We start from the raw sequence: 51,286 nt of genomic DNA, 5'->3' as shown, positions 1-51,286 counted from the left end.
CAACCTACCCTCTGACCAAGACTATGCCTATCCAATGCCTAAACTGCTAAAATTGTGACAATTGCTATGAGGGTGGAGAAAACCAGAGGAATGGAGCCAATTTGCCAACTGGGAAAATGCCAACCTGGCCCTGAATACACCAAGCAATTATGCCATAACAAGGTCAAGGAGAACAACATGCAGCAGCAATATATAAAGGGTGGGAGGGGGAGATCCAATGAAAAGTGGCTGCAGAGCAATGCAGAGGCCTATGTTATATACGAGAGGGGTGGGCCAAGCCAGCCCCGAGTGGCCCATGCCTGCTCATGATTCGCTGATTAGGTGAGCAGGTGGGACCAATTTACCCAGGTAGCAAGCTGAGCCCAGAGGCTTCCTTTGCTGTCTGGGAAACAGTCCCTGGGACTTCCCACATCGGATCCCAGCATGCGGGGGGATGCTACCACGCAATGGTGGCCACCAGAGAGGGTGAGTGGACCAGTCCAAACTGCACACAGAATGTGCTTATTATGGGATATTTACATTAATATGCTGGTGAATTTCCACAAGACATTATTAACATAAAAGCAGCAAGTTACGGCTGAAATGTAAGGAGCTGAAATTAAGATTGCAAAAATGGGGGGGGGGGGTGAGAGAAGTGAAACTGACAGATTTTTCCATCCCTACTAAAGGTAGACACTTTCACAAATGTTTCAATCGGCCTTTTCGGTCTTTGATGGGGAACTTGCAGCCCTTAAGATGTTGCTAGATTCCAACATCCTCCAATCCCAAATGACTCAGGAATGTAGAAAGCTGCCTTATACGAAGTCAGGTCATTGATGCATCTAGCTCAGTATTGTCCACACTGTCAGTAGTTCTCCAGGGTTTTAGGCAGTGGACCGTTCCCAGTCCCACATGGAGATGTCAGGGATTGAATCTGGGACTTCCTGCATGCAAAGCCAGTGCTCTACCACTGAGCTATGGCCCTTCCCAGGTGGCCACACCATCCTAAACTCTCTGCCCTTCCAAGCAAGCCTTAGGGTGGCCCAACATGTGCTGAGAGGAGGCAGCCTCCAGGCCCAGTCACGCCTTTCTTTCTCCCCTCTCAGCTCTCCCAACCTAGCCCCAATGATCAGGAATGATGGGAGTTTCAGTCTAGCAACATGGGGAGGACTACAGCATCCCCACCCTCCCTGCAGGCCTTCCCTGATTCTTGGTGGAGAATTCTTTATAATTTTATTTGTGACCAATGGGTTCAAGGAACACCCTCAGCCAATTAGATCACCCCTTTGATTGTTGTAATTGCTTGGGGAAATTAAGAGCCCATTAGCCAGCTGGCCTGAGGGACACGAACATCATTTGGACAACAAGAAATTCTAACTCTTCTCCCACAGAAAATGCAAGCCATCACAGAAGCACTATTCAGATAGAATCCTTATTCTTTCCTAGACCCAAATGTCAAGCTGAATCCATTTATTTATTTTACATATTTACAGTGGTACCTCGGGTTACATACACTTCAGGTTACATACGCTTCAGGTTACAGACTCTGCTAACCCAGAAATAGTACCTCGGTTTAAGAACTTTGCTTCAGGATGAGAACAGAAATCGTGGGGCAGCAGTGGGAGGCCCCATTAGCTAAAGTGGTGCTTCAGGTTAAGAACAGTTTCAGGTTAAGAACGGACCTCCGGAATGAATTAAGTACTTAACCTGAGGTACCACTGTATTGCATTTACATCCTATGTCCCCCCCCCCTTCAAATTGCTCAAGGTAATGTGCATAGCTCTCCCCTTCCTCGTGTAATCCTCACCATAACCATGTGAGGTAGATCAGGCTGAGAAGTAGTGACTGACCCAGTGAGCTTCACAGACAAGTGAGGATTTGAACTCTGGTCTTCTTCAGGTCCTAGTCTGACACTCTAACCACTGTACCACACTGGCTGTTGAGACTTTTTATGCCACAGATACTCTGGTTTATTTCTGACCTGCTTTTGTTGCACTGTAGACCTTCCAGGCAGCAATAATGAGGTACAGCATTGGGGAAGCATCACAGAAGAAACTAAAGCTGAATAAATCCATGACTGATGCTCTGCTGCGAGTTCAGTTCCAGGCCCAATTCAAGGCCTTCTAGGTGTCACTGGGTCTCTCAGCATCCATTGTTATTTTTTAAAAATGATTATCATTGGTAAATCACAATGCATTTAGAATACAGTGGTACCTCAGGTTACATATGCTTCAGGTTACATACGCTTCAGGTTACAGACCCAGAAATATTACCGCGGGTTAAGAACTTAGCTTCAGAATGAGAACAGAAATCGTGCTCTGGCGGCGCGGCAGCAGGAGGAGGCCCCATAAGCTAAAGTAGTGGTTCAGGTTAAGAACAGTTTCAGGTTAAATACGGAGCTCTGAAACGAATTAAGTACTTAACCTGAGGTACCACTGTATCCACAAGATTAGAGACTGTGTGCATGCTGCTAAGTCAAGAGCATGTTGTAGAATACACTGTAATAAAACACTAGTTTGTAGGGACCTTTTATCTCCAGAATTATCTCCACCCTGACCCATATCCCCCAAGTAGCAGAAATTCATCTGGAAGGGAAGTGAGAGCATTTCAAGCAAAGTGATTTGCAACAAAAAACCAAAACAAACAGGAACTTGTGCAAATTGCATGTAAGCTTTATTGTACTCTAGGTACCTCAACCAAGAAGGAAGCTATAGAGGAGAAGAATTTGAAAGCAATTTAGCTCACCCATCAAGGGAAAATATCAAGAAGACTATTCAGCAGCGAAGCTTCTGTTTCTTAATAACAGCTGTGATAAATATTGTACTAATTCCAGCAAAGAAAAGAAGAGATGCTTAGCAAAGGAGGGTGAGAGAGCGGATAGCCTTTGCCAGTTGCAGGCAGAAGATACACCAGGCAGTCTTCAGCTGATGATACTCCAAATCCATCTGATGATCGAGCAACTTGGAGGCCGGGTTTTATATCCACAGATGTTCCATTAACAAATCTTGGCCGAACCCGAGCTCTGCTGAAGGGGAATGGCGCCACCCTTGTATTTCACGGGTGCACAGGCGGATTGCAGAGACTGGTAGCAGGCCTTCGCAGGGGCACAGGCGGATTGCAGAGACTGGCAACAAGATTGCATGGGAGGATAGTAGCTTTGGACAGGGATACACTGGGGCGCATAGCATGGCTGGGGTGCCATGGGCATTGGGCAATAAATGATGGTTGCCCCACTTCCGCTGCCACCGCAGGAGCCACCACAACAGCCACAACAGCTCATCTTTGTTGAGCGAATGAAAAGCTGGAAGATAAAACACCTCAGTTAGGTATGGTTACTATAAGAAACAAAAAAGAGACACTTGCTGGTTGAAAATGGGTATCCTTCTGGTCCAGGGAGGGTGAACTATTTTTTTTTTCATTTCAAGGGCCACATTCCCTTCTGAGAAACCTTATGGGGGCCACATGGCAGTAGGCGAAAGGGAAAAGTGGATGGAGCAACACATGTGAATTTTAGCTTTGTACAGCAGGTTAATTTCTACTCGCGCACTCCAACTTTGTCCTCCATCCAAGCAAACAAGGGGCATGATCAGAGTTTAAGGACACATTCCAGCCAGGCAAAAACACTCAAGAAGGATTCAAAATAGGACTGGTGAGGAGTGTGCTGGGAAGATGGGGTGTGGCTGGGAAAAGTCTCTGGGACCAAATGGGGAGATTGGGATCAAGTGGGTCTGGAGGAGAAGGAAGAGGGTGGAATCCACACACCCCTCTCCCCCCAACACATACACACTTTGGTCTCCTAGGAACATATGAAGTTACCTCATTTTGAGTCAGACCAGTGATCCATCTAGCTCAATACTGTCTACGATACTGGCTGGTAGTGTCTCTCTAGGGTTTCTGGCAGAAGGGAATCCCCAATACTTTCTGGAGATGTTGTGAATTGAACCTGGATCCTTCTGCATGCAAAGCTGGTGCTTTTCCAGTGAGCTATGGCTCTTCAACCAGAGAGAGGGAGGTTTGCAAGGATTAATCTCTCACCTCCCTAACCTCACCCTCCTTCATTAGAACACAGGAAGAGTCTTGCTGGAGAAGTCCATCTAGACTTATCATAAAGGTTTCCCATGGCAGTCAGAGCCTGCAAGGAGGGCACGAGGGTAATAGCCTTCCATGCAATCAGTAAATAACCAATGAGAAGTCCACCCAAAGTTGAACATCAATGGAATAATTCCTACCTTAGTTAGCAGAAGCAGCCGGTAACGATGAACCCAAGTGGATTGGATGAAGTTCTGCGGGATGGCGGACCTTATTTATACATCTCAAGTCGCCCTTCCTCTAGGAAGTGACACATCATCGAAAAGTTGAAAATTCTTCTTCAACCTCCAAGGCATCATTATTTCTTCCTGATTATATTTCCTGGCTCAATTCAACTCCCATTAAAAATTATGCTCCTTTAATGATGCAGATGATGAGACTGGTCATCAGCTAACATTATAATTTCAGAATAGCCCAGCTAGGATTCTACTAGCCCAAAAATGGAAAGATGCCAAGATGCCAATGAAAGAAGAATGGCAAGTTAAACTTATGGAATACGCAGAAATGGCGAAACTTACGGGATGACTCAAAGACAATGACAATAGAGACTTTTTAAAAGATTGGGAACTGTTCATGCTTTATTTACAGAAACATTGTAAAAGAAATGGACTCACTAGCAGGGTTTGAGTAAACACATACAACTAAGAAAACAAATGTAAAGGTTAAGAAATAATAATTTGGAAATTAATCAAGTGTAAGATGTAATTTGAAAGAAAACATGATATAAAATGATAAGAATATAAGAGCATTTAGTTAAAAGATTACAAAATTAAGGAAAAACAATTTAAGCAGAAGTAGCAAATATTTAAAGAACCAGAAGGGGAAGTTGAGGGAAGTCACGGGGTGGGGGTGGGGGTGGGGGTGGGGATTTGGGTTTTTTTTTTATTTTATATGATGAATGTGTTGAATATTGAATTGTAAAAACTAATAAAAAACTTTTAAAAAATAATAATTTCCAAACTAGCCCAAAATTCTATTACAGAATATTGGAGTGAATGTCTGCTGATGGCTTTGCTCATCAGGATTGCCATAGCTGAATACTACGAAGCTTATGGGTGCCAGCAACATATCTGACAAAGCATAACCTCAAAATCTAGGACAGAATCCATCAAACAGACTCTCTCTTAAATCTGCCATTTGAGTGGATAGCGGGCTTTTTTCCCTGTGGCCAGTTGTTTCCCCAAAGCACCCTTATTTTCTGATCAGGGAATGGCAGACTTTGTTGTTGTTGTTGGCATGTGTCTGTCTTGAGAGACAATAGAGTGCACCTCTGGGGGTGAAGTTAATCTGCTGTGCTAGCAGCACCAAAGTGACCTCCCTGGGGTGCAAGCCTGGGCAGTGTGTATTGAGGTCTTGGGCTGCCCAGATGAAAAGACTCTTCTGTCTGCCTCACTGATGTGGTCCAAAGGAAAGCAGAGCAATACATTTGGTACCAGCTTGGCTGCAGGAGGTGCTGGAAAGAAGCAGACAAGGCACCATCCAACCGTCTTAGGGACTCCACTCTGGATCTGTGCATAGCTGTCAACTTACAGATTTGAAAATAAGGGACCAGCAGCCTCAAAAATAAGGGATCAGCAGCCAAAATAAGGGATTTTCCAAACACAGGTATGTTTAACTTCTGAGCCCCTCCGAGCCAAAGGCAGAAAGCCCATCCAGCAGCCAAACGAAGCCTCAAGCGGTGGTTCCCACAGCGCAGCAACCCGGCAAAGGGGATGCAGCAAGGAAAACCACCATCAACTCTCCGCTGGGAAGCGCTGAGCAAAGGCAAGTCCCCAGGCAACGCGGCCCATTTGATCAGCACAAAGCATGGAAGCTCCACCCCCAAGTCATTCTTAAGACTGCTCATTGGGTGAGCAACGCAGCGAAGCAACACAGCTGGAGCCTCCCTCCTCCCTGGCCGGCAGGGAGGGAGGGAGAGGAGCTGCTTCCTTTGAAACCCGGGAAATTTAAGGGACATCATCAATAAGGGACAGCAGCGGGACACAGCGCTGGGATAAGGGACTTTCCCACCAAATAAGGGACGGTTGACAGCTATGGATTTGTGTAGGGTTTAGTCCTTAGTCTTTTCTTCTCCCAAATATATCCCACAAGGCAGCAGAGGTTTAAGATCAAAGTTTTCCTTCAACTACCTTCCCTGGTTGAGCCCTATCTGCTCCTCACTTCCCTCAACAGCATGGGCAGAAACTGCCTTCTTGACCATTGGACCCACTATTGGTCTAATCCAATTCCTAATTCCCTGAAACAGGAAGCATGGAAAAGCAATCCCTTCCCAACTTCCTCCTTTAGCAGTAAGTAGTTTTCAATGGGTGGAGGTACTACCCTCACCACCTCAAAAGGAAAGGAGAGGTGAGTTAATTCATAGACATTTGAAGTGCTAAAGCAACTTTTCAATGGTGGCCTTGTCCTGCAAGGCACCTTCTTGATTACCCCAGGTCTAGATGTGGGTCTCAAAATATTATAGGCTCATCCTATGCAAGTTGTAGATACACTGTGCATTCAAAGGACAACTAAAATTTATGACTGTGCCAAATATTCTTGGGAACTGTTAAGGATGCTAGGAATTGTAGCTCAATGAGAGGTGAGCTACACGTCCCAGGAGTCTTTGGGACAAGTCCATGTGCTTTAAATATGTGTTGTGACATGCTACATGTGTGCAATATTGTGTAATGAAATGTTTCAAGGCGATATTGGACAACTATATTGTTAGAACAAAGCAAGAAATAAAACAACCAAAGATATACAAACAACAGGTGGAACATCCCGTGCTCTATATTCATGATAATTCAGCCCCATGCTCAAACGTCCGGTTCATGCTCTTTAACTCAATTCACAGCTCACCAGGCAAATATTTATTTACTTTTGGTTTTGGTAGGGTAGGCAATTAAGCTATCTTTGGATAATAGCAGGATTATTCTTAGGCTAGCCCCAAAGGCAGTCACAGGTCTGTGTTTAAAAGGTGAATATTGGGGTGCTTTGACTCTGAGTGTCTTGGTGACTGTGCTTCAGGTTGCTTGTGATTCTGACTTACAAGTAGCTTAATTTTATTGGGCCTTCATTGCAGTATTTCCAGCTTTCTTGTTAAGTATAAAGTCTTCTCTTATTTGCATTTCATGGACCACAGAGTTAGAGGGGCTTCAGCAAAGGTTTGACCCCAGATTGCCAGCATAGGATCTGCTAATAAATGGGGGGGGGGAGAACCCTCCAGATATTTGACTCCAATTACCATCTTTCTTGTCTATTGGCTGGAGCTGGTGGGAATTGGAGGCCAACAAGAGCTGTCGACAAATTCTGTTCATAATAAGAACCTACTGAATCATGCCAATGGCCCATCAAGTTTAGCATCCTGTTCTCCCAGTGGTTGACTGGATACCTGTGGGAAACTCACAAACTGGGCCTGAGAACAAGATCACTCCCTCCTGTGGTTACCAGCAACTGGAATTCAGAAGCACTGGTAGCTTGGTTTGTGGGGACAGAGTATAACCATAATGGCTAGTGATGGTTCGTAGCTTTCTCCTGCATTAATTTATCCAATTAAAGCCATCAAAGTTGTAGGCCATCACTGCCTCCTGTGGGACCAAGTTCCATAGCTGAACTTTGTGGTGTGAAGAAATACTTTCTTTTATGTGTCTTGAATCTTCCCACACACTGCTTCATTGGGTGGTTACAGGTTCTAGTGCCCTTTCTCTAAAACAAAATAATAATAATAATAATAATAATAATAATAATAATAATAACAACAACAACAACAACAACAACAACAATTTATTATTTATACCCCGCCCATCTGGCTGCGTTTCCCCAGCCACTCTGGGCGGCTTCCAACAAAGTATTAAAATACAGTAGTCTGTTAAACATTAAAAGCTTCCCTAAAGAGGGCTGCCTTCAGATGTCTTCTAAAAATCTGGTAGTTGTTTTTCTCTTTGAGATCTGGTGGGAGGGCGTTCGACAGGGTGGGTGCCACTACCGAGAAGGCCCTCTGCATGGTTCCCTGTAACTTGGCTTCTCACAGTGAGGGAACAGCCAGAAGGCCCTCAGCGCTGGACCTCAGTGTCCGGGCAAAACGATGGGGGTGGAGACGCTCCTTCAGGTATACTGGATCAAGGCTGCTTAGGGCTTTAAAGATCAGCACCAACACTTTGAATTGTACTCGGAAACGTACTGGGAGCCAATGTAGGTCTTTCAAGACCGGTGTTATGTGGTCTCGGCTGCCGCTCCCAGTCCCCAGTCTAGCTGCCGCATTCTGGATTGGAGAAAACTCCAAATGGGAAACCAGAAATTAGGACCTGACTGCAGCAGCGCTCTCTCACTCGTGATTCCCAGCTACTGGTATTCAGAGGCATATTGCCTCTTACAGTGGAGGCCAGACATTGACTACCTGTAGCCTAAGATAGGGTTGCCGTATTTCAAAAAGTGAAAATCTGGAAGCAAAAGTTGTTGAGAGTTTGGTTGTTGTTGTTTGAGTTTTTGAGCTATTTTTTAAAGAAAACAGCCAAAATCTACACTTCCAAAATGGGATGCCATATGTCTGGATTTTACTGAACATTTTAGCAGTAGAAAATGTACATATCAGAAAGAGGACTTTCAAACCCTCCAAATGTCCCTATTTCCCAGGGACAGTTCTGGATTTACAGAACCCATCCCAGTTTCTTATTTGATCCTGGAATGTCCCTATTTTCCTTAGGGTGTCCCTGTTTTCATCCGAAAAATGATGGTGGGTATGGAGTTACACGACCCCCGAGCCAAGGAGATAAGTAACTATACAACCTTTAGAAGACATCTGAAGGCAACCCTGTATAGGGAAGGGTTTTTTTTTAATGTTTAATGTTTTACAGTGGTACCTCGGGTTACATACACTTCAGGTTACATACGCTTCAGGTTACAGACTCCACTAACCCAGAAATAGTACCTCAGGTTAAGAACTTTGCTTCAGGATGAGAACAGAAATCGTGCAGCAGCAGGAGGCCCCATTAGCCAAAATGGTGCTTCAGGGTAAGAACAGTTTTAGGTTAAGAACAGACCTCCTGAACGAATTAAGTTCTTAACCTGAGGTACCACTGCACTATATATATATAGTGAAATCACTATATATATAGTTGTATATATATATATATATATATATATATATATATATATATATATATACAAGAAATCACTCAAGATATCCCTCAAGTAATTAAGGAACAAAAGAAGAAAAGGCACACTAGCCTGGGAACCTCCTCTCTGCCCAGAACATTGGAGGCTATACACCACACCTCCTCAACAGTATTTATAGGAACTCAAACACTGAGATCCTGCTCTGTTCCAGTAACAAGAAGCCGAAAGCACCAGCCTGAAGATGACGAGTGAGACCTCGTCGAAACGTCGCCTAGACACCCCAACTTTTACACGGGAAGACACCCGAGGACACCAAAACCTGCATTCCTGTACCCGTGAAAATCTACGAAAGCATATATATATATGTTGGAAGTCGCCCAAAGTGGATGGTGCAACCTAGTCAAATGAGCAGGATATACAGATAATTAAGTTACTATTATGGAATAGGATATCCCTATTTTATCAGAGAAATGTTGGAGGATATGAACTTTCGGCCCCATAATATGGTTATATTCCATGTAGTGGGTTTTATTAAGAATGTAGGAGCTTTCTATCCAAAGAATGCCTTCACTCCAACCACAAAACTGGGGTAGCACAACTGGCAGGCTAAAAATAAAATGGCCTTTATTATAAGCCAAAGACATTTCCAGGGCAGAGGAGAGACCTTTTCCAAGGGCACACATATCCTTTCCCATTTGCTTCTTGCATTGTCCTACAACTGACAGGTTTGGACTCCCAAAATGGAGCATTGTCCCAACAACCTGCTGAAACATCCTTTCAAATATCTAAGCACAGGAGTTTCTGGGCCTTAGGCTCAGATAAATGCTATTTTGCAGTACTTCAGATGTCCTCCTTCCTCATTTCCTCTTTCCTCCTTCCAACACCCACAAACATAAGTACCTGGGATCTGAGCTCATAAAGCAAAGGTAGTTTATCCCTCACCGAGAACAAGATTGCATCCTGGAGGCTGAATCTGCAGTGTAGTCATTCCACAGGTCAGTGTTCTTCAACTTTGGGGGTCCACAGAGGTTGTTGGACTACAACTCCTACTATACTTGAACACTGGCTAAACTGGGGGTGGGGGGAAAGTGATGGGAGCTGAACTCAGTGATTTGGAAGCAGTAATGTTTCTGAATTCCAGTTTCTGAGAATCACAGGTGGACACAGTGTTGTTCAGCTCATGTCCTGATTCAGGTTTACCACATGCATCTGAGAGAACAAGATACTGGACCAGATAGGCTATTGGCCCGACCCAGTAGGTTTTTCTTATGTTCTTATGGAGTCCAACAAGATAAGAGGACCCAAGGTTGATGAACACAGCCATAGATAATGCCCCTTTGCAATTGGATTTGGATAACTCTGGAGAAAAAATGCAGCAACAGGAGGAAGCTGATTTCCTTCCCTTTGCCTCTCATTCCTCCACATTCTATCCTTTTATTCCTACCCCTCCATACTACACTTGCTAGGCTTCTTCCCATTTTCAGCCTCCGGCTTTTCACCTTGTGTGGATTCTCCAACCCATGTACACCCATAGGTGAGGAATCTCAGGCTTTGTGACCTGAATCTAGGAATTCTCCTCAGCCACCCCCTCTCTCCTCAGGCCACATCCATCACTGGCCCTAATTCAGACTCCCAAGTGTGTATGTGTGCATTGTGGGGGGCTGCCTGACTAGAATGCATACTTGAACTCTTGTAATGCCTCTTGCTTGCCTTTAGGGAGGTTAGAGAGGGGTGTCTGTGTTTGTAGAAAGTAGGCTACTAGACAAAGAGGAATTTTCCAATCATTATTCCACCCTGTCTACCACTGGCATGTGAACCTCAGAAGGTTGGTCAGAAGGGAATGTGGCCCTTGAACTGAAAAAAAAAGTTTCCCAACCCTGCTCTAAGCCATTCTGTTTGCCCCTTATCTCAACCCTAGGGGATCTAAAGAGCTTATCCAACAGTAGCCATCAGCTCCTTGGAAGCCCAGCCAGTGTTGTGTTGGTGGGAACTGGTTGCCAACAACCCTCACCACCACACGACCCCTTAATTCTATGACAAAACACGAGTTCAATCATTCCAATATTTTATTGTATTGAGCCTCTCAAATTACAGCTAATAGATCATTGGGGGGGGGGGTGTATCATTCCAAGATGTCCTTGTGGCCAGAGAAGGATCTGTAATTTAAGAAAGAGCTTCAGGCAGGCAAATTAGCAAGATGGAGGCCATGGAAGTGAATCACCTAGTCTTCAAATCACCATGGAATGTAGTGTTGCTGAAGTTCATTCCCGCTGTTATTCTGGCAGATGGCAGACTTGAGCTTCCATGCCAGATTCCCCTCTTGTTGAAGTTGGCTTGCAAGTTGAAGAGGAGTTCAGCATTTGGATTTGCAGCCATTGGAGGAGCATCTGGAGCAGCAGGAACAGGCAGAGTGACGAGACTAGGGATAGCGGGGAGCAACCATATTCAAAGTGGGGATGGCTGGTTACAGGGACAGGGGACAGGGAAGATTGGCCATGGAAGCAAGGGGCAAGGGGAGTGTAAACACCTGGAATGGAAATCGGAGGGGGCCGTGGCTTCATCTAGGACAGCAATGTGGGGGGAGAATGTCTGCATTCAGTATGGCAGAATGGGGAGTAGTCACCCTAAGCATAGCAACAGGGGGAGTTGCTGCAGCCAGGGTGTGGGAACAAGGAGGACTTGTTACACTCTAGATGGCAATGGGGGAGTAGCTGCATCTGGAAGGACAAGAGGCTCCACATGGTGTCGAAACAGGGGGGAAGTGGCTGCACTTGGGATGGAAATGGGGGAGAGGACACACCTTGGTTGGCAATGGGGGAGTGGAGGAACCTGAGATGGAAACTGGGGAGTGGAAGCGACAAGGGTGGAGGCTGGTGGGGGGGATGGCAACCCGTAGAGTAGTAATGGGAGGAGATGGCTACCCATGAGAAGGCACCTCGTGGTGCAGCCGTGGGCTGGGCTCAGCATTTTTTACAGCACATCTGAGAACAGCAGGGCGTGCAGCAAGCTGGGCGGCAACAGCAGCAGCAGGGAGAGCAGCAAGGTGAGCAGCACATTGGGGCACAGCAGCAGGGAGTGCAGCAAGGCCGGCAACCCGAGGAGGGTGTGCAGACAATCATGGTATCGTTGCTGCCGCTACCACCGCAATCGCAGCAGGAAGAACCACCGTTTCCCATTTCTGTAAAGCAAAGGGGGGTATTGATAGAAAACGGTCTGTGGGTTTTTTTTGTGTGTGTGTGTTTAAAAAACTAGATTGGCGAACTCTGAGCTTTTGAGAAAAGCACTCTTTAAAATCCAGCCCATGTTTAGGAGGGTAGCCAGGTTTTTGAGATGAACGATGTGGTTTTCAAAAATTGGATACACAGATCAGGCAACTCTGAGCTTTTGGGACAACTGCTCTTTGAAATTTAGCTGTGTTTAAGAAGGTAGGGACACGGGTGGTGCTGTGGGTTAAACCACAGAGCCTAGGACTTGCCAATATGAAGGTTGGTGGTTCAAATCCCTGCAACGGGGTGAGTTCCTGTTGCTCGGTCCCTGCTCCTGCCAACCTAACAGTTCGAAAGCACATCAAAGTGCAAGTAGATGAATAGGTACTGCTCCGGCGGGAAGATAAACAGTGTTTCCATGTGCTGCTCTGGTTCACCAGAAGTGGCTTAGTCATGCTGGCCACATGACCCGGAAGCTGTATGATGGCTCCCTCGGCCAATAAATCGAGATGAGCACCGCAACCCCAGAGTCGGCCATGACTGGACCTAATGGTCAGGGGTCCCTTTACCTTTAAGAAGGTAGCTTTTGAGACAGCACCTTTTGCAGAACCCTAGCTGAAGTCAGGAGCACATTAACCATGAACCACTGAATATATGTTGGAAGCACCAAGGTTCAATTGGTCTCCTAAGCAAACTGGGAAGACTGGGTAGTTGTGATAGTACTTCCTTACAAAAGCGGGCTCCAATTTCCTACAATAAAGAATCCCAGACCTCTGGGGCTTCAACAGAAAAGGTCATTTTATGTTATTGAAGTCCATAAGGTGGAACCTTCTGGAATGCCAATTTTTGGGGGGTGGGGAGGTAGGGGAACAATCATGATTGAAAATTTAAACAACTGGGGGGGGGGGATTGAAATCTATGGCTCTGTTTTTATATAGGTGGCTCAAGAGAGCCACAGCTGCCTGCACTAAAAGAACTACATAGCCTCGAAGGGCAGCCCCACATAAGGCACACAGCAGTAGTCTAACCTGGAAGTCAACAAACATGAATGACACTAGCCTGGCTTCTGTTATTCAGTGCTGGGCATAGCCAACAAATAATCCAATGCTGATAAAAGTATCCTGGACTTTAGCAACCAACTTCTTGTAAACCACTCTGAGGTTTGTTTCTTTGTTTACAAACAAGCATTATATAAATTGCATGAAATAAATGAAAAGGCAAGCAAGCAAGTATACAGACAAGGATTCCTGGAGTAAGGATGCTTTCAATTGTACCCTCTTAGCAATTAATTTGGTTCCTATAGGAGAATGTGATCCTACTGATACATTGCTCAATTTTACTTAGACCTCTACCATAATCAGTTTTCTTATCAGGATTGAGTTTAAGTTCATTTACCCTCATCCAGTATGTAGTAATTTTTAAAAGCATCATATTTTGAAAGCAACACATTCACTACTGTTTAATCTTTAATATAGTCTACTTTGAGCATTAGAAGCCTGCGGCTCTGCAGATGTTGAAGGACCACAGCTCCTATCATCCTGAGTATTTTCCATACTGGATGAGAGCTGGAATTCAACAAAATGCAGACAGCCACAGGTTACCATCCCCTGATCTAAAAGTAAACCATTTCCCATTGCAGTAATGACCTGTCAAATGCAACTTACCGTTCGGAGAGGTTGAAGCTGGTATAACGACAATGAACCCAAGTGAGATAATGAAGATCTTTGGGGATGGGGGCACCTTTTATATATTTTACCCAAACCTTCCTGTAGGAAGTGAGGCACCGCCGTGGAACGGCAGAGCCTGCATTCATCACCAAAACACATTTCCTTCCCTGATGCCATCATCCAATTCATGCTCCTCGAAGGAATGCCCGTTTCTCATTTAAAGAGCACTTCCCCATGGTGTGTGATCAAAGGGATTTTGAGTTAGCAACGTGGTAATTCCAAGACCAGGAGGCACATGAATAATTTTAAAATATGAAACCTAAGGAGGAAGATTAGTGCTCCAATGCTCTCCTTGTGGGGACCATATGATTAATTATTCCCCAAATTCTTTTGACTCTGCGTCCTCTTGATGCATCATCAGATTATCACAAGTGTGGGGAGCCTTGGCCCTCCAGATGTTGCTGAACTACAACTTCCATCAACCCCAACAAGCATGGCCAGTGGCCAACATCTGGGGGGCAAAGGTTCTTGCTTCCATAATGAATGCAACCAGCAAGGTCTAAAGCAGGTGGGAAAACATGGTGCCCTTGTATGTTATTGGACTCCAACTGGATAATCACGGTGGGACATTGCTTAGGGGTTGTAGCTGCAGTCAAAATTAAGGACTGCAGCCAACTAACATCCACTTACAGTAAGCCGATTAAAAACAATGAACCTGAGTTAGTCATGCCCAGCTATTCCACTGGATCTACTCTGAGTAGGATTTACATTGGATGCATCCCTTAGCTTTAGGAATGCTTTGCAATTTTCTGGATTATGTTCCTCTTTTAAAGTTTTCATTAGCTTTTTGTTTCTTGGTTGTATCCAGTATCTACTCAGAGTAGACCAACTGAATTTTTTTTTGGGGGGGGGGTTCATAATTTTTTATTGATTTCCACACGTTTTACAAATTTACTTAAATTTCAGTGTATGTTTTTCTTAAAATTTTGACTTCCCACCCTTACCTCTATGATGTTCTTATTTCCACCTTATACCCTCTGCTTTATATAACATACTTTTATCTAATACAATTATCATCTATTTCACTTATTATTGTTTTCATTCCACTGCTCATAATTTCAACCTGTCCATGTTTTCATTTGATTATAACAGTTCTTCAAATAGTCCAAAAATTGTCTCCACTCTTCAATGAACACTTCATGTTTGGATATAACCCTATTTGACTATGTGAATATTGTTATTGATTAAATTACTATTCAAGTCTTAAAAACAAATAAAACCCAAGTTTCTTCCCCTTACAGCAGTGGTGGGAACCTCTGGCCCAGGGGTCACGTGTGACCTCATTAAACCTTGGATAATAATCAACAGTCAAGAGTCACATGTTCCCAATAAGCAGACCCTACAACATCCATAAACTCCACAGTGTGTCCTTTAAAAAAGAAAACATTCCTCTCTGTGCCTCCTGGGAAGCCCTGAGAATCACTGTGCTATTATCTAAACAAAGCTTTAATCATACATAGTACAAACACACTTCTAAAGAAGAATGGGGTATGGGGGTTGAGTCAAGCGCCATGAACCATTAGACGTCACGGCAGGTGACCATGTGTCTTGATGTTTAATGAAGACCTTGCCATTTCATGGTGGTGTCTCACTTCCAAAGAACTGTATAAAAGCTGCCCTCCCCCAGCAAAACTCCTCATTTGCTCAATAGGATGCATCCCTCCTCACCATTTCCCATTGCTTAACAAGGTAAGTCTAGCTCGAGGAATCTTTGTGAACTGCTTAATAAGGTCTGTTTTGCTCAGCAGATCTTTGTTCACAGTAAAGGGATAAACATAAGAATGTGATAGAATTAGCCGACGTCTTCATATAAAGCAGGGGTAAGGAAGCTGTGGCCCTCCTGATGTCCCCAATTCCCCCAAACTCCGGTGCCTGAGGCTGATGGGTTGTTGGAGTCCAGCAACATATGGGAGACTGTAGTTTCCCCTTCCATGACCCAAGGCCTGGGAGGCAGCGGCGGAACAAGCCAATCAGGCACCGTGCATTCCCTGAACCCAGTGGCGGGGCGAGCCGGGGCAGGACACTCTGTGGGGCCTCCAAGGAGTCTGCCTGCCTCCTCCCAATCAGCTGCCCTACAGCTGAGGGGGAGGCGGTGGGTGGACCATTTGGGGCAGCACGGAGCCTGTGTGCATAAGCCACTGCGTCTGTCCCAGGAAAAACATGTGGCTCAGGTGCCTTGCAGGCCCTATGGTGAGTGCCACCTGGTATTTTGTCACCCCCCTCAGTGGTGACACCCAGGGCAGACCACCCCCACTGCACCCCCTTCCTCCGCCCCTGCTGGGAGGTGGGGTTGGAATATGGAAAGCCATAGCTGAATGGTAGAGCACATCCTTTGCAAGGAGAAGCTCCCTTGGGTCTCTTGAGGCAAATTCACAAAAGTTATCTTCTTTCCATCCTCATATCCAATTGTCACTGCTCTCCCTGCTGCTGCTGCTGCTGCAACTGCTGCTGTCGCCCCTTGCTGTGGTCACAGTAGTTCTGGCTACTGTAGCTGTGGTTCTGGTTGCTGTTATCCTAGGCAGGGCTGCTGCTGAAGAACCTCAAGGGAAGCTTTGGAAGCAAGTAGGGGACCTGAGGGACACGGGTGGCGCTGTGGCTTAACCACAGAGCCTAGAACTTGGCAATCAGAAGGTCGGCGGTTCGAATCCCCACGATGGGGTGAGCTCCTGTTGCTCAGTCCCTGCTCCTGTCAACCTAGCAGTTCGAAAGCACGTCAAAGTGCAAGTAGATAAATACCGTAGGTACAGCTCTTGCGGGAAGGTAAAACGGTGTTTCCGTGCGCTGCTCTGGTTTGCCAGAAGCGGCTTAGTCATGCTAGCCACATGACCTGGAAGCTGTACGCCAGCTCCCTTGGCCAATAAAGCGAGATGAGTGCCGCAACCCCAGAGTCGGCCACGACTGGACCTAATGGTCAGGGGTCCCTTTACCTTTACTAGGGGACCTGAAACCACCACCACCCAGACTCGCCCTGCTGCTTGTCTTCTTTTGTTCAGTGTTCCAAGTTGATTCCCTCAAGCTTTGCACCTGCCTCCTCTACTAATTGGTAGATCGCCTTTCATATTCTCTCATTCTACTCTTTGCTTTGTAATTCGTGGAGGAGGCATGGCTGTTTTCAAAACTGGGTTCCCCTAGTTCAGTTCCATCTCTTTGAGTAACTCCACTGTTGACCCAATGCAAACTATGTGTATGGGAGATAAGACAATCCCCAAACCATAATACAAAGTCTTGGTGGATTTTCCTTTTGCTTTGCTTGGAAATGTGGCAGCCAGCCCAACAGGTCGAGCACCAGCTTTGAATGCAGAACAAAACAGCCCCACCAATCCAGGTGAAGGATTATGGGTTTTATTTATTTTTTTAAAATTATTTAGATACCTTTATTCAGGGAGGGGGGGATCATAGTGGTTTACAACTGTGCACAAAAGCATGAAATCACGTATTAAAAATTTAAATCCAAAGTCAGCTAGCTATTATGGAAAAGTTTTCAGTGGGTGTTTAAAAGCTTAAACAGAAGTTGCTAAAGGCTAGGTTTCTTATTATCAAAGGAGTTTCACCAACTCAGGAAACAACCAGCAACTCTCCTGCGTATTATTATCTCAGTGGGTGAGCTGGGTTTTCAGACGCATAATTTCCATTCTCATCCTGGTGTAAAGTTCTCAAACCGAGGTACTACTTCCGGGTTAGCGGAGTCTGTAACCCGAAGTGTTTGTAACTTGAAGCATTTGTAACCCGAAGTACCACTGTATATAATTTCCCAGTAAGCATTAACCTTACTACAAGACCACCACATATGATAAAAAGAACCTCCTTTCTCTTTACATTTCCAACACTTATTTGATTTAGATTTATTCATTTTTGCCATTGACCCCATATGGTGACCCAATATCAAGCCACGGCCACTTCCACCACCTGAAGATAGAAAGCAGGTTTTGCTTTCATCCCACAAATGATATGTAATTGGTTACATTTCCCCTACACTTGCTTTGTATTTCCTTTGCATTGTAATTAATTGGATGGCATAACGTAATGACAGTGAGACGAATTCAACTAACGAGTTCCCTTAGTGCAGTGTTGGCCAAACCTGGGTCTCCAACTGTTTTGAGACTACAGTTCCCATCATCCCTGACCACTGGTCCTGTTAGCTAGGGATGATGGGAGTTGTAGTCCAAAAACAGCTGGAGGACTAAGTTTGGCCAACACTGCTCTAGTGGAATCCCGCACAAAGGTTTCTGGTAGTTGTGGGGATAAAAGGAGACAGAGCCATGTACCCTGCCTTGATCTCCTTGAGGGCAAAGTGGGATTGAAATGGAATAAACAAATAAAAGCAAAGCAGCAGCAGCAGCAACAACAACAACAACAACAACATCCTATGTAGACTCCCATAATTATGTGCTGAACATATTAAAGCCACAGTATTCATGACAGATGCATTGCTAATTATATGCATGAAGGGGGAAAATATTGTCCTCTGGTGATAGAGGATGGGCAAGGTATTATCCTAGCAACTTGGATAATAATTACATAGGGCTTCTGTTGCTCTTATTGGTTAAAGAACTCCAACCTTTCCACAGTTTAGAATGCATCTTCTGCATGGCTTACATTGCTGCGGGGATGTTGATCTCTTTCATCATCCTCAAAGACTTCATAATGAACAATGTGATTTGAATTAAATCCAGTATCGAGCAATAGAAATCCAATGTGATTTTGGCTTTGGGCAACTCCCTCAATGCCTGTGAAAGAGGTGCGTGAACACAGCCATCAGGATTTGTTGGTGGCCTGAACCTGTCTGGTGTTCTTCTGAATAGGTTCACATAGGAAGCTGCCCTCTATAGAGTCAATCAATTGGTTCATTGTGTTCACTGTTGTGAGGTAAAGGTTCATTTTGCATATCATAAATCCCTGCATATTTTACAGAAACTATACCATTCAGTATTCCATTATTACATCCATCATAACTTCATTTACACTGCTGAATTTATCTAAATGCTGCCAGCGTTTTCAGCCGTACAGTTATTTCCCCCATACAGTGGTACCTCATGTTACAGACGCTTCAGGTTACAGACTCCGCTAACCCAGAAATAATACCTTGGGTTAAGAACTTTGGTTCAGGATGAGAACAGAAATTGTGCTCCGGTGGCGTGGTGGCAGCAGTGGGACGCCCCATTAGCTAAAGTGTTGCTTCAAGTTAAGAACAATTTCAGGTTAAGAACAGACCTCCAGAACAAATTAAGTACTTAACCTGAGTTACCACTGTATTCAATAAACGTTTTCCAATCTTCTCTGAATGTATGTTCTTGTTCTCTTATTCTATATGTGAAGTCTGCAAGCTGTGCATATTCTGTCAACTTAAGTTGCCACTCTCCTTTGGTTGGGACCTCACTCATTTTCCATTTTTGGGCTAACATAACATGGGCTGCAGTAGTGGTATACATAAATAACCTTTTCTGACACCTGGAAATTTCAGTCTGAATTATCCCCAATGGAAAGGACTCTGGTTTGGGGGGGGGGAGTACTTTCAAACATTCCCCCCCCCCAATTGATTATGGGATCATTTCCCAATACAGTGGTGCCTCGCAAGACGAAATTAATTCGTTCTGCGAGTTTTTTCGTCTTGTGGATTTTTTTGTCTTGTGAAGCACCACTGTGCATTGACGGTTTCCCATAGGAATGCATTGACGGTTTTTTTAAAAAAGGCGCAAGACATTTTCATCTTGCAAAGCAAGCCCATAGGGAAATTCGTCTTGCGAAGCAACTCAGAAAACGAAAAACTCTTTCGTCTTGCGAGTTTTTCGTCTTGTGAGGCATTCGTCTTGCGAGGTACCACTGTACTCTTTTACCCTTTTCCAAGTCCAATACCAGAATTGTTTTGAAGAAATTATTATTCAGGACAGAAAAAGAAAGCAGTTTTTTCACAGACCCCTGGTTGCAAATGGGATCCGTTCCAGAGACCCATTCAAAACATGAAAAGAGCGCAACCTGCAGCGGCACGTCTGCACATGCGCAGGTTGCAATTCACTGCTTCTGCACATGCACATGACGTCATTTTGAGCTTCTGCGCATGTGCGAGCGGTGAAACCCAGAAGTAACCCTTTTCGGTACTTCCGGGTCACCGCAGGACATAACCTGAAAGAACGTAACATGAAGCAGACATAACATGAGGTATGACTGTATTGAACTTGCTCTAACAAAAGGCAGCAATGGCCACCAGCTTGGATGTCTGTAAAAGAGGATTGTACAAATTCAGGAAGAATAAGGCTAATGGTGGCTACTAGTCTCTATGGTTGTGCTCTGCCTCAATGGTCAGTAAATCTTCTGGACACCAGGAGGATCCTCTTGGGCTTGCATCCTGTATGTGGGTCTCCCACAGGAATCTGAATGGCCACTGTGAGAACAGGACAGGGGATTAGACAACCCATTGGCCTGTTCTTATTTTCTTAAATCCTCCTTAATAAGGCTGAAGTCAGGAGGGCCAAATCCAGAATATAACAAACCGGGGATTGCATGTGAAAAGAGCTTCTCCTACCCAGTCTCTGCAAAATAACCACGTTATTGCTAATTACATGCCACAAAAGGACAACATCGACTTCTAGCAATAAAGGTCCCCTCTATGGTTACTTGGGTAATAATTATGGTCTTTAGCTATAGGATGACGGTGACGAAGGCACTTAATGGCTTAAGGAAACCCTACAATGATACTTATTTTAAAATTAAACTTCTGCATGAGTTCTAGCCTGGGATTGACCCTGTGACGGTGGGAAGGGATCCACGGAAGAATACACAGCCATAAAACAATTTGCAATGAGGAATGTGAATTGAATCAAACCGAAAGAGGGCATGTCCGCAGGTTATTGGAGAACTTGCTGTTCCTCCATGGTGCCTCACTTCCTAAGGGGGAGGATGCAAGGAGCTGTATAAAAGGTCTCAGGACATTGGCTCCTCATTCATTTGATCCATTGGCTTCCATTCCACTCGACGTCTCTCTGTTTAAGAAGGTAAGGAGAATTTCATGAATTGTTCATTACGGAGGGGGGAATTTCCTTTGGTAGAGTCTATGGCAGGAATGGCCTGATGGATGTTGCTGAACTACAAATTCCAGCCCTGGCCATTGCCCATGCTTGCTGGAGCTGATGGAGGGCTGAAGGTTCTCCACATCTGGTCTATGGACTCTTCTTTTAACCAAACTATCAATCTTACAGGAGAGACCATTAACTTAAAGGTAGAGGGCATTGCTTTGCATGTTGAATGTCCCAAGTTCAATCCCTGACGTCTCCCATTAAAAGTGTCACGTCAAATATAGGGAACTTTTGGCCTTCCAGCAGTTGCTGAACTACAACGCCCATCAGTCCTAGCCTGCATAGTCAATGACCGGGAATAGTCAATTATGGGAATTGTAGTTCAGCAGCATCTGAAAGGCCAAAAGTTACCCACACCTGTTGTAATCGCTGAGTGGCTAAGCTTTGACCATTCAGTTGTCGCTGGACTAAAGTTCTCATCCCTGACTATTGGCCATGATGGCTGAGTCCCAACAGCATATGGCGAACCATAATAATAATAATAATAATAATGATGATGATTTATACCCTGCCCATCTGGCTGAGTTTCCTCAGCCACTCTGGGCGGCTCCCAACAGAATATTAAAAACATGATAAAACATCAAAAACTTCCCTAAACAGGGCTGCCTTCAGGTTAGCCACCCATTAACAGCCCTGGGTTGTTTTGCAGGTTGGGGATAAGGGATTGAGGTTGAGATATTGTGTTTTTTCTACATTCACTTATGGACTTCATGGCCAAGAAAAAATTGAAATTGGAGCTTCTTAAGTGATAGCTCATTGTCTTAGGTGCACGAGCTGTGATTAGTTCTAAATGGAAGATATGCAATGGCTGGTCGGCAACTAAATGCTACTTAGAGTAGATCTACTGAGATAAATGGATCCAAGTTAGTTGACCCCTTGAAAATAAATGTCATGACTAACTTTGGCCCATCAATTTCAGTGAAGCATAATTTTGTTGGAGGGAACCCAATGTCTATCCAAAACATCAGCCTGCTGTCAGAAATGACATAGCTCCACTTTTTACATCTCAGAGCATACATTGTATCTCTGTGTTGGGCAAATATCGTCAGAAATGCACATTAAAATGCTAATATCATGAAAAAATGCATTATATGGGGTGCTTAGTGTAGGGTTGGGGGGTGGGTGCAAACAACCAAAAAGGTATATTAGGAGAAAAATAAACTAAAACATTTTGTTAAGTAGGTTATATTTTAAAAGAGGGGGGAGTAAACTGCTGTAGAAATGCAGTAAACAGCATATTAAAATGGGGTAAACGAGAAAGCAAAAATTCAAAATAAGCACATTTGTCCATCCCTATTTGTACGCTCCCACCTGGGAACCAATGTCCCCATTGTGGAAGGACGTGTGGGTCCAGAATTGACCTCCACAGTCACTTATGGACTCATTGGGAAAACCGTGTTTATGAAAGACAATCTTACTCGGCTATGAGGGATCGCCAAAGAAGAAAGAAAAAGATAAGGAATTGAACCACATGTTACCTATCCTCAAAAAAAACCACACCACTATTTCTTTTTTTCAGTGCTTGCCTTCTCTCCAACCAAGATGGGCTGTGATTGCTGTGGCTCTTCGTCTAATTCAGGAACCATCATTTGCTGTGTCCCATCCGGTGGCAGCAACTCCTGCTGCACCCCCTGCTGCACCCCCTGCTGCTGTTGTGCCCCTTGCTGCTGCTCCAAGCCTGCCTGCTGCTGCGCCCCCTGTTGCTGCTCCAAGTCTTGCTGCACCCCCTGCTGCGCTCAAGTCAAGAGATGCTGCTAAGGAAATCCCGGAATTACGAGCAAGTCTAGATCAGAACGTTATGGAAACCGGAATGACATCTCCACCACCAGCTGCGATGCTCTTGTGGCCACAAGTTTTCTCTGCCCATCCAATGTCCCCATCGGGACATTAACTACCTAAACTACATGCTTAATCCAGATTAAGAGCAATTCAGCTCAACTGGAGATACTTACAAGTACAGTGGTACCTCAGGTGAAGAACTTAATCCGTTCTGGAGGTCCGTTCTTAACCTGAAACTGTTCTTAACCTGAGGTACCACTTTAGCTAATGGAGCCTCCCGTTGCCGCTGCACAGTTTCTGTTCTCATCCTGAAGCAAAGTTCTTAACCTGAGGTACTATTTCTGGGTTAGCAGAGTCTGTAACCTGAAGTGTCTGTAACCCAAGGTACCACTGTGAATATGATAATCTTGCAATGTAAAGCTTTTGAACCTCCCTCTTTCACTCCAGTGTTGGGTCATTCCTTTCTTTCCTTTTACCTCTTAACAAATGAAATATAAAGTAAATGTTGGGTAGATGGTGCACATGTTTGTCTTGGGGTGTAGGGTCCTTTTGGAGGCCTCCAATAAAATTCTAAAAGCATTCAAATTGATCTTGTCCTCGGTTGCTTTTGATTCACCTTTTCTTGCAGTTATGAGCTGCTCTGCCCCCTGCCGCTCCCCTTTGCAGTGGCCAGTATTGGGTTACTGCGTCCCCTGCTGTTGTGCTCCCTCTTGTGGCTGTGCTAAGTCTTGTCACTTCCCCAGCTGCTCGCAAACCAAATGCTGCAGAAACCCTTGCTCCAAGAAATGCTGCTAAAAAAACTCTGGATGTTCAAGCAAGCCTAGAACCTTTAAGAAGACAGAAGAACATCTCCAGCAGCAGCACTGATCTCATGGCCACAATGTTTTCTTTGCACAATCTCTTTCCACTGTGAATTAGCTACCTAAAGCAGCAGCCCTAAGCTTACTTACCTGGGTGCAATCCCCATTGAGCTCAGTGGGAGTTACTTCTGAGTAGATGTGCCTAATCTTGCAGTGCAAAGCTTTCAACTTCCCTGCGTTACGCTATTGAAAGATTCTCCTCTTCTTTCATTCGACAAAATATGTGAAGCTTGCGTAAATGGTGTTCCCATATTTACCTTGGTGTCTAGGGCCCATTCTTATGCTGTTCTCCAATAAAGTTCTAAACTCATAGAAGTTGGACCTTTTGGGCATTTTGCAGCTTTTCTTCTCTCTCTTTTTTGCAGTTATGAACATTTCACACACCTTAGTTTCCAAAGAATGACTGACCAGAGGTACTTGTTTCTTAGTGTGTTGGTGTTGAGGACATTGGTACCACCAGACCTGCCTCTCCTGCAGCTTCTCCTGTAGCCTCTTAAGTCTTCTCTTCTCCTTCCTCCTTGCCATTCCATCACAACCAGACCTCACTTCCTTTCCCACCTCCTTCCAGCCTTTCTTAATCCTGCTGTTGTTTAACCATTTGCATCCTATTCTGTAGTTTCGTCAAATTGTATCCAATCCACTTGCTGGCAGGCGATGAAACTGAATTGCTGTGAAATGAAGGGGTGGTAAGGGAAACTCAGGACAGAATTGCAGCTGTGCAGCCTGAACTGGATTTATGTCCTTGAAAGAGAGTTGAACACCTGCCGCCTGCCCTTCCCATGCTCATCTTGCAAAATTAAAGGCCTAAAGCTTTTTGCTTCCTCCTCTAATTGAACAGTAAGACTGTCTCCTCTAATGGCTTCTGAGGAGCAAAGGGAATGCACCATCTCTCTGCTCCCCTGGAGATCACCCTTGATTTCTTTGGGTTTATTTTTTGGTTTTTCAATCTTCAAATCGACATAAGGGCAAGTAATACCTTTTGGGATTCAGTCTCCCTAGGGATCTTTTCTTTGGAGCGGGCTGCGTTTTCTATCTTCATTCATATACCAAGGCAAATTGCAATATGAAATTTAACACCCCTTCCTACATGAGATATCCAAAGCACTGGAGTCCAGTGCAGTCCTCTGTAGATGCCGCTGGATTCAAAGTCTCATCAGTGCCGGTCTACATGGCCAAAGGTTAGGAAGTGTAGCAGCTGCTGGAGGACATCATGTTTGCTACTCCAAATATTAAGCAGGAATGGGCAGTGGCGGACCTTCATGCTTCTGCACTGGGGTGCGAAGAGCAGGCAGGGGTGGGGCGTGCATCCTAGGGGTGGTGTGTGTGTCCTGGGGGCGAGGCATGCCGCCTGCAGGGGTATGATGCCCAGTGTGGGGGGGCAGTCATGATGGCACCCCACCGGGATTGTGCTGCCGAGGGCGGTGTGTTCACCCCACACTCCTCTTCCTCCGCCAGTGGGAATGGGCAGATTTTGAGTCAGGTCACACACACACAGGATCCTGAGCCTGGGAATTTTGAGTATCAAAGTTGAACTGAGTTCACAGCTCTTCCAGGGGAAAACTTGCTTGTGGTTACTTCTACTCCCCCCCCCCCTTTCTGCAGTATAATTTATAGGGACTGGGGGCACATGGTTATGTTGGCTATTTGCTGATTAGTTGTGCTGCAGAAGACGTGCTGGGGAGACCACATATTCAAAAAACGCAAAATAACTTTTGCTAGGTTTTAATAACGAAAACAAACACAAACTCCTTTTACACTAAATTACAGTAAGTGTAACCCATCCACCAGGGTACTGAGAGAGCTACATGCTGCTCTTTATATACTATACCCAACAGCTTAATTACCACAACTTAACAGCACCTGCTATGCTGCTTCACAGCTGTAAAACTAGGTCACGTTATTTGCTCTGGCCTTTAAAGAAATACACATCTTGTGGAACAATAATGAACCTTCAGATTTAATGAGACAATTCAACAGGTTAAGCAGCTGGCAGTTATAAATCCTTGTTGATCAGATTACCCAGAAATCTATCCGAATCCCAATCTAGCCTCTGCCCGCTTCTGTTGCGAAAAGAGGAGCTATCAAAAATCAACCCAAAGGAAGCTTAAGAATTCCTTCTTACATGAAGTTTCCGTAAAACATTGAAGTGTTTTGTTAAGATAGTTGAAGTATATGGGGGGGGGGGGTTAATATTGGTGGGGGTGGGGTGTATTGTTGTCATGCCCTAGCCTCTTCTAAAGGGGAGGGCCTTCACACAGTGGTTTAGCAAGCATCTCAGTGAAGTACATGCCCCTCTTTTAAAAAGGAGTGGGACTTGGAGTGGGAGGTGATTGGGGTAAGCTGTGGGGAGAAAAATGAGGGGTGGGTGGTGTGTAAAGGGTGGTGGGGTTGGTCAGGTGTGGGGGGAATGGCAAAGAGCTAAGAAGGATGTTTAGCAGAGTGAGCATGGGTGCCAGCCTCTGATGTGTGTCTAGTCTTGTGATGTTTGTCTTTCTGTCTTGTGACTGTGCATAAAACAAAGCAAGGCCATTTCTCCCTGGATTTCAAGATTTTTGAAATTCCCACTTGTTTTACCCCCTTTTTGTGACATTTAAGTTGTATCCAGCTATGTCCTACTCAGAGTAGAACCCTTTGAAATGAATGACCATGGTTAACTGAGTTCCATTGGTTTCTGTGGATCTACTGTGAGTTGGGCTAACATTAGATAGATATCAACCGTATTTCCCCCCCTCCCACAAAAAGGACCGTTCATATCTCATCTTCCTTTCATCATGAAACCAAAAGGCACCATATTTGTGTCATTCAGGTAATCAACCGCCCAGGAATTGACCCACTAAGTTTCAGCAAGATGGCAGCCTAATTTGTCTACAGGCCATGATTGATTACATTGTGATAGGAATGTCCTCCTTTATAATAATAATATTTATACTTTTCAAGTTTATACATTTCACTAATTTTACAATCATTTTGACATTTCAAAAATTGACTTCCTTCCCCCTCTTTCTTCGGTTCCTTAAATTCATTTTTAATATCTTCTACCTATCCAAATTAACTTAATTTCCTCATTTGTTTACCTCATTTAAATATATACACATGAAACTGCAGGTTATTACTATAATCCCACCAATGTTTTTATCTGTTTACAATTTATCTGTAAATGTTCAATAAACCATTTCCATTCTTATATGAAAAAATTGTTCTCTTGATTTCTTATTCTTCTGGTAAGTTTCGCCATTTCTGCATATTCCATAAGTTTTTGTATCCAATCTTCCTTTGCTGGGACTTCGGCTTCTTTCCAGAAAGAAAGAAGGAAATGAATATCCTCTCTCTGACTGACACCTTGAAAAGGTGATATGCTGCCTGAGTAGACAATGCCCAGGTTAGGTCGGTCAATGCTTTGACTCAGCCAAAAGCATCTTCTTGTGTTTTATAGACATTCCTTAAGAAAGTAGGTTGAACTAGATGGTTCAGCTGGTCCTCCCAACTTCTATGACTCACACAAATTGTGTGGATTAAGTTGTGCTATCTTTACTGTGGAATGGTTGGGGAATGTGGCAGGAAAATACAAGGCAGGTTGGTCCCAGGTATCATAATTCATCTTGAACCTAGTCAGCAAATCACCTGAGGTCACGGCAACCTAGCAATCTTCTTTTAACAACAGGCCTCTAAACTGCCTTTGGGGATAGGGTCAGAATGACATCGTTATTATTTTCCAGGCATAGTTTTTAATCATCTACAGGGCAAAACTAATTCTTTCTCCCCTGAAAGCTGAGTCAGAGTCATAACACCAGAAGATGATTCTATGACAAGACTTTAGGGGGTCATGTCTGGGATGCACTTGATATGATCAATAAACATGTGGTTGGTGTATATTTATTAGGTCTGTGGTCCATTTGGATCAACTAGGGATTCAGCCAGAGCAAGTTGAGGCAGTCCTGATTCACCCAGATTGGATCAGACCTACTTACAGTGATCAAGAGCTGTCAAAGGGACAGCAGTTGAGTCATGAGGCAAGGAAGGAAGGAGAAGGAAACGCTGGCTGGCAGCCTGAATGCTTATCCTTTCCCCCTATCTCAACTGAACATTTAATTGGGGCTTAAAACTATAATTCAACTCTGTGAAATTCTCCCAGTTTGGTTCAGGTCCTGGATCCAGGCTGGATCTGCTACAGATCACATGGGGTTGGGGCCACTCCTAAGTGCTGGATTGGACCAATATAGAAGAGCCCGCAGCCACGAAATTAAGAGACGCCTGCTTCTTGGGAGGAAAGCAATGGCAAACCTAGACAGCATTTTAAAAAGTAGAGACATCACCTTGCTAACAAAGGTCCGTATAGTTCAAGCTATGGTTTTCCCAGTAGTGATGTATGGAAGTGAGAGCTGGACCATAAAGAAGGCTGATCGCCGAAGAATTGACGCTTTTGAATTATGGTGCTGGAGGAGACTCTTGAGAGTCCCATGGACTGCAAAAAGATCAAACGCATCCATTCTTAAGGAAATCAGCCCTGAGTGCTCACTGGAAGGACAGATCGTGAAGCTGAGGCTCCAATACTTTGGCCACCTCATGAGAAGAGAAGACTCCCTGGAAAAGACCCTGATGTTGGGAAAGATGGAGGGCACAAGGAGAAGGGGACGACAGAGGACGAGATGGTTAGACAGTGTTCTCGAAGCTACAAACATGAATCTGACCAAACTGCGGGTGGCAGTGGAAGACAGGAGTGCCTGGCGTGCTCTGGTCCATGGGGTCACGAAGAGTCGGACACAACTGAACGACTAAACAACATTTTTTTCTTATTTAATTTATGATTCACCATTCTTCTAAGGACCTCAAGGTAGCCAGAATGGCTCCCACCTTTCTCCTAACAACCACCTGAGGTAGATGAGTCTGAGAGATAAGATTAGTCTGAGAGATTAGTCTGTGCTCAGCTAGTGTGAAGCAAGGTTTGACACTCCCCAGTCTTAGTTTGGTTATGAACCATAATGATAACACCATCAAAAGACACAATGGTTTTAAGAGAAGCACAAAACAAAAAGGACCTTACTGGATGATAGGGACAGGGCAGAGGTGGAATGGTGGAAACCGTCTTCCCAGCCTGATTTTTCCAGAGAAGAGGAAGACAGTGCAGAATCACAACAGGGGTTTGAGGGAGGTCACAGCTCAGAGGCAGATGAGGGGAAAACTTGGGAAATAATGGGAGAGAAGGAGAAGGAAAAAGAAGCACCAGGAGGATGACAGCTGATGGACACATAGAAAGCATTCCAGACCCCCCCTCCCAGAACCTGGTGAGCCTTGAAAATAGAAGAGCAAATAGCTCAAAGGCAGATGGTGGGAGAGATGGTGGGGGTGGGGGAGCCTCTCTCTGTAAATACTGAACAAAAAGCAGGTGGTAAGAAACATTTCCTTGTCTTTGTACATTCTTGGACAACCAGCTGTGGGAGTTGCTGGCAGATGCCTGATACAACTTGAAAGACAAGGGAAATGAAAGTGGATCAGAACTATAGTTTGTTAACTATAATCTTAGGAAACTGCACTTTGCTAAGGTGGCTGAGAGTTGTTAGTAGGTCCCTGATTCCCCTTTCAGAACTATAATTCCCAGAGTTCAGCATACAGCTGACAACACACTAGAAAACCTCTGGATGACTATATATATATATAAAACACAGGGCAATTGATTTGAACCTTTGAGGGGAACTCCCAATGAAGGCCCCATGGTGCTGAATAACTCTTCCCCAAGCATCACCTATTGAAGACAACCATCCCAGTATGACTGGAACCACTGCAAAGTGGTGCCACTCACCTCCAACTTGGATAACCTCTCCAGGAGGATACTATGGTCAATGGTATCAATAGCTGCTGAGAAGTCAAGGGGGGGTTAGCAGGGATATATTACCCCTATCCCCAGGGTGGTTTGTATGGGAAAACCAACCCCAAACCCTGACTGAAATGGATCTAGAAAATCAGTCTCCTCCAAGAGTGCCTGGATCTGGTGACCACCCACTTAAGAACCTTGCCCCCAAAAGGTAGGCTGGCAACTGACAGTGCTCTGGCCATCTCTTAAGATTCAACTGCCATAATGGCAAAGTTATGGATGGCCTTAGCACAGAAAGAGACTACATTGATAGTTCATGTTATTGGGTGAAGGAAGCAATGGACTAAGAGTAGGTTTCTAAGCCCATCACTTCCTTCAACAAAATTAACAACATATCCAACTACAATGGTACCTCGGTTTTTGAGCATCTCGGAAGTCAAATGTTTCGTCTTTCGAACTCAAGAACCCGGATGTAATTGCTTCGGTTTTTGAATGCTTTTCGGAAGCTGAACATGCTACATGGCTTCTGTACTGAGTTTTCCAGACACAAATGCTTCCGGAAATGCAGGCTTCAGTTTTTTAACGTTTCGGAAGTCAAACAGTCTTCCGGAATGGATTAAGTTTGAAAACCGAGGTTCCACTCTATATTAAAACTGCATTGGTCCTCATATTCATGAATGGCATAAGGAGAGTACTGCTGGATAATACCAAAGAAGCCTTGATTCAGAATTCTGTTCCCCAGAGTCGTTCGTGACTGGACTTAACTGTCAGGGGCCCTTTAAAGGTAAAGGTACCCCTGCCCGTACAGGCCAGTCTTGACAGACTCTAGGGTTGTGCGCCCATCTCACTTAAGGGGCCGGGGGCCAGCGCTGTCCGGAGACACTTCCGGGTCACGTGGCCAGCGTGACATCGCTGCTCTGGCGAGCCAGAGCCACACACGGAAACGCCGTTTACCTTCCCGCCAGTAAGCGGTCCCTATTTATCTACTTGCACCCGGAGGTGCTTTCGAACTGCTAGGTTGGCAGGCGCTGGGACCGAACAACGGGAGCGCACCCCACCGCGGGGATTCAAACCGCCGACCTTTCGATCTGCAAGCCCTAGGCGCTGAGGCTTTTACCCACAGCGCCACCCGCGTCCCTTTACCTTTACCTTTTTAGTGGCCAAAGAGGTGCCTCAACTCAAGATGTTGGCCAGAACTTTCTGATGTAGCAGTCAACACATAACCATTGAGTGGCTGACAGGTGCCAGTGGTGACGACTGTGAAACAATGAGGGTATGGGTTTGGTTTGGTTTGGTTTGGTTTGGTTTTAGATATTCTGAATGTTTTCAAATGTTTTAGATTTTTTTTAAAATGTGTTTTTTTATTAATTTGATTTTTAATTGTACACTTATACCATTTTGATATTTGCTACCCTGGACAAATGCATCAGAGAGATCCGGAAACTTAGGTTACATAAATCCTAAAGCACCAAGCAATGGAAACTTTGAGGCACTGGTAGACACTTATTGGAATTCGACTAGGAAGGATTGAACCAGCTTCCATAACGCCCCAGGTAAGACCCATGATTTCCCGCCATTAAATTCCACACACCCCAATAAACTCTTTTCTGGGGCTGGCCTGTGCATTATGTTGTCATTAAGCCAGCGATTACAATCATTTTTTAATAGACAATTCATGTCTATTAAAGACAAGAAGCATAAACCGGAAGACGGTGTGGTGACAGCAATGTAACATGTGCCCTCATGGTTCATGAAGAATTTGTGATGCTTGGGTGGAGCCTCACACTTCCTAGGAGATAAGTGTTCTGGGCAGCATATATAAAGCTCCCCTTGTCCCAGCGATCTCTAGTCATACACTTGGATTCATCAGAATCACCATCTCCCACCTGTGAACAAGGTGAGTGGACACTCTCAGAGGCATTTAGTTGGTCGCTGTGAGAACAGGATGCTGGACTGGATGAGGCCTTGGCCTGGTCTAGCAGGAGTATTTTCTTATAATATTATTTTCTCCTTTACTGGAGAGATTTAAGCAGAGGTGGTGCTAGAATCATGAGGGATGCTGCCATTACATCCTGGTTGAACAGATCCTGCACTGCCGAGGGATTTGGGACAGAATCGATGAGATTGAAGGTCCCCTTCTCACCCTAGAAAGCTAAGAAACCTAAGTTGTATTTCATTGACTTCTGGGCTTGCCCTTTGGATAATTGGGTTGGCCATTTTGAAAAGGCCTCTCTGTGGACTCAGTGGCCTTATCCAGAAGGTTTTTCCTTATCTCCTTAGAGGCAGCTAATTGCCCTACATAGCAAGCAGCCTCCTGGAGTAGATTGACCTTTCTCAGCAATAGTGTACCTGATTTACAATCCCCAGCATCTCCAGGTAAGGCTGGGAGATACCACCAACTTGAAACCCTGGAGCGACGCTACTAGTACTGAGCTAGCTAACTTTGAAGGTGACTCGGAAATTACAATTAATCCAGAATGCAGCAGCTAGGCTGGGAGCAGCCACCAGGACCATATAACACCAGTCCTGAAGGATCTACATTTGCTCCCAGTACATTTCCAAGCACAATTCAAAGTGTTGGTGCTGAGCTTTAAAGCCCTCAATGGCCTTGGCCTTGTATACCTGAAGGAGCGTCTCTACCCCCATCGTCCAGCTCAGACACTGAAGTCCAGATCCAAGGCCTTCTGGCAGTTCCCTCAGTGCAATAAGTGAAGGTACAAGAAACAAGGTAGAGGGCCTTCTTGGTAGTGGGAATGCACTCCCATCAGATGTCAAGGAGATAAGTAACTATGCAACTACAGTGGTAACTCGGGTTAAGAACTTAATTCATTCTGGAGGTCTGTCCTTAACCTGAAACTGTTCTTAACCTGAAGCACCACTTTAGCTAATGGGGCCTCCTGCTGCCACCACATGATTTCTGTTCTCATCCTGAAGCAAAGTTCTTAACCTGAGGTACTATTTCTAGGAGTCTGTAACCTGAAGCATCTGTAACCTGAAGTGTCTGTAACCCGAGGTACCACTGTATACAGCAGGCATTTTACTTTATTCATATGACAAGGACCATAGCTCAGTAGGATAGCATCTGCTTTGCACACAGAAGGTCTTAGGTTTGATTCTCGACATCTCCAGGTGGGGCTGGAAAATACATCTGTTTTAAACACTGGAGAGCTGTCTCCATTTAAGACAGCTTCCTATGTTCTGACATTCTGTCTCATTCAGGAGAGCCCTAGTTGTATTCTCAGTGCATTTCTAATTTCACGTGCATGCTGTTGCCGCTCACTGACATGCCCCATTCTTCTTCCTCTTTTCCCCAGCTTTGCTTCCACTCCACAAAGATGGGCTGCTGTGGCCATTCTGACTCTGGCAGTTGCCATGGGCATGGAGGAACCAGAGTAGTCTACTGCTGCGTGCCGTACAGCGGTGTCCAGTCCATGCACTCCTGCTGCTGTTCTTGCCGTTCACCCATGCAATCCATGCAGTCCTGCTGTGCTCCCAAGTCCCATGGCTGCTGTGCTCAAATTCAGCAGTGTTGTGTCCCAAGCAAGAAATGCTGCTAAGGGGAGTGTTCCCCTCCCCCCACTTCACCTGCAATTGCTAAAGGAGCATCCACCCAGCAGAATCAACATTGCTGCCAATAACACTCAATTCAAGGCCTGCTGTTTTGTTTTCCCTTCCAACATACTGCTGAGCAAAATGTCCAACTCTCTCTCTACCTGATTACCATAATCTTACCGCAGGTTGTCCTATTGCTTTAACTGCTGGAATCCTTCTGAGAGGAGGTGGGGGAGATGAATTTGAGAGGATCACATTTTGACTCTATCGCACTGTTTTCATCTGCTTTCTTGGTAGAGGGGAACAAATCCCCAGATCCCAACTTCTGAAACTCCTCTTAACTTGCTTTTATTGTATATGTAGAATGCAATAAAAAATAGACTTTTCTGCAGCAACCCACTGTGTTGGTGTCCTTGATCCTGAAGCTGTCCTTTCCACAATATGTCCCGAATTTTCTGGACGTATGACAAGCCTAGACCTGGGCCCCTTCTCAATGGCGCCTATGGCAGCTTCCAACATCATTTTAAAACATCATTATAAAATACAAAGTCATAAAAGCAAGCTAGTTAAAAATGATAGTCAAAATATATAAGAACACATCTAGAACCACCAATTAAAATAGTTTGCCCTGACAGCATGCCAGTGATTAACATCATCTGCACTTCAAAGGCCTGTTTGGACAGGAAGGTAGAAGGATAGCCTGCTGGTAGAAGGATAGCAAAGAGGGAGCCCGACTATAATTCAAAGCATCAATTCTTCGGCGATCAGCCTTCTTTATAGTCCAGCTCTCACTTCCAGACATCACTACTGGGAAAATGATAGCTTTAACTATATAGACCTTTGTTGGCAAGGTGATGTCTCTGCTTTTTAAGATGCTGTCTAGGTTTGTCATCGCTTTTCTCCCAAGAAGCAGTCATTTTTTAAGATTAGGAGAGGAGAGGGCTATTGATGGCTACTAACCATGATGGCCTGTTGTCTTTGTCCATGGAATTTTCTTGGCAGGGATACTGGAGTGGCTTCCCAGTTCCTCCTCCAGGTGGATCACGTTTGGTCAAAACTCTCCACTATGACCTGTTCATCTTGGGTACCCTGCTCGGCATAGTTTATAGCTTCTCTGAGTTATTCAAGCCCCTTCGCCATGGCAAGGCAGTGATCCATGAAGAATTTTGAATTCTGGTGCTGGAGGAGACTCTTGAGAGTCCCATGGACTGCAAGAAGATCAAACCTCTCCATTCTTAAGGAAATCAGCCCTGAGTGCTCACTGGAAGGACAGATTGTGAAGCTGAGGCTCCAATACTTTGGCTACCTATGAGAAGAGAAGACTCCCTGGGAAAGACCCTGATGTTGGGAAAGATGGAGGGCACAAGGAGAAAGGGACAGCAGAGGATGAGATGGTTGGACAGTGTTGTCGAAGCTATCAGCATGAGTTTGACCAAACTGTGGGAGGCAATGGAAGACAGGAGTGCCTGGCATGCTCTGGTCCAGGGGGTCACGAAGAGTCAGACATGGCTAAATGACTAAACAACCATGATGGGTGTGTTCTGCTTCCACAGAGGCTGCAATTCTTCGGAATACCACTTGTTGGAAACTACGGATGTATTTCTCCTAGGTATCTGGTTGGCCACTGTGAGAACAGGATGCCATTTGCCTGATCCAGCAGGCTTTTCTTGTGTTCTTGTCTCACACTGGCCCATTTAATTCAGTAGCACCCATACTGTTTGGGAGAAGCTCTCCAGAGTCTTAGAATTAGGTCTATCCCAGTGCCGGCAACGTGACATGACATTAGACTCTTTAATCGGAGTTGCCAGGGACCGAAACTTGGACCTACTGCATGAAAAGCAGGTGATCTGCCACAGAGCTACACCCTTTTCCCAAATATGACTGCCGATGAGGAATCTCATGGAATCCCATGGAATCTCCCTAATCACTGCCATTACGGCAGGTCTCTCATCAAGCAGCCTCCCATCCTAAGGCCATTCCCAGGAAACTTGAAGGACCTGGTGGTTTACAGAAATAGACATTAGAAGTGTCGGGAGCCAGAGGGCAGAAAACTCCACCGGCAGGGCAGGATCAACAATAGCAGTAATGGTTTGAAGGTGAGTGTCTCTGCTAGCGATGCCGGGAATCTAGTTTAGTGCCTTTGTAAAACAAAACCTTGGCATTTGATGATTCCTCTAAGACACAATCATAAGAACGTAAGGAGAGCTTGGGTTCTGGATGAGGCCAATGATTCATCCAGCCCAGCATCCTGTTCTCACAGTGGCCAACCAGATACAAGTGGGAAGCCCAAAAACAAGCCCTGACCACAAGAGCCCTCTCCCCTCCTGTAGCTTCCAGCTGTTTCCAGCTGTGGAGGCTGAGCAAAGCCATTGTGGTTAGTCGTAGTGTCTTGAAGAAAAAGAAGAAAAATGTGTGTGGCTTTCAACTGTCCAGCAATTATTTTTGGTGCAAAGAGCTTATTTTCTGCAGAAATTGTTTTCTACTTTTTGGTGGAATGAGAAGGTCTTTAGGCAAAATACTTCAGATTGTTCTCCATCACACACACACACACACACACACACACACACACACACACACACACACATTGACCTTGGGCTAAATGATGGGTGGGACTACAATTCTCTCCCCTGTTAATGGCCACATGATCTTGGGGAATAATCTGTTGGCTGTTGCTTGCATGCAGTGTGTGAGGTTGAATACAAAAGTGTCCACCCTCTTTCTTTCTCTCTCTTTCCTCCTCCTCCTCCTCCTCTCTATGTGAAGTGCAATTCTCCAAGCACTTATTTTGTAGAAGAGGAAATGGGAATCTCAGGGGTTGGATATGGCCCTCTCTGTGCAGCCCTGAAGACTCACCCCAATTCACTATGTGGCTGTGGCTATCAAGAAGCGACTCTGCACTGATGTGTTTGGCATTAAACTAATGTCCTCAACCCTGGCCTTGTTTGGCACCCAGTCCCGCCCCCCCCCCCCCCCCGGCTCTACCATGCCTCTGAACTCTGATCATGCCTCTTAATTCACCAGGTGAAGAATGTAGAGGATGTGTGTGAATGTACATAGAAAATAGTCTATGGCACACAGGTAAAATTCACCTTCCTTGCACCACCTCCATTGGCCTCTGGCTTTGCCCCCCACTAGTATGAGGCCCCCGGAAGGAAACCCCAAAGGCAATATGACCCAAGACTTTAGTAACATCTTTGATTTCAAGATTTTATTGACTCCTGTGTAGACAATCAAAGAAAGGGACAACAGAAAACTGGCCAATTATCTGAAGCAAAAACCATCCTGCACACCTAAGAGGCTGTGCAAGGATCATTTCAGCTTTAAAAGAGGACAAATACAAACTATTAGATTTTTTTAAACCAAAGTTTTGATGTTAAGGATCGAATGAGGTACAAATCATGAAGCATTGAAGGTAGTTGCTGTGAAAGCAAGCAGTTAATCAAGAGGACTTGGAATCAGCTTTGGTAGGGCTGGTGAGGTCACATGGAGTTGATCGGCAGGCAGCTGGCATGGAGGAAACTGATCTGCTCTTCAGCTTTTAGCAGGACTTTGATTGCTGAGAAGAGCCTTTTGAGCAACAGCAGGGAGAGCAGCCACACTTGGAACAGCAGGGAGATTTGGTGCTGCAGCAGGGGGGGCAGCAGGGCTTGCAGCAAACCTGCTGGCAACAGGGTACGGAGCAGCTGCTCTTTGAACAGCAGCAGGGGGAACAGCCACACTTGGAACAGCAGGAGGACTTGGGGCAACAGCAGGGGGAACAGCCGCACTTGGAACAGCAGGAAGGCTTCTGGCAGCAGCAAGGGGAACAGCCGCACTTGGAACAGCAGGAAGGCTTCTGGCAGCAGCAAGGGGAACAGCCGCACTTGGAACAGCAAGAAGGCTTCTGGCAGCAGCAAGGGGAACAGCCGCACTTGGAACAGCAGGAAGGCTTCTGGCAGCAGCAAGGGGAACAGCCGCACTTGGAACAGCAGGAAGGCTTCTGGCAGCAGCAAGGGGAACAGCCGCACTTGGAACAGCAGGAAGGCTTCTGGCAGCAGCAGGGGCTACAGCCACACTTGGAACAGCAGGAAGGCTTCTGGCAGCAGCAGGGGCTACAGCCGCACTTCGAACAACAAGAAGGCTTCTGGCAGCAGCAGGGGCTACAGCCGCACTTGGAACAACAAGAAGGCTTCTGGCAGCAGCAGGGGCTACAGCCGCACTTGGAACAACAAGAAGGCTTCTGGCAGCAGCAGGGGCTACAGCCGCACTTGGAACAACAAGAAGGCTTCTGGCAGCAGCAGGGGCTACAGCCGCACTTGGAACAGCAAGAAGGCTTCTGGCAGCAGCAGGGGCTACAGCCGCACTTGGAACAGCAAGAAGGCTTCTGGCAGCAGCAGGGGCTACAGCCGCACTTGGAACAGCAAGAAGGCTTCTGGCAGCAGCAGGGGCTACAGCCGCACTTGGAACAGCAGGAAGGCTTCTGGCAGCAGCAGGGGCTACAGCCGCACTTGGAACAGCAAGAAGGCTTCTGGCAGCAGCAGGGGCTACAGCCACACTTTGAACAGCAAGAAGGCTTCTGGCAGCAGCAAGGGGAACAGCCACACTTGGAACAGCAGGAAGGCTTCTGGCAGCAACAGGGGGAACAGCCACACTTGGAACAGCAGCAAGGCTTCTGGCAGCAGCAGGAGGAGCCACCACACTGGCTGCCACAGGAGGAGCAGCCACAGTTGGAACAGCCACACTGGTTACAGCAAGAGGAGCAGCACTTGGGGCAGCAGCACTTGGGGCAGCAGCACTGCTGGCACTGGCAGGGGCAGCAGCAGCCCCTGGAACAGCAAGACTGGTTGCAGCAGGAGCAGCCGCAGCCCTGGTTGCAAGAGCCTTGGTTGCAGCAACAGGGGGTGCAGCAGCCCTGGGAACAGCCGCAGGAGGAGGAGCTACTTTGGCCACAGCAGTTAGAACAGCTCATTTTTTCAGAGTAGAGATAAAGCTATAGGAAAGAGAGAAACATCTTGTGGGACCACTCCAAAGTATCTGATACTGCTTTATTTGTGTCTGACATTGGTAAAAGCCAAATCGCTTGTCTGAATGAGTGCCGTGTCCATATACTCCATATAAATAAAGTTCTGCCTAAGGTTTCTCACCAATATTTCCTATATTGGCAACTCAGAAGATATAATCTATGAAGAACATGATATGGCAGCTTATCAAATATAACATTCACTCCATGTTCATTAATATAATGCAGCCAGTAAGTTCTAAAAGTTTGGTGGTGGTTGCTTCTATGTATTTTACAAAATGCATACATGGCTAGATTGTTAAAACACACACACACCTCAAAACAGTTTGCAAAAAGAAGAGAAAACAATAAAATTACCATTAAGAAGAATGGCAGCAATAAGGCTTTCCAAAAGGTTAAAATAGCAATAGAATAAAAACAGATTAAAACTCACGTCAGCTGTCTAACTAACCAGGGTAGGCTTGTCTAAACAAAAACATTTTTAGCAGACATTGCAAAGAGTACAATGAAGGTGTCTGCCTGATATCAGTAGGCAGGGAGCTTTGAAGTGTAGCGGCTGCCACACGAAAGGATTAAGTTCTTACAAATGTGGAATGGGCATTATGTGACACCTGTAGCAATGTTTGATGCTTTATTATTATTTATGATATTCTGTAAGCTTCCCAGAATGTCTGGAGAACCCAGCCAGATGGGTGAGGTATAAATAATGAACTTATTATTTTTATTATGCCTGTTACTCAGAGCACAGCTCTTTGCAAGACTTCAGCTACTCTGCAAAATAACTTAAGACATGCATTGCAAAACTTTAGTCAAAGCATAGCCCAAACTTAGTTCAGTGAAAATACTGTTTAGTTGAAGCAATAGCCCAAGACCTTAGCTCTTCTGAAAGCCTGGGGATGTCCACAAAGGATCATCAATATTTTCCTGCACAACCACCAAGAAGGATGCTACTTCTGGTACATTGCACAGAAAATTAAAAAAATATATATGCTGAAAGAAGCTACTGGAGATATCCCAACCCACCCTCAAAAAATCCAGTGAAATTGTTTTGGAAGACTTCAAATATACCCATGCACCAAAATACTGAAATGCAAAAAAAATAGTAGAGAAACAATTGTTTAACTCTAGAATATATATATAAAAGGCATAAAACATTTTCTGTTTTAAAATGGAAAACCTGGACAGCCTTCTCAAGTACAGTGACCCACTCAATTATTAGAGCAAGAATCCAGTGGGAAACAGAGCCCAAAATCTATCCCACAATTTTGAGGCTGTTGTCCCAGGTTTCTCTACTGGAACACGATCTTACCTTGTCAAAGTGATGGAAGGAGGAAGGAAGATTGAATCCAAAGAAGTGAATGGAGACCTCTGGAAAGCCAGGGGTCTTTTATACAGCTCCTCGAACCCTTCTCATAGGAAGTGAGGCACCACTATAGAACGGCAAATAAGAGCCATCCGGCACGTGGTTTTTTTTGACTCAGTTCATACCCCTCATTTGGAAGATGTCCTCAGACTGTGGATTTGTAAGGCTACCTTCAGCTAATGACAGACTTCATCAGAAGGTTGTTAGAGGATTAATCTTCAAATAAGCACACTGGGGTACACCCGTGTGGGATGACTGAGTCTGTGATTTAGGTCTGCGAGAAAAGAAAGTCAATGAGAATTGTTTGCTGGAGAGGCTGTTACCAGCACCCAGAGGCTTCTGGCTGTTGGCGATATGCACAGACAAATTGGTTTCTCAGACCAGAGGCCATCTTCCCACCACTTCATGTAATTAGACCTCCTAACTCACAATTATGATGTTCAATCACATGAGACGTTCAGTTCCATTCTCCCTAATGCTCATATTCAGAAAACCAAGTGCCCTCTAGTATGTGTGTGATATAGTAATCACTTGAGTGTGTCTGGAGCAAAACCATGAGTGGTATCAAACTATGTTCTACTCATAGCAGACTCATTAACATTAATGGACCAACATTAGTCAAGTCAATGCGTTTAAATAAATAAATAAATATCATTTTTATTTGATTTTTCAAATACAAAGTTATAAAAATCCAAATAGAAGTCCATACAGAGAGATTCCTCCCAATCTCACGACTTCTCCCCACTCCCTCCATGGGGTCCCATTTTAAACATTTACAACTGCATATACTTCCATACTCTATCTTTTATATCAATCTGTATTGTCCATGGTATTTGTTAAACTACAAGTGAAATAAAAATGCTGCCAATGTTTCCATCTGATTACAGTTGTCTCCTAAATAACTTATAATTCTTTCCCATTCTTTTATAAAGTTTTTGTCTTCTTGGTTTCTGAGTTTTCCAGTCAGTTTTGCCATTATGGCAAAGTCCATAAGCTTGGTTTGCCATTCCTCTGCTAGGGACCTTGTCTTCTTTCCATCTCTGGGCTAATAACATCTGGGCAGCTGTTCCATACATAAACAGTCCTTTCTGCTCCTTTGGAAAGTCGCTGCCTATAATTCCTAATAGAAAAGCTTCTGGTTTTTTAAACAAAGGTTATTTTAACTTTTTTTTTTCCATTTCATTATATCTCATCTCCCAGAAAGCTTTTATTACCTTACAGTACAAGTCCACCACATATGACAAAAGGTGCCTTCTTTTTCTTTACATTTCCAGCAGATATTTGTACTTGTCCTATACATTTTTGCTAACTTAAAGGTAAAGGTAAAGGACCCCTGACAGTTAAGTCCAGTCGCGAACGACTCTGGGGTTGCGGCACTCATCTCACTTTACAGGCCTAGGGAGCCGGCATTTGTCGCAGACAGTTTTTCCGAGTCATGTTGCCAGCATGACTAAGCCACTTCTGGCAAAACCAGAGCAGCGGAAAGCAACACCGTTTACCTTCCCGCCGGAGCGGTACCTATTTATCTACTTGCACTTTTTAGCATGCTTTGAAACTGCTAGGTTGGCAGGAGCTGGGAGAGAGCAACGGGAGCTCACCCTGTTGCAGGGATTCAAACTGCCGACCTTCCAATCAGCAAGCCCTAGGCTCAGTAGTTTAGACCACAGCTTGTTGTTGTTTAGTCATTTAGTCATGTCCAACTCTTCGTGACTCCATGGACCAGAGCACGCCAGGCACTTCTGTCTTCCACTGCCTCCCCTCAGTTTGGTCAAACTCATGCTGGTAGCTTCGAGAACACTGTCCAGCCATCTCGTCCTCCGTCGTCCCCTTCTCCTTGCGCCCTCCATCTTTCCCAACATCAGGGTCTTTTCCAGGGAGTCTTCTCTTCTCATGAGGTGGCCAAAGTACTGGAGCCTCAGCTTCACGATCTGTCCTTCCAGTGAGCACTCAGGGCTTGTTTTAGCTAATCTATAAAGGTGGGTTGCTTATGTAAGGCCAATTAAAGAGTGTTGTTGTTGTTTTAATAGGAGACATAAGGAGATTGGTTCAAGATAGGAAATCACTAGTAGTGATGTACCAGTCTAGTATGTGCCACTGGCCTGTCTCCAAAAAAATGCTGCAAAATTAGAAATATGCATTTCATTCCCATTTGTAAAAGTTTGATTTTGTTGCATTGGGGTAAGGAAAATCAGCTACAGGGCCTGTTCCAAAGTATCCAAGATAGGTACGGATGAGGTTGCAGAAGTGGTCATATTTGCCACGGTAGAACATCTGCCTTGCACACCATACATCCCCAATGGCATCTGTAGATAGGGCTGGGAGAGACTCCCTACTTAAAACCTTGGAGAGCCATTGCCAGTCAATGTTGTCAGGACTCTGATGGACCAATGTGTCTGACTTTCTATAAGGCAGCTTCCTAACCAGTTTTCAAAAGGAGAGGAGGAAAGGGTCAAGCTGAGTTCCCCTTGAGAGGAATTGTCATAAGCGGAGACAATTTACCAAAAAAGAAAAAGAAAAAAGCACAACTTCTGCATTATTGACTGGGATATGAAACCTGTGACCCTTAAGATGTTGCTGAACTCCAACTCTCATCAACTCCAACAAGCAGGCCTGATTGGCATGAATGGTTGGAGCTGGAGTCCAGGAACATTTGGAGGGCCACAGGCTCCGCACTCTTGTCTATCTAGGATTTAGGTGGCAGGCTTATGGCTCTTAGGTTGAGCGATGTCAACAACTTCAGAGGCACCATTTTTTGCTGAAGGAACATGGTATTCTTAGGTTATTTAGTGGAGAGGAACCTCCGCCCCCCAAAAAAACTAGGTAGTAGTAGTACTTGTTGTATGAACTGTTGACCTCACCTTTCACATTGTGGTATAGGGGTATGCATGTGCTTTTGCTCTTTGCAGTGATTATGTTAAAAAGAATGACCTCCAGCCAACCAAAGAGTGAACAGTCATGCACTTTTGAGTGATGATTATGATGTTCAACCACATGAGACGTTAAGCTCCATTCACACCATGCTCATATTCACCAAACCATCCGCTCTAAGTGCCCTCTGGTGTGCATGTGTGTGATGTAAGGAGCACAGTGTGATGAGCATCAAATGCCTCTAATTATATACCATAGGAAAATTCTTGTAATGAATGATGTGAATAAACTCAAAGAGCACGGGATCGCGAGATGAATGGCACAGCACTGGGGTATGTTCTTCGGTGGGCTATGAAGAATGTGTCCGTTCATTGGCCACATCTCATGTCCTAGGGGTATGGTGCACAGATCTGTATAAAAAGATCCTCCATCCCTGAGCTCTCCATTCATTCAATTGCATATTAGCCCTGCTTACAAGTTACAACTGCTGAACAAGGTAAGTTGGATCTAATTGCTGGGCAATAGTAATAGTTATATTACTATAACTAGTAATATAACTATTAATAGTTATATACTAGTAATAGTTATATTACTATAGTTATATTAATAGTATATTATATTAATACTATAGTTATATTAATAGTTATATTACTAGTAATAGTTATATTACTAGTAATAGTTATATTACTATAACTAGTAACTAGTAATAGTAATAGTAAAATTAGTGTAATAGTTCTTCCAGGAAGGCGCTGAAGTTCCTACTACTGATGTTACTGGGTGGATCTGTTTGAAACTACTTGCAGAATGAGATCCATCAGGTTCTCTTCTCTTTGCTGCTTGATTTTGCTTTGATTCTTTCAAGGACATTCTTTGCAAGAGCACAAACAAATTTGCAACCTGCTCCGTTCTTTGAATCCTTACTTAGAGGCCATGTTGGCCACCAACTTGGATGGCTTTCAAAGAGAACTGGGCCATTTCATGTCTGAGAAGTCTATGGGCAGCTACTAGCTATAGTATGTGTGCTCTTCCTCCACAGTCGAAGTTAGTAATGCTTCTGAAGGCCATTTGCTGAAACCCCCAAGGATGGAGAGTGCTCTTGTGCACATGTCCTGCTTATGGGTTTCCCACAGACATCTGGTTGGCCATTGTGAGAATAGGATGCTGGATGAGATGGGCCATTAGTCTGATCCACCTGACTCTTCCTACATTTTTATGGCAGAATGTTCTCCAGATATTACGTGAATATTCTTCTTCTTTGCTAAATATTCAACTGATGTTGGACAGCTCTTGTCAACATTCTAGGAGAGGGATGGGGAACCTGTAGCCCTTTAGATGTGGTTGGACCACAACTTCTATCTTACTATTCATGTTGTGGAACATTATATTACAAGCTTTTATAGGGTGGTATTCAACTAAAGTTTATTTAGACCCTTTGAAATGAATGGGCCTAAGGGGGTCTACTCTGAAGAAGACTATATATAACTCATATACTTTCATGTCACTTTTTTCTGCCCCCTTTGTATTGGTGAGTACTGACCCCTCAGAACACCATACTTTAGGGCATTGTTGAACGCTCTTGCAATGAACAGCTAGCAAAACATAGGTGAAATAAGCAACAATGGAATTTCAAATAAGTTTTGATGGTTGATGGTTTCTGTATCTGATGGTTGGCAAGGATTTAGATTATACTGAGGGGACCCAACACAAGCTGGCACCCAAGCATTTAGATGACAAAAATGCATTCTTATTAACAATGGCATACGTGTGAATATCAGCTGGTTCGGTTACAGAAATAAATACTTTGCTTCTTTCAGCAGCACTCCATCAAAATGGCCTGTTGTCAAAAGAAGTCAACCTGCTGTTCCAAGTGTGGCTGCTGTCCTTGCTGCTGCTCCCAGATTCAGAGCTGTGGTTGCTCCCCCTGCTGTTGTCAAAAGTCCTCCTGCTGTTCCAAGTGTGGCTGTTCCCCCTGCTGTTGTCAAAAGTCCTCCTGCTGTTCCAAGTGTGGCTGCTCTCCCTGCTGCTGCCAAAAGTCCTCCTGCTGTTCCAAGTGTGGCTGTTCCCCCTGCTGTTGTCAAAAGTCCTCCTGCTGTTCCAAGTGTGGCTGCTCCCCCTGTTGTTGTCAAAAGTCTTCCTGCTGTTCCAAGTGTGGCTGTTCCCCCTGCTGTTGTCAAAAGTCCTCCTGCTGTTCCAAGTGTGGCTGCTCTCCCTGCTGCTGCCAAAAGTCCTCCTGCTGTTCCAAGTGTGGCTGTTCCCCCTGCTGTTGTCAAAAGTCCTCCTGCTGTTCCAAGTGTGGCTGTTCCCCCTGCTGTTGTCAAAAGTCCTCCTGCTGTTCCAAGTGTGGCTGCTCCCCCTGCTGCTGCCAAAAGTCCTCCTGCTGTTCCAAGTGTGGCTGCTCCCCCTGCTGTTGTCAAAAGTCCTCCTGCTGTTCCAAGTGTGGCTGCTCCCCCTGCTGCTGCCAAAAGTCCTCCTGCTGTTCCAAGTGTGGCTGCTCCCCCTGTTGCTGTTCCCAGTCCTGCTGCTGCTCCCCCTGCTGTTGCCACCAGTGCTGCTGCAAGCCCTGCTGTTGCTCCTGTTGTCAGTGCAGACCATGCTGCTGTTCCCCTTGCTGCTGTTGCAACCAGGGTTGCTGCTCTCCTTGCTGCTGTGGCTCCAACTCCTGCTGCTCCTCTGGATGCAATTCTTTCCAAAACAAGTGCTGAGCTCTTTAGAAATTGCTAATGGCACTGCGGATGTAAAAACCAGCCTGCTAGCCCAAAACCTAGAAGCAAAATTCTACTGGCTGCTTGCCAACCCAACACTCATAGTATCAGGATTATATATTTTTAAACCACCTGGTTGCCTTCTTAGGCTCATCTCCCTGAGTTCAGTGTCTCGATGCTGAGTTCAGTGTTCCTCCCTCCTTTGTGAAACTGAAAATTAATTCTCTTCAATACGTCTTCTAAGTGATGGAGACTTGACGTTTTCATGAAATATCTGGTGCATTTATTTTCTCCCTGGCGTTTGGGGTGTGATTGTCTCTTTCCAACTCTGTAAAAACTCCTACAATTAAATTCTGGAATCATGGCTGTGCATGGTGTTGTTGATTCATTCTGTACTTCACAAAACTTTTCCTGGGGGAAAGGCCCATTGCTCAATGGAAGAGCCCCTGCTCTGCATACAGAAGGTCCCTGGCATGTCCAGGTAGGACAGAGGGGAAAAAATCTATGTCTGAAATCTTGGAGAAGTGCTAGTGGTTACTGTGGAGAAAATACTAAGCTAAATAGGTTACAGCATTCAATCTCAAAGTTTTTGGGTCTACCATCTTCTTGGTTTCATGAACTCATTTTCATTGTCCCCCACACTATCCAATCAAAAGCATTATTGAGAAAATCAGTTTGTTCAACCCATGAAATGGGATGATGACACAATAAAACTCAAAACATTAACAATTAATTGCACATTTATTTGAAATCAAATTAAAACTATTTAGTTAAATAAACTAAATGGTTTTATTTGAATTTCAGATAACTGAATTGATGAACTTGATCCAGTGACTAACTTTTCAAAATCTGATAGTTATTTACCTTTCCAGTCCCCCCACCACCACCATCCACTTCACTCTTAGTGTGCACACAGGTAATCCTGCCCCTCCAATCGGTTGTACATAAAACAAAATATTCACTCTAGAATGACACCCAACTGATTTACCTTCTGTTAGGCAATAGTTTTCCAATCTTCTGACCTAGAAAAAGTTTTCCAATCTTCTGACCATAGAAAAAGGTGTTGTTCTTGAGGGGGGAGGGGGAGGAGCTCAGTGCGAGCAACACCACCATTGAGGAATGACCGTATTTCTTTGTCTTTCACCATAATATTGGAATAAATCATAGTAATAATTTCTTGTTACATCCCTGCTTCTTGTTACCATTGGGGGAGGAAGAGAATTCCCCAAGCCCCCTCCACAACAGTTCTGTAAGATTTGTTAGTCTGAGAGGCAGTGACTGGTCCAAGGGCCAAGTGGAGATTTATTTATCAAAAAATTATTAAGCAATTTCAACATAACAAATTATCAAACCGTATAATCACATACATTATTCCCCCCTTTTTTCCCTACCCCCCTTCCATCCCTCCCTCCCCTCTCCCACCAGGGACTTCCCTCAGCTCCTCTCTCTGATTTCTCTACACATATTATTCTCTGCATGTTATAAAGTTATACATATCCTGACCTTATCTATCAAGTTATCAACCAATAAATTTGTGTATGTTTATTCAAAACCTGCCAAGGAGTCCAGTTCATTTTGTTGTCTTTTTAGATAATTTGTAAAAATCTCCCATTCTTCCTTAAAGTCAAAGTTGGCCTTGTCCCACATGGCCAAGCGGAGATTTAAATCCTAGTCTCCCAGGTTCTAGTCTTGACACTCTAACCACTACACCATGCTGCCTAATTAGACCCAAGAAGATAAATAAACTCATATTTGGACAGATGCCCATAATAATACAATAGGTTGCAAGCAGCATAATGTTATAATATAATAATAATAATAATTTATTATTTATACCCTACCCAACTGCCTGGGTTTCCCCAGTCACTCTGGGAGCATACCAACAGAATATTAAAAACACAATAAAACATCAGGCATTAAAAACTTCCCTAAACAGGGCTCTTGAGCACTATAGTTAAACTGATTATTACAAAACATAACACAAAAAACCTATTTTCCATGAACCTCTCAGACTGTTTTATATATATAATTTCATATTAAGTTAATTTAAGAAATGCTTCTATAGACCAGATCTTTTTTCAAATCTTTCACATATAGTAGGTAATATTTTTCCAGTTTTTAGCAGATGATTTTATATATTGGGGGGGGGGAGATTTATTTCAGTGTCCATTGTCCTTTAAAAAATTGTCCTTTATATATAAATACATAAAAAGGCAGGTGACATGTTCCTTTTGGTGACAGCTGACGACCTCAGGTGGAGGGAGAACATCACACACAGGTGCTCTGATGATACAGTGAACCTGTGAACATCTTCCCAAGCCTACGGATGTTGGAGGAATGTGAGATTCCAAAGGAAAAACTCAAAAAGAGGAAGAAAGATGCCCTGAGGTCTTTGAGGTGTTGATCTCATCTTTTCCTATTGACATATAAAAATGTACACATATATCTAATTGGAACACTTAGATTAAAAGGAATGACCTCTAGCAAGAGAGCTCAGATGCGCTGTTGAGTCACAATGGTGACGTTCAGCCGCATGGGTCCAATGAAACAGTCAATTCCCTTTTTTTGAGCATTTGAATTTATGAAGCCATCCTTCTCAGGTGCCCTCTGGTGTGTGCTTGACATGAGGTTTACAATGTGATGAGTCTCAAGTGCCTCTAATTATAGACCTTGGGAAAAGTCTCTTGAGGTGGAAGATGTGAACCAACACGATGAACATGGGATTGGGAGATGGAAAATGCAGCACATAGACATGTGCTTTGAGTTGCAATGAAGAACGTCTCCATTCATTGGCGGTGCCTCATTTCCTAGGGGCTGGGTGCTTAGTCCTGTATAAAAAGATCTTCCATCCCAAGCTCTTCACTCATTCCCTTGAATCTCCATTGTGCTTCCAAGTTCCGACTGCAGTACAAGGTAAGTTTGAATTTAATTGCGGGTTATTTAGATAGCATTAAACTTCTTACAAAAAACACATCCATAATTAGAGTTATTGGGTAGATTTACGGGAACTACCTGCAGGACAAGATCCATCAGGTTTTCTTCGTTACTACTTTATTCCACTTCATTTCTTACAGAGATTTTTTTTTCTTCAGTAGAAGGAATGAATTTGCAAACAAATCCCTTTTCAGAATTCCGTTCCTCATTGTTAAATGTTTTCCAGATAGTGTGAATACTTTGTGAGGTTTTTGGCTGAATCTTCACCTAATTCTGGATAGTTCTCATTGGCACTCCAGAATATTAGACTTCAAGGTTTTTTAAATAATCTTTTGAGTCACAGTCTTAACATGCTGATGTGTGTTGGGCTCTCAGGCCACGGCTGAAATAAGAACAGGGATCTCAAGTATACTTTATACTCAATATACTGAAGGCATAACATGAAGAGAAAAATGTACTCTGTGTTTCTCCATGCATGTATGGATGTGAGGACTGCATGGTTTGATTACTGAAACCAACTCTTCATTTTTTCCAGCTCCACTCCATCAAAATGGCCTGTTGTCAAAACAAGTCTCAATGCTGTTCCAAGTGTGGCTGTTCCCCCTGCTGCTGTTCACAGAGTCAGAGCTGTTCCAAGTGTGGCTGTTCCCCCTGCTGCTGCCACAAGGCTAAATGCTGTTCCAAGTGTGGCTGTTCCCCCTGCTGCTGCCAAAAGTCCTCCTGCTGTTCCAAGTGTGGCTGTTCCCCCTGCTGCTGCCAAAAGTCCTCCTGCTGTTCTAAGTGTGGCTGTTCCCCTTGCTGCTGTCAAAAGTCCTCCTGCTGTTCCAAGTGTGGCTGTTCCCCTTGTTGCTGCCACAAGGCTAAATGCTGTTCCAAGTGTGGCTGTTCCCCTTGCTGCTGCCACAAGGCTAAATGCTGTTCCAAGTGTGGCTGTTCCCCCTGCTGTTGTCAAAAGTCCTCCTGCTGTTCCAAGTGTGGCTGTTCCCCCTGCTGTTGTCAAAAGTCCTCCTGCTGTTCCAAGTATGGCTGCTCCCCCTGCTGCTGCCAAAAGTCCTCCTGCTGTTCCAAGTGTGGCTGCTCCCCCTGCTGTTGCTCTTCCCAGTCCCGCTGCTGCTGCCCCCGCTGCTGCAACCAGTCCTGCTGCTCTCCGTGCTGCTGTTCCCGTTGTCGTCGCAGCCCCTGCTGCCGCTGCAATCAGTGCGGCTGTTCCCCCTGCTGCTGTTGCAACCAGAGTTGCTGTGTCCCCTGCTGCTGCGGCCAGACCTGCTGCTCTACTTACCAGTACAAGTGCTGAACTCTTTAGAAACTGCTAATGGGGCCTTCGATGCAAAAACTAGAAAGTCAGCCCAGATCCTGGAAACAGAATCCGGGTTCCTGGTTAGAAGCTCAATACTCAGAATATTGGAATCAACATCAACACAAAGCAATATTTAAATGCATGCTGGTTGCCTTCCTGTTGAGCGAGATGCCTCAAACTTTGTCCCTGCCTCCTTTCATGAAATTCTTCTCTTCAAAACCCCTAAAAGTGCCTTGATTTGTTCATGGAATATATATAGTGTTCTATGTTTCCCTTTTGGTGTATTGGGTATATTTTTCTCTCTGTAGCTCTTCCTAATGTCCACTAATTAAATTCTGAATTCCTGGCAGTGTCTTCTATTGTTGGTTGAAAATCTTTAGCTCAGTTGGAGGGTAGAGGGTCTGCTTTATCTGCACAAGGTCCCAGGTTCAAAACCCATCATGTTCAAGTGGACCAGAGAATGTTCCAGCTCCAAAACCAATGGATTGATTCTGTATACGGCAACTTTCTATGTGCCTATCCAAAAGAACATGAGGCTTGTTCATGGAGGCTAAGGCCATCAATGCTACTGATGGCAGTGTTGCCCCTTCACTGTTGGGTCTCCTGATGTTCTCCAGCCCTTGTCACCATCTTCCTCAGTAGCTGCAAACCTTCACTTTTGAGCTTTATAGTGAATGAACTGGTCTACCACACTCAATGATCCCAGTTACTGCCATGGCATGGCTCATTCTGATGCTCTATTTGGCCAACGTACTCCAGATATTTGTTACACAATTCTACTGTAGGCTCAGGATCATGTGCTGCATATGTAATCAAGGTGTTGACCTTAAAATCCTTCAATGGCATCTGGGTTATGTGTTGACAATGTAGCTCTCGAATCGGTCCTTTGATGTGTTGCTCACATAACCGAAGTGTTAGATTATGTCTTCACCAGCATATAACCAAAGAGTTGGTAGTATACTCTTTAATAAAGTGGTCAGGGAGAAACAGCTGCAACTGGATGGAAGAATGGAAAAGCTTCAGTGGACACCAAGCAGGGCTCATTGTAGAAAATTTGGGTGACAGTCATTGACTGTCCAATAATTATAATATTCTTTAGATTAGAGCCATTGCTTTAAAGGGCCTATGTTATTCATGTCTATTAATTACAATGGGCATTCACTGAATAGGACTGAGACTGAGTATAAACCAGTGAATTGCTGATGATGAAGGCCCACTCAGAGTAAACCCACCGAAAAGACTTGCCCTAAGTTAGTAATATTGATTAATTTCACTGGGTCTGCTCTAAGTGAGAGTGACATTGTGTACAGCCCATTAATTCAGAACTCCAAAATCACTTTAATCTTTTGTTGATCTGGTTTACTCAGGCTCATACATTGGTAGTGATAGTAGAAGTAGTACAATTTATTTGCTTCCCTTCACCCTAAGGTCCCAAGGTGGCTAACAACAATTAAAACACAGTAGTTGCTTCATAACACACAGAGTAGCCTACTAGGCACTGGCTACGGGGGGGAATCAGGAAAGAGATGTGTGATAAAAGTCCTATAGGTTGTTCGGGTGATTCAATGATTTAATCTGAGCTTAAACTAGAGTTAAGCTTGTTGGTGTCTCTGGTATTTTCTTTCTCTTACATCGTGGATAATGCCTAGAATTCTGAAGATATGAACCTTTTGATAACAGTTGGCTTTGCTTTATATTGTGCTGGAACATTATGCCGGAAACATGCATTTCTGTTGCTGGAAACCACAGGAAGGGAGGGTGCTATTGTGCTTGAATCCTGCTTGCAATTATCCAAAGGGCATTTGGCTGACTACTGTGAAATCAGGATGGTAAACTAGATGAACTAGTGGCCAGATCCAGAAGACTCTTCTTATATTCTTAAGGTATCTTCCCCCCCCCCCTTTTTTTTTTGCAGTGGTGGGTCTCAAAATAGAGTAAGAAAAAAAATTCCCTGAAGT

General features: G+C 44.6%; 4 long non-coding RNA genes across 5 annotated transcripts; 2 read left to right on the top strand and 2 right to left on the bottom strand.

The window, feature by feature from the left end:
- Positions 1-2,630: 2,630 nt before the first annotated feature.
- LOC310666000 lies at positions 2,631-4,886 on the bottom strand. Its single transcript, XR_014505748.1, has 2 exons — positions 4,209-4,886; positions 2,631-3,280 (listed from the first exon to the last, which is right to left on the bottom strand). It is a non-coding gene; the product is annotated as an uncharacterized lncRNA (long non-coding RNA).
- A 6,324-nt stretch (positions 4,887-11,210) lies between these two features.
- LOC310666252 lies at positions 11,211-15,333 on the bottom strand. Its single transcript, XR_014505809.1, has 2 exons — positions 14,033-15,333; positions 11,211-12,340 (listed from the first exon to the last, which is right to left on the bottom strand). It is a non-coding gene; the product is annotated as an uncharacterized lncRNA (long non-coding RNA).
- Positions 15,334-15,742: 409 nt separating this feature from the next.
- On the top strand, positions 15,743-23,529 carry LOC310666274. Of its 2 annotated transcripts, none has more exons than XR_014505836.1 (3): positions 15,743-15,784; positions 20,817-21,084; positions 22,685-23,529. It is a non-coding gene; the product is annotated as an uncharacterized lncRNA (long non-coding RNA). The 2 variants fall into 2 exon arrangements; XR_014505837.1 differs by having other exon boundaries at positions 15,744-15,784; positions 20,823-21,084.
- A 24,218-nt stretch (positions 23,530-47,747) lies between these two features.
- Positions 47,748-49,677, top strand: LOC310665955. The gene is made up of 2 exons (XR_014505731.1): positions 47,748-48,010; positions 48,567-49,677. It is a non-coding gene; the product is annotated as an uncharacterized lncRNA (long non-coding RNA).
- The last annotated feature ends 1,609 nt before the right edge of the window (positions 49,678-51,286 follow it).

The sequence above is a fragment of the Podarcis tiliguerta genome (assembly GCF_965153285.1).
Source record: "Podarcis tiliguerta genome assembly, chromosome: 16".
In the NCBI taxonomy this organism is placed as follows: domain Eukaryota; kingdom Metazoa; phylum Chordata; class Lepidosauria; order Squamata; family Lacertidae; genus Podarcis; species Podarcis tiliguerta.
The sequence above is the reverse complement of the archived record's forward strand: the minus strand, read 5'-3'. Positions and strand labels throughout refer to the sequence as shown.